The sequence below is a fragment of the Mustela nivalis genome (genome assembly GCF_964662115.1).
Source record: "Mustela nivalis genome assembly, chromosome: 12".
Classification (NCBI taxonomy): domain Eukaryota; kingdom Metazoa; phylum Chordata; class Mammalia; order Carnivora; family Mustelidae; genus Mustela; species Mustela nivalis.
This window is the reverse complement of record NC_139031.1, coordinates 78920778-78992866: the sequence shown is the minus strand read 5'-3', so window position 1 is coordinate 78992866 and position 72089 is coordinate 78920778. Positions and strand designations below refer to the sequence as shown.

Below are 72089 nucleotides of genomic sequence, written 5' to 3'. Positions count from 1 at the left end.
ATGATAAAATGAGTAGTCAGGTCTTGTACACTGAGTGTTACATCTACAGTGTTTTGGATGATAGAAGGGACTTTCCATTTTCCTACAAGCAGGGAAATAATGACACAGTTGACTATTAGAAGCTAGAAGGTGGCACTGGTTTTGCAATTGCTGGCTCTGGAGACACTACTGGAATTCTTAGACTCATATGAGTGAAGGGACAATCTGGTTTAGTACATTTTGTATCATTTTCAATTTGGATGAAAGAACAAACATTTTTTTTCAGTAAATTTACAATGGGGAAGGCTTTGCAAGTGAAACAGGGTGATGGTAAGCACACTCATCCCCATTTTTAAGGCAGGTAAGTATTTGCAACATTTCAAAAAATCTTTCTGGTTTCTGGAACACACTCAGCTCACTCATCTCCCATCTGAAAAGCTACCATTTGGCTCATCAAGCTGCCTGCTCATCAAGTGCAAGTGCTGTGGATGGAGGAGAACTCTGAGTCCCTTGTTTGAGGTTGCATTTTGGTTTACAGGTTTCACTACTTCAAAACACATGTCCTCCTCTTGATCTGACATGTATTCTCGGAGCCTGGGGACACTATCCAGTGTCACTATAAATTTGGGACTTGCATGTTTATCTGGTGGTACAAGATTCCATCTGCCTAAGGTGTCCTGAAAGTACCTGAAGGGTAGCTCCAGTCTTCATCCCCCATTCTTGGTTTGGAGCCACTACTGTTTCCTCAGACAGCTTTGGCTTCTTCAGAATAAATGGTCTTGTGTCTGCATGGACTATGGATTTCATGTCATAGTAATCTTGACTGATCTGCAAAGTTTCTGCCATTACTGGCTCAATTAGCAGTCAGGATAACCACTGCCTCTGTTGAGTTCCTGGGCTTTTTTCTTTATTATATCCCTTTGTTTCCTCTTCTTTAATGGGGAGATTTATTCTGGGAGTCTTCCTTTGCCCCTGGACCATTTCTGTCAGCAATTCTTCTTGAGAAGTTCAAGTTCTGGGAGCAACTGGAAGTCTCTGTTTCTGTGAGACTAGAAGAGTTAGTTGTTTTTGTTATAGATTCTTGAGCTTCAGATACAGCTTTCAAAATTAGATTCTTGTTAGCTTGTTTAGAAGGTGGAAGCAAAGGTCTCCTTTCAGGCTTTGCTGGCACTTGACACACTGCTAGGGATGCTTCCTCTATGATACCCAAAATCATCATCTTCCTTCTCTTCTTCACCAACATGATGGAATTTTTTTTACTTTAACAGTTGAACTTACCATAAGCAACTTCCTCTTCTGAAAATTTTCTTCCTCAATACTTATTTTTCTCTGAGTTGTTTCTGAAGAAGGTTCTATAAGTCTCTTCTAAGCTGTTAAGCACTTATGGTTCACAAAAATGTCCTATTTCATACACCTGGCTGTTCTGTATATAGGTATATAGGTTGCTTGGTGGCACAAATACCATTTTGCTGCTGCTGAAATTGCAGCTTATTTAAATGAGAACCACTGTCTGCATTTTCACTTGCAGGTGGTTGACAATTTTCAATAGAAGTGTGAGAATAATTATATGAAATTGTCACTGTAGGGTTTTTTCTGAGATAAGGGATTCTCCTGCACAAAACTGACGTCTTCATCAATGGGGTCATCTGGTTCTGACTTAGTATCAATCACATCTTCAGAGGGTACTGTCTGCCTCAGAGGCTTCATAGCTGACATTAATCAGGTTGCAGCTCCATCATCATAAGTCTGTCTGACTTAGTAGTTTTCTGCACCTGTAAACTAGGAGAGACCTGGAATCTCTTTTTTCAGGGCTAGTGCTAGCAATGACAAGGGGCAGCACTGCAGCTTCATGCCTTCTCTCATCCTCCTGACAGAAACTGCTCTTTTTTGAAGACACATTATTATCAAAGATGTTGGTTTCAGAAGACTTTAAACTGGATGGGTCAGTTGTAACATAGCCAAGTTTATCTAATACACCATGAAGAGATAACGATGAATCGTGCTGTTCCCTAGGAACAAGGACAGGTCCTCTGTCATTTGGTCCTGACTTTCTTGTTGGCCACTATTACTATAATGTTATCAGGAAGTTCTTCATCAATGTAAGGTCTTGTAATTTCCCTTTACTGGCACTCCAGATCTTCGACTGATCTCCACGCCGATTTCCATGGCTCCAGCATTGGCAGTGGGTTCAGCCCCTCCTGTACCTTACTTCCCCAGAGCCTGGGACAGGTCCTTGCCCGTGGCTCGGTCACAGCAGGCACGAGTCACCAGCACCATTCCAGGGCACTCTATGTGTCCCACCTCCACAGTCTCAGCAAAAATACTTTTAAGGTGGTGGTGGAAAATCTACTATAAACAGTAGGTATGGACTAATACAGCTAGAAATAGAGTAATAGCTGAAAATATGTAGAGTTGAGGAAGGCTGTATATTTTATTTTCTTATGTATTTTGCTTAATGCCTTATGGTGGGAGATGTTTTTACATGTTTAAAAGCTATTGTGGGGGCACCTGAGTGGCTCAGTGGGTTAAAGCCTCTGACTTCGGCTCAGGTCATGATCCCAGGGTCCTGGGATCAAGCCCCGCATCGTGCTCTCTGCTCAGCAGGGAGTCTGCTTCCTCCTCTCTCTCTGCCTGCCTCTCTGTCTACTTGTGATCTCTGAGTGTCAAATAAATAAATAAAATCTTAAAAAAAAAAAAGCTATTGTGAAAGAGCAAATAGGAAAAGATAGGGTGAAGTTATGGGAGAGAGAAAATAAGGAGTAACATCCAGGCAGTAAAGGCAGATACTGTTGCCATGCCCCTACAGTTTACTGGTTCTATCTTCTCCATATGTCTCCATATTTAAAAAAAAAAAACAACATTTTTTTTTTTTTTAATTTGAGAGAGGGAGGGAGAAGGAGGAAGGGGCAGAGAGAGAAGGAGAGAGTCTTAAGCAGACTCCACACTGAGCATGGAGTTCACTCAGGGCTATATCTCACCACCTGAGGTAAACTGAGCTGAAACCAAGAGTCCAACACTCAATGAACTAGGCCACCCAGGTTCCTCAGTATGTCTCCATCTTGATACATTATGACTGTATGTAGAGAAAGCATATTTGTGTGTGTGTGTGTTTAAAGAGAAAAACACACACCAAAAAACCTCTCTGATCTCTCTGAGTGCATAAACAGCTATTTGAAAAAAAAAACAAAAAACAAAACCTAATCCTCTGAAAATTTACAAAATCACACAATTTCAACAGTCCTTTTAGTTTATCTTGTATAAAATTATTCAGCTCTTCCCATGCTTTGATCTTAGATGATATCAGAAAGTATCCCTGAAGGAGTACAGGCACTTGCTCTCTTAGTAGAGTTAGGGAAAGTGATATTCATACAGAGCTGTCTGTTGTGCATTTTTTCATTCCTGTAAGTAGTGTTAGCCTCTTTTTTGCAGAAGTTCATGGTGGATGAACTCATAGTGTATTCATTTTGCTCAGGCAATGGTACTAGGAAGTCCTGGGCATTTCTCTCCTGTTGATGTAGTTTCCACTTAGTTCTTGCCAGCTGTGGACTCGGGCTCAGCTACCCATCTCCAGCCTTTACTGTGAGGTCATCACACTGCCCTTTCAAGGTTCTAAAGGCAGTATTTCAGTCTTCAGAGTTCATGTCAACCAGGAAATTAATGTGGCTTAGCTAAGTTTATTTGCTGCACATTTTAAAATTTTTCCTTCTTTTCAAATTGGCTAAGTTCTCCAAGTTGCTATATGCCAGGTTAGTAAAGAGGTCATTTTTTCCCCCCAGAATCCAGAGGTTGATTGAAGTACTTTTTGCCCTTCAATATGTATTATTCTTGGGATTATTCTCATTATTTAACAAAGCTCCCAGTAAGGAGTTTCAAAGACCCAGAGAAAATTAGCAGATTCATTTTCCTCCCACTATCTTTGTTTCCTATTTCTGTCTCCAGTGCTTACTCTAGTAAACCCTTCTTTCTGACTCTGTGTAAGCCTTAAATGAGAGGAGATATCCTTTATTCCCCCTTTGAATGAATGCTAGGAGATAGGTCCTCCAAGCTTGTGCTTGATATGATAAATAAGGAGAACAAAAAATAGTTAGCAAATTTTTTCTATTGACTTGCCAAGAGATCTAGTACCAACCTTATGGCCTGGATAGACATTGCAAAGAAACCAGGAGCACATGTAAAGTGTAATCGGCAGCTGACAGGTTATGAGCCTATTGGGATGTTCAGGGCAAAACAATGCTGTAGACATAAGTACCAATGATGCATAAACCATATCTCAAACAAAAAACCAGGTGGAAGTCTCAGAACAGAGCACCACTGCCTTGGAAATAACATCTGGTTTATTACCTAAAGCAAATGGATAGTGAAGCAGCCACCTGGGAAGGTTGGTAGGGTCAGTCTCCCAAATACATGAGTGAGCATGTCTTGAGAATTTACAGAGTCTGTGATTCTCAGCCTTGGCTCCACATTAGAATCAACTGAGGGAGCTTTTATTGATCCAGGTGCCCAGGCAATTCTCTGTCATATGAGAATCTCTAGTTATAGGACTTATATTTTTAAAACTCTCTAGGTGATTCCAATATACAGCCAAGTTTGAGAACCATTGCACCAAAGAAAGGAACCTAAAAGGAGACTGGAAATCAGGCTTTTGTGAAATTAAGGGCTAGTGTGCTGTCATAATCTCTTTTCAATGTGGACACAAATTTCTTGTAAACTTTAAAGTGTTATCATGCCTAGTGTTTCTTCAAAGATTATGTGTAGTTAGAGGAATGGGCTTTTGTTAGGGTTCTCCAGTATTGCTCTAGACCCATGATACCTTTTAATATTATTTTTTAGACTGTACCATTGAAAATAGAGAAATGAGAAAATATTACTTAAAAAAAAAGAAAAAAAAAAAGGAAATGAGCCTGAAAAAAATAAATCACAAGGTAGAGGATTAATGAATTTAAAAAAAGTTTTTTTTGACAGAACTCACAACTAAACCTTTCACTCCATCACTTAAATAAAAAAGAATCTCAGTTTCCAGATGCAAACTACCAAAATTCTAAGCTCTGCTTTTAAGGAAATTTAATTATGTGCTACAAATATCTATTAGCCAAGAAGTCATCATTCAGAAGTTCTGGAAGAATTCATTAACATTTGCAAATCAACCCTGTATTTCAGTATAAAGGCAATGTAATATAGTTCACTAATCAATATATTCTCCAAGGGAACTAGAAAAACCTTTATGTTAATAGATTTCCAATGCTGGTCCACACATTGTTTATCATTGTATACTGTCCTTTATATTTATTTTTATTTTTTAAAAGATTTTATTTACTTATGTGAGATAGAGAGTGAGAGAGAACATGAGACAGGAGAAGGTCAGAGGGACAAGCACACTCCCTGTGGAGCTGGGAACCTGATGCCGGACTCGATCCCAGTTCTCTGGGATCATGACCTGAGCTGAAGGCAGTTGCTTAGCCAACTGACCCATCCAGGCACCGTATACTGTCCTTTTTAAAAATGGGATTTCTGTAATGTAAAAATCATGTTAGTTTGTGTTACGTATTCACACAATTCACTGTTGATGTCAGCCTGACAGCATTCATGGTGAGAAGACATTACACATTGCTTAATGTGAATGTTAGCCCTAGAGGAGATAGCTGGAGATAAATTCTACCCTTTTCATTTCATGACAGCCACCACTAGGAAAAGGAACGTGATTAACAAATTGTGGAGAGGTTAGTAAGCTTTGTGTGTTATCAGAATTAAAACAAAAACAAACAAACAAAAAACAAAAAACCATGATCATGTACAGGAACTATATCAAAATAAAAATGCAAAGAAGACCTCTGGAAGAGTGTATTTGCTGGCAAGCATCCAGTTTTTTTTTTTAATCCAGAGATCGTATTCTTCAATAAATCACAGTATATATACACACATATATAAACACACATACATAGGATAGTCTCCCCAGCAAAATCTGCCAAATCCCACTTAGAATTATAGAGTATTTTGGCCTAGGTGGGATTTTAGATATCATGAAATATTCTGTTGGGATAATACACAGCTTTCTTCAATTACGATTTTGCCAGTTAACTCCTCTAAGATCTTAGACAAGTCACTAAACTTTCTGATTGTGCTAAAATTGTGAAAACTAAGCAAGTATTTTATATTAAGTATCTATCCCATAAATGATCCAGAAATGTTAGTTGGGTAATTCACGAATGGAGTAAGATTTGAATGACTGGTCCTTGGCAGCACAGCTAGTCATTGGCAGAGTTGAGACCAAAACCACAGGCTTCTGGCTCCTCTCAAGTATTTTTGCTTTTCTTCCTACCTTTTAAAAGTCAGAAGAGAGGTTATGATTCTCCAGGTTTCTTAGAATTTGTACCAGGACTTCCAAGCTCTTTTAAAAGGAAGAGACCACTTAAGTGGCTTTTATATAAGATATCTGGAGATAAGTATGGAGATAATTCTCAAATTCTTTAAAATTAGAGCTTTGAAGTCTATTAGAAAAGGTACTGTGAAGTATTCACCAGTGTGTTTTTAATTTGATTTTTCTCCCACATGACCCTTCTCCCCATTTCAAGGAGAGTAAGAGTAGTTTAAGTTTACTGCTTCAAGAAAGGAAAGATATAACAAGAAAAAAAAAATTGAGAACTAAGTCAGTTCTTGTGTCCTAAATTTCAAAATACACTTATGAATTTAAGGAAGACACAACAGTCTTGACAAAAAAGGCTTTGGAGTGGCATGATAAGAGGTCTTTTAAGTATTAAAAGCTAAGGTCCTGACCTAAATTACTGACATAGAAAAATAAATCCTCTGTTAGAACAAGTTTTTATCACCTGGTAAATATCTATAAAGAATTTGGGAGGAGCATAAGTGAGATAGTAAGAAAAGAAAGATAGCCATAGACCAGTGCCCTCTTGAAGTAAAAATTATTCTAGCTGCTGCACCCCTGGCGGAATGAGAGAACACACAGCTTCCTGTTTGGGATACTGCTAACACTTAAGAAATTCCTCCGACTGTGGTTTTGAGAAAACAGAGATGATGTTTAAATGAACCTATTTGGCTGGTGAACATAAGGCCCAGAGCCCCTGTGAACAGTAAGTCCTAGAAGTGTGCAGTCACATAATTTTATTTCCCTTGTATTGCCCTGAGTGACACAGCTGTATCCTGGAAAGACAACAGTTCTGGGGTAGGCAGAGATGAGGGCGTTCTTGTGGAATGTGCCACAGAAATTTACATATATAACGTGGATGCCTCATCATGTGCTGAGGTAGAAGATTGATTATGCCCATGGAGTAGAGGAAGTGAGAGGCTAGTAGAACACAGGAATTTGAACCTCAAGTTGTAGAGTACTACAGTTGTGTTCATATCCAACTTTGTCTTTTAATTGCTGCATAAACTTGACACAATTTTTAACTGCTCTGGGCACTAGTGTTCCTGTTTGTAAAACATGGATAGTAATAATAGTACTTGGATAGTAATAATAGTACTCACTCCATAGGGCTGTTATGAAGATGGATAAACAAAGATATAACTATAGATAGATACAGATATAGATAAAGATATATAGATATAAATTACCTAGTATAGAGCTAAGTAAATGTGAACTATTTTTTAATGATCCTTTTCAGCAGATGCCAGCTATGGATAGATGCACTATAAGGATGAGGTTCTTACTCATCCTTATTTCACAACAAATTTCATAAATTTAGGTTTTACACCAAGTTGGGGGTTGAAGTAGGGACAGAAAAAACAAAAACAAAAATTTACTGAGCAAGTTTCAAAGGGACTATTTGATAAAGTTTTAGGCTTCTGCACTCAGGTAGAATTATAAATTAAGCCATAAATTAAATTATCCATATTCATATATGCACATGTATATATAGTCATATATATGTTTATTTCTTTGACATGTAAGTATGTGGCCTATGGGATTCACACTACTAAAAATTAAGTGGTGAAAACTTAAAAGGCTTTTAAATGGAAAATTTCATTTTAGTTTGACAGTAAGATATTTGTTGCTGATATATAACTATGTTATTTTTTATATGCTGATTTATATTTTTATATTTATATTTTTATATTCAATATAATTAATTAAGAATTATAATATGTATTATATATTATATAATTAATTATATATAATTAATATAAATAAATAATTTTTATATTTATATTTAATATTTATATATTCTTTATATGCTGATATATATCTATTTATCTATTTTATTTTTTTAATTAAAGATTTCATTTCATTATTTGAGAGAACGAGAGCAAGAGACACCATGAGTGGGAGGTATGGGGCAGAGGGAGAAGGAGAACCAGACTCCCTGCTGAGAAGAGAGCCTGACATGGACATGAGGCTCCATCCCAGGACCCTGGGATCATGATCTGAGCCAAAAGCAGACACTTAACTTACTGAGCCACCCAGGTGCCCCTATATCTATAGCTATCTCTCTAATCTAGCAATCTATCTCTTTCTCATATTTGAAAGTCGATTATAGCTGAATAATTAAAGATCCTGCTAAGTGATTATATATTATAGTAGCATAGATTTAGAGTCAGGATTCTCTCAGTAATAATGTTTTTAAATAATCTGTGTCATAACTGTCTTAATTGACTAGCAAATAGTAATAAATGAATATTGTCTATACATTGGCAACTCAACAGAGAATAAGTTCATATGCAATTTATCCTGTGAATTTTGAAAAAAAAAACAAAGGAAAAATTATATATATATTTTTTGAACAGATATTATTTATTTATTTATTTATTCATTTTGAAAGAGAGAGAGAGAGAGTGCTCAAGATGGGGGAGTGGCAGAGGGAGAAGGAGAGAGAGAATCTGTAGCAAATTCCCTGCTGAGCACAGAGCCCAATGCAGTACTTGATCTCAGTACTCTGAGATCAGGACCTGAATCAAAAATAGGAGTCAGACACTTACTGGACTGAGCTATCCAGGTGCCCCAAAATATTTTTTAGCAGAAGAAAAATGATAAGAAATTGGTATGTGTTAAATAATTAAGAAACACTAAAAACAGAAATGCCATGTTTTACTGAGCATGTTTACCATTTTAAGGATCTAAAATTTGGAACTGGAAAATTACTGAGACTTCCAGCCTAAATAAAGGAGTATAAAGAATATCAAGTTGCCTTTAATCTTTATGAGTGGAAAGTGTTAGTACCTCTATTCATTCATGTGTTTAACTGTGCAACTTTGTGAGCACCTTAACTTACAAAGACAGATGTCAGTACTTAAAATCTTGGCTTTCAGACTATAGGGATTACTGCTTTCTGAGGCATTCAAAGTGGAAAAAAATATATTCACTGGAACTCAGAAAATGAAAGAGTTTTAAAGAAGGGAGTGTAAGGCAACAAAATTCATTACATATTTTATCTAAACTTGTAGTAACTTTTGTCCATCAGAGAACCTTCTCTCTTCACATTCTTCTTCATCTCCTTCCTCTGTTTCCCTCCCTTTATGAATAATCTGTTTTTTTGTTTGTTTGTTTTTTAAGATTTTATTTATTTATTTGACAGAGAGAGAGATCACAAGTAGGCAGAGAGAGGAGGAAGCAGGCTCCCAGCTGAGCAGAGAGTCTGATGCGGGACTCGATCCCAGGACCCTGAGATCATGATCTGAGCCAAAGGCAGTGGCTTAACCCACTGAGCCACCCAGGCACCCCGAGTAATCTGGTTTTATAGTCCATCTGGGTTAACTACACTAAAATGGGAAACTTTAATGGGCAAATAACTTCTAGGTTGCATACCAAGATTGCATAGCTCCAGTTCACTCTGCAACTAGGCTTGAGAAAGGAAATGCAACTAGACTTGAGAAGGAAAACATTAGATCAATTTTAAATCAGAGAAAATTATAGTTGGTATCTAAGAGGTAGTAGTTCAACACCTGGAAATGACTGTAGGCATTCATTCACTCATTCATTTATTCTATAGATAAATATTGATCTCTGAGTGCCAGACACAGATTTATTATATGATGATATGATGATGTTAAATCTTTTCAGCTGAATTCTTCCCATCTCCATCTTAGTACACATACATAAATGTCAGGATTATTTATCAGTTTCTGGAACATTACAGAAACTCAGTAATTCATATGTATTTCTATGTATTTGCCATGCATAGTGTGGAAAAATGTAGAGGAGAGTGGCTGATAGCTCTCTTTAACATAAAGAAATAAAATATCAGGGACGCCTGGGTGGCTCAGTGGGTTAAAGCCTCTGCCTTCGGCTCAGGTCATGATCCCAGGGTCCTGGGATCGAGCCCCACGTTGGGGTCTCTGCTCAGCAGGGAGCCTGCTTCCCCCTCTCTCTCTCTCTGCCTGCCTTTCTGCCTACTTGTGATCTCTGTCTATCAAATAAATAAAATCTTAAAAAAAAAAAAAGAAATAAAATATCAGATGCTGGTTGTAATCAGAAGAATAGGGAAAGAAAGGTCACAGGAGAGTACCAGGGCATGAAAAGAACAGGCCGTCCTGGATTTCATGGAGTTGGATGGAGAAAGAACACTTTCGAGGAGCAAAGGTCAGGTTTTACTAGTTGCATCACTGTTCTACTCAAAACTTCCTAATGACTAAGACACAAGAGTATAATAAGCTCTGTGATAGGTCTTATTCTTCTTCCATAAACAACTTGAAAACTGGAGAAATTATATGAAACAAATAGTTTTAGATGTTAGACAGCAGGAAGTACAGGACTGTTATCCCTGGATTTAGGAAAACAAATCACAGTAGCCTTATGCTTGAAGAAAATTTCTGGAATGCAAAATAGCAAGGGGAACCCAAACAGAGACCAGTGGTTTTGCTTTGTTGACAACATGAGGGCTGGACTTTTAAGATGCTGAGATGACTAGAATTTACAAGGTAGAAAACATGAGATGAGAGAGATACACAGAGAAATAGTTCCAGTAATTTACACAGAGGTCTTAGTTTTTAGAATTCCATTCTGCACATATTACAAGTAAAACCTCAAAGGGCAAGTAAAAAAAAAATCTTGTAAGAAAAGAACAATTATCAGGGAGTTGTAAGCAAAAGGGTTTCCAAAAATCACACAAAAGTAGGAATTATTCAAGTCTTAATTCATTGTGGAGTCTCATTAATATGTGAGACACTGTAGAGACTCCAGACATATCATGATTTAGGAGGAGGACTAAGTGAGCTCTAGCAGAAATACTACTCCAGAGTAATTGGTGCTCCAAAATAAATAAATAATTTTAAAAAATAATAAAAATAAATTAGAAAATAATAATAGTGCTTTAAAATTTTTTAAAAAGATCAAACTAACCAACAAATAACTCTACCATAATGGTGTCATCACTCTTTAAAGGAAGACAATGAATGTCAGCACTTAACAACATCAAATTCGGAAGCATCTAATAAAAAAAGTACATAGATATGAAGAATTAAAAAAATGAGGCTTATAGCCAGCAGCAATGTCTATCCATGTAAACATTCTAAAAAATGACAGGACTGGGAGAATTTTTCAATAAAGACTATAAAAATCAATTATAAATATGCTCAGATATTTAAAGAAAAATGTGAACATAATGAGAGAATAAATTAAAAATATATATAATAGCTATTTTTTGACAAAGAAAAATATAAATATCAAGTAAAACACCACTACCTAAGATTTTTATCAGATTAGACTCCATCAGAAAAGAAGTAATATTAAACCCAAAAGTATAGAACCAAGAACTATCCAAAATGAAGTAAAGAGGTATTAAAAACTGAAAAAAAAAAATAAGTGACTCTTAATCTCACAAAAGAAACTGAGGGTTGCTGTGGGGAGGGAGGTTGGGAGAAGGGGGGTAGGGTTATGGACATTGGGGAGGGTTTGTGCTTTGGTGAGTGCTGTGAAGTGTGTAAACCTGGCGATTCAAAGACCTGTACCCCTGGGGATAAAAATATATGTTTATAAAAAATAAAAAAAATTAAAAAAAAATACAAAAAAAAAACAGAGAAAAAGAGACTTACAGGATATAATTAAACAGTTAATACATGATAAATTGGAGTTCGTTAAAGAGAGTTGTGTAAGAAGAAACAAATTAAAGTAATTATTGCCAAAATTTTTCCAGGTTTGATCAATATAAACCCATAAACCCTTGATAACAAATACCAAGACAAAAATGAAGGAAACTACATCAATGCAATTCATAATTAAATTATTAAAATAAGTAATAATAAAGAGAAAACCTAAGAAGAAATAAGAGAAAAAAAAATCAAACATGTAAAACAGAGGTAAATAAATTGTGGTCCCTGTGCCAAATTCAGCCTATACCCTGTATTTGTATGACTTCAAAGTTAAGAATTTAACTTTTGCTATGGATTTTTATTAAAGAAGAATATTTAACAATGACTGTAGCCCTCAAAACCTAAAGTACTTACCCCTGGTATGAAGGAATAAAGGTAAATATTACTGTAACCTTTTCTTCAGAAATTATGCAAGCCAGAAGACAATGGAAAAAACGTCATTAAAGAGCTGAAAGAAACAAACTGTCAACTTAAAATTCTTTGCCCAGTGAAAGTATCTTTCATAAATGAAGGCCACATAAAAACTTCTTCAGGCCAGCAAAGCTGGAAGAATTTGTTTGTAGAACTAGACTGTAAGACATGTTAAAGAATTTTCTTCAAGTGGAAGAAAAGCTGTTTTAGATGGAAATATGGATCTATGCAAAAGAATGAGATCGATAAACATGTGTGGGACTTTTTATAATTTTTAATTATAATTTTTATAATGTATTTAAATATATATTTTATATTTATATTTATACATTTTTAATATATTTAAAAATAATAGGAATAAGAGACAACTCTTACTTATAGAAGAATTCTGATTAATAAATATAAAAGTAATGAGGGAAATATAACATCATTAGAGCTACAGTAATTGCTGCAGGCAAGATCTACCAAAGCATAGCAAGAGGGCAAAAGTTTATGGTGAAATGGGGTATTTTATACCTTCAAAGTATATCACCTCAAATATATATCTATATCTATAGATATAGTTATCTATATAGACATAGATACACATTTGAGAGAGAGAGAGAGAGAACAGAGCGAGGGGGAGAGGGAGAGAGAGTATCCCGAAGCAGACTCCCTGCTGAGCAGGGAGCCAGACATGGGGCTTGATCCCAGGAATCTGAACTCATGACCTGAGCCAAAATCAGGAGTTGGCTGCTTAATAGACTGAGCCAGCGAGGTGCCCCACCTCAAATACTTATTAAATACAAAGGGAAAAAATACTAAGGTTACAGTAAAGAAATTTGATAAATATCACGTTAACCAAGTGGTAAATATTAACATAGTCAGTAGTAAGTCAAATATAGACATGTACTACTGATTTGATGCCTGAGAAGGGACATCAGCTCTGTGTACTTTTCCTCAAATCCATAACCTCAATCTAATCATGAGAAAACATCAGACATATACAAATTGAAAGGCATCCTGCAACATACTTGGCCATTATTCTATAAAAATGTTAAGGTCATTAAGAAGAAGAACAGACTGAAAACTCACTGTTTGGAGAAGATTAAGATAGGGAAACTAAATGCATTGTGGAATCCTGAATCAGCTTTCAGAATAGAAAAAATTTATTAGTGGTAAAACTGGTGATGTGAAAAAAAAAGTTCATGGTTTAATTAACAATATTACACTAAAGTTAATTTCTTGGCCTTAGTAGTTGTGTAGTAGTTATGTAAGCTGTTAACATGTAAGCTGTTAACATTAGGGAAAGTTAGGTAGAAGATACAAGAGAACTCTCCATACTATCTTTGCTAAACTTCAGTAAATCTAAAATTGTTTCAGAATATCAAGTTAGAAATGTTAAATGACAGCTTAAAGAAAGATAACGGCAGAATACCCTCAACTCAGACTGTTTCAGTTTGTAATCTGGCTATTCAATTAATTGACATAAAACCTGACAAAAGTTACTTAACAAAGCCTCAGTTTCCCCCTGGATGTAATTCTCTCCATTGGGAGGATTAAATTTATTACTAGATGTAAATGTCTTAATATATGACTTCCTAGTAGTTAGTATATGTACTGCCTCAAAACACTAAATACTTCTATTAGGGTAAATATATGAGAAAAATAACAGGAATATATAATTAAAAGAAGAAAATCTATAGCCTGATATTACTTAATTCTTCAAAATAAATTAACCAAATAGCATTCTGTTACTGTTACTGTTTGTTGGTCAAATTGTTACCTGAAGCAGGCAAAAAAAGTAAGCAAATAAATAAAATTTAAAAAAATCTACTAAGTTGGGAAAAAATTTGTGAACTTTAATTCTGAAATTACATGTATGAAGGGTCTTTAAATATCTAAATATCAAAATATAGGGTACCAAGACAAATAAAGAGAAATGAAAATTTAATTTATAGTAAATTGTAACTCTCCTCATTTTAAAATAGTCACTAGGTTAGCAAGACTAGGGTTTCTTTTAGACTATCTTAATTTTGTTGAGTTGGATTTTTGAAATGTCCAGATTATAACAGTGAGATAGACTTGAAAATATCCTTGATACTAACAGTTTTCTTTCCATTTTTGTTATTTATTTTAAAATTTCCTGTAGGATTTCACATCCATGGACTTTCTTTTAATAAAATAAATAATAGTACTGTAAGGAAATTGCATGTAGGGGTGTCTGGGTGACTCAGATGGTTAAGTGTCTTCCTTCTGCTCAGGTCATGATCCCAGGGTTCTGGGGTCCAGACCCAGACCCGCAATGGGCTCTCTGCTCAGGAGGGAATCTGCTTTCCCCTCTGTCTCTGTCTCTGTCTCTCTCCCCTGCTCATGCTCTCTCTCTCAAATGAATAAATGAAATCTTTAAAAAAAAAAAAAAGAAAATTGTATGTAAGTAGGCAAAGGTGTTTGTATTTTTTTAAATAATTTTTAATTTTTTTTATAAATATGTAATGTATTATTAACCCCAGGGGTACAGGTCTGTGAATCGCCAGGTTTACACACTTCACAGCACTCCCCCTAGCACATACCCTCCCTAATGCCCATAACCCTGCTACCCTCTCCCTAACCCCCTCCCTCCGGCCACCCTCAGTTTGTTTTGTGACATTAAGAGTCTCTTATGGTTTGTCTCCCTCCCGATCCCATCTTGTTTCATTGATTCATTTCCTATCCCCAAAACCTTCCACGTTGCATCTCCACTTCCTCATAGGTTTTGTTTTAATTGTCAAAGATAATAGAGCATTTTTCAATATGGTAACTAAAGTTTAATTAATATATATTACTCTTAGTTATTTGACCAAAGTTTACATATTATGATATTATAGAAGAATGATAAATCTTGACCTTTGTCTTCCAAATTCAATACACTTGTTAGAAATTCAAACATTTTATAGGAATATACTCAAATATTTTCAAGTACTTATCAAAGTAAAGGAAGAGTTGATGGAATAGGAAGCTGTTTTTTTCTTTACCTGCACACATGGTTGAGAAAAGTCAGAGGGAAGAAAAATAAACTCAACGGAATGAAATGTATTCATAAAAGTGTTCTATTAATGAATTAATAAGTATATGCTTAAAAGAAATTTGACAAGATCTGTTTTATAGTACTTATTTGTAAAAATGATAGATTTCAAAAATCATTATCCAAAGTAAAGAAAACTAATTCCAAGAAAAATCAGGGTTATGTGCAATTGTTAAATTCCACACTCTCCAAGTTTCCACTTAAAGGAATTCTTTGTGAAATTTTCTCCACCATAAATCTGTTGCTTTTGGTTTTAAGCCTGTACATTTTGATGTTCATTATTCTGATTGCCTTTTCTGTTTATTTCTCCAATTCACTGACTTACTTCTTCATTCTATTTTGGCCCCTTATTTTCTTTCTTGTGTACATACATTTGCAAGAGTATTAGTTATCATCATGTTCAAAGTGGGATAATCTATAAAGTCATTAAAAGTCTTAGCAGAACAGAATGCGGAAGTTATAAATGGACATTTCCAACATTATGAAGTTTTCTAGACTTGAGGGAAGAATTACAAATTATTATAGGAAGAAATATATGAATGCTAAGTAAACATTTGTTTTCATAATTCTCTCAAGAGTATCTACTACAAAGTATGGGTTTTAAAAATATATATGTACATGCATGTATATGTATATAAGGGCATATATATGTGTGTGTGCTTTGTGTGTTTTCATTTATACAGATGCATGTAAGCATGCATGCACATGAATATGTTTTCATGCACATGCACACATATATATATAAAAGGTATCAATACATCTGTTTGTATGTATGTACTTTCTTGTTTACATACATGTACACAAAAGGTATATGCATATACTTTCATACACATGTCTATATTTTCAAATGATGCACACAAATGAAGTTGAGCAAGAGAAAGTATGAATTGTATAACAGTAATCAACATGAGTAAACCCTTGCAATCATTGAAAATACTTTAGACTATAAAAACATCAAGAATAATGTTTGCCACATTGTATGGGTCATAAGATAGACTTCCTTCATTGGTAAAATGTTGTCTTGAATCTTCAAAATGATATTTGCATAGTTTCTTACTGAAATAAAGAGCAATTTGTTTGATAGGGCTTTTGTTATACTTTGAAATGATTGCAAAAATAAAAGTTATAATTATAAACATATATCTGGTGGAAAAATATGTAAAGGCTGCAGTAAAGACTTCTAAACCAAGGTTCCTCAAACTTGTGTATACTTTAAAATAATCTGGCACAGATCGAAATAACTGATTCTTGGACTGTAACCCTAGAGATCAGTGAATAATGAGTGGATTCAAGAACTCTAAAATTTTATAATGTACCCTGGGTGATTTTAATGCAGTTGGCCCATAGATCACACTTAGAGAAAAAAGAGAACAGTGCTGCAATTTGAATTTCATAATTTTTCTCCAGGATAAGGAATTAAATAGAGCAGAAAAATATGAATTTCTATATAAAGTCTTCCAAGTGGACAGAGATACTACAGAGTTACTTCTTGTATTACAAATGTTTGTGCACATGTCTGTAACTATACAATTTTGGCTAATGAGAGGATTTTTAAATATTATATGTGTCAATACTAAGCAAGAAGGTAGACTATATCAGACTTAAGTAGTACATTAAATATAGACCTGTGGAGATTCAGGACTATTGATGCATGTTAATTAAATAGCTATAAGCTTGTAGGTGCCAGGGCCAAAGGTAAGAGACAGATTTATTTAAAGTGCATTTTTAAAGCCATTTGGGATTACAGTCATTAATCATTCATCTCTTGATGAATGTGTGGTAGCAGTCAAGTAGAACACATCTGCTGTGTTGCACCCAGAAAAGTCCATTCTGAGGTTGCACTGACTGCAGTGGAATGTTGATGGCAACATCAGCTAAGCAGATGTGGCAGGAAAGTGGCACTGGCTGTGGCAGTCAAAGGAATGCAGAGCCACAAACTTCAAATGCATGTTAAATGACATATTAGACCAAATCAGATGCGTTAGAACATTCATAGTCCTTGAAATGCTACATTATTACTTATCATTCCTCAAGGACAGTGTGTGCTAGGCAGCATGAGGATGTTCTTTGCTGTCAATTCTTTGTGTCATTTGCTGTGAACAAGAATTCAAACAAGCTATTATTCAACTAAATCATGTTTCAACAAGACCTAGAAGACTCATTGCTCTGTTTACTTGTCTTTTGTAGAGTAAAGGGCAAAATTTGTGCTAATGAAATACACCAGGCTCTGTTGGCCTCACCATGATCTTCTGTGGATATAGCAATTTAAAGGCAGAAGACGAACTCTGTATGTTCATTATGAGGAAAAAAAAAGCCAATTAGCCTCTATTCTGCTAACAACCCTAGCAGATATATTATAATCATGTCAAATTATATTAAAAAAAGCCAAATTTATGAATGGTTAATGCTACTAGAAGCTCATTTGACCTTCAGATAAGTGGAAAATCATTTTACACTATCTGCATAAATTATTTCTTTTGTTTTTATGTAAAACCATAAATGTCTTTTAATTAGAGGAAATTGTGTATCAGTAAGACAGATTTCCAAAAATAAGGACAGCAATACCGTGAATCAGCCTCAGGTAGTGATTCTCACTAAAAGTGTATTTTAACATGATGTTAAACCACAATGAAGAAAATTATTTCTTGTATCTCAGTGTGATCTATGGATAATAGAAAGTAGACTTAAAAAACAGTCTAATGGAAATAAAATGATAAATGATAAATAGTAGAAACTAGCACATGGCCTGTGACAGTTTCATGAAATAAATAAATAGCACAAATTGTATTTAAAAATGAATATTGAGTTGGGGGAAATTGTAAGGGGAGGTGAATCATGAGAGACTATGGACTCTGAAAGACAATCTGAGGGGTTTGAAGTGTGTGTGTGTGGGGGAAGTGGGAGGTTGGTGTACCAGGTGGTGGGTATTATAGAGGGCATGGATTGCATGGAGCACTGGGTTTGGTGAAAAAATAATGAATACTGTTATGCTGAAAATAAATTTAATTTAAAAAATAAATAAAAAATAAAAAAATTAATATTGTTTGAAGTATTGAAGAATGTATCTATATACAAGCTAAAACTACACTATAATTACTCATTTGAAGTTTTACCAACTTGTTACTTATTTTACTTAGCCTTTTTTATTTTTATTGAATCCATTTATTCAAGAAGGGCAAGAATATTCTAGACATTTGGAATATAGCAGTGAACAAAGAGACAAAATCCACTACCCTCATGGTGATTACATTTTAAGAGGTAGAAGGATATATAAGATAAACAAGATAAAGAAGCAAAATGTAATAAATTAGAAATTATAATTATTAAGGAGGAAAAGAAATCAGGGACACTGCATATATTTGCATGGGATTTTGGTGGGGACAAGTTGAGATTCTAAATAGTAGGCCAGAAAATACCTTAGTGAGAAGCTGCAATATGAGGAGAGATCTTAAGTTGTTGAGAGAGAAAGTTATTTGGACATCTTTGGGGACAGTATTCCAGTAAGAGAGAGCAACAACAGATAAGGCCACTATAAAAGCAATGCCTGGCATATTTTAGAAAGGCAAGGAAGAATTAACAAAGAAAAAGAATTCTAGAAAAATGATTTGAAACAATAAAAAGGTAAGCAATGGGAAGTTCAGAGCATGTGGAGTCTGTAGGATACTGCAATGTAAAGACTTTGGTTCTCCCCCGCCCCCCACTAAAAAGTTAAGACTTCTATGGACTTTCAGATAAAAGGCTGAATTATTTGGGGAGGTTATCAGTTTCCTAGAAAAAATAGTAGCTTTGTTAAGTGTTCAAAATACCTGTAACTGAGCTAGAAACCAGAACTATGAGAGTGATGGAATAAGGCACAGTACCCTCCCTCATGGAGCTGACAATCTAGTTGGAAGACAACCGCTTTGAACGAACAGTTATTTAAGAAGTTCTATGAAAGGAAGCATTACAGAGGACTTGGTTAGCACATAGGAGAAGCCTCTAAGGAATCAAGGAATGGTTTCCCAAGGGAAGTCACATGTAAGTTGAGACATGAAGGATCAGTAGAAGTTAACCAGCACGGTGAGAGGGAGGAAGGCCCATGAGAGTGAGTGTGTAAGATCTCTGGTTATAAAGGGAGAAGTTAGTGCTATGTAGAGAATAATTCATTGGAAAGTTTATATTTGATAGTGTACATATACAAGAAAGCAAAGTAGGGTGAGAATTTGGAAGAGACTAAAGAGTACTAAGTTGGAACTGCAAGAAAAACCTTTATTTCCCTGATGAAGGACTGTATCCTGAGGTTACCAGAAAACTCAAAGGATTTTAAATTGAAAAGAAGTTGTTTCCATTTTTATTTCAACAGATCAACTTGGTTAGAGTTAGTTAAGGAGTTATCAGACTGTTGGAGTGATTCAAGCAAAATGTGATGGAGGCTTGGGTTTGGCAATAAACAAAAGTCAAGGAAAAGGAGGGAGATATATTTCAGACATTTGAGGATATAAAATTTGCAACACTTGGTGATTTATTAGTAGGCAGGACAGCAAAGAGGAAAGAAAATTACCTGATGTCTGGTTTGGGCAGCTGGCGTATAATGCCATTACTGAGATAAGAAGTGCTATAGGAAAAGAAGTTTTGTGAAGAGAAGATAAGTTCAGTCAAAAGTCCTTGTAAATATTCATGTTCTGATATTCAGAATACTACTGGATTTCCTATAGAGAATGTCTAGGACAAGATACACATTTGGCAAGGCTATGTTCAGTTAAGGCATGGGAGAGGATGAGATTGCTCAGAGTGTATAAAATTTGAACACAAGAGAACTTCAAGTGGCACTCTTAGAGCCCAGAATTAAGGAATAAAAGAAGAAAAGGTGCCTTTATGAAGATACCATAGGGAAGGGAAGAAAATTAGAAAATTTGAGACCATGACATCTCAAAAAAAAAAAAAATTAAATAGTGGGCATCCTCATCTGTTTGTGCTGTTATAGCAAAATTCCACAAATTGAGTGGCTTAAAAGCAACAAACATGGGGTGCCTGGGTGGCTCAGTGGGTTAAAACCTCTACCTTCGGCTTGGGTCATGGTCCCAGGGTCCTGGGATTGAGCCCCACATCGGGCTTTCCACTCAGCGGGGAGCCTGCTTCCTCCTCTCTCTCTCTCCCTGCCTCTCTGCCTACTTGTGATCTCTGTCTGTCAAATAAATAAATAAATATTTAAAAACAAAACAAAACAAAACAACAGCAAACATTTGTTCTCATAGTTCTGGAGACTGGGAGTATGAGATCAAGGTGCCAGTATGGATGAGCGAAGATCCTCTTCTGGTTGCAGACTTCTCATTATATTTTATGTGGCAGAAGAAGCTAGGGAGGTCTTTGGGGTCTTTTTATAGGAACATTAATCCCATTTATGAGGGTTCCACCCTCATGATTTAATACCCCCAAAGTCCCTAACCTCCTAATACCATCATATTGGATATTGGGATTTAAACATATGAATTTGAGAAGAACATACACATTCTAATCATAGCAGAGAGAATGATGAATGTTGGTAAATACTACTGAGAAGTCAAGTAATGTAAGAGCTGGAAACCATCCACTATATTTTCTAAGAACTCATTATTAGTGTCTTGTGGAAAACAGTCTCATTAAAATGGTGTGGACTGCAAAGTTGAAAGGGTGGATGTGGTGAAAAGAAGCAGAGAGATGTGGGGCGCCTGGGTGGCTCAGTGGGTTAAGCCGCTGCCTTCGGCTCAGGTCATGATCTCAGGGTCCTGGGATCGAGTCCCGCATCGGGCTCTCTGCTCAGCAGGGAGCCTGCTTCCCTCTCTCTCTCTCTCTGCCTGCCTATCCGACTACTTGTGATTTCTCTCTGTCAAATAAATAAATAAATAAATCTTTAAAAAAAAAAAAAAGAAGCAGAGAGATGTGGACATTGTGATAAACTGGTAAACTGGTGTGGTCATATCATATTAAAGGTTTTCAAAGGAGCTCTGTTTTAAAGACAAAAAGCATACAAATTCTGAATTAAGCTCACCAATAAAAGAAACAAAAACAAGCAAGAAAAATGGCATAAAGTTGTTCTTTACACCCTCTGGATGGCAGGCATTAGATCATATCCTGTTGAGTTTGGCTTAGAAACAAGGACAGTGTCAACTGGGGAGGAATACACCCAACTCCAGAAGGATGCTGGACTGCTGCATGGTTTGCCAAAAGCTTACCTTACTGAGGGCAAACTCTTCAGATAATTACAAACACAAAGTCTACAACTGAAGCCAGGGTCATATTTCAGAAAAGCCATCTACAGAAAGCAGGAAACTCAAGTTTGCCAAATGCAGGGGCCAAGAGTGTAGTTGATATTGCTCCAATTGTTATTGCCAAGGAAGGCAAACTGTAGGGGAACTCAGAGAATTTGAGGATTTAAACTGTCAGGGCAACACATTACATCCAAATGGGTGAATAAGAGAGGAAGACTGGGTAATATCAAACATGATGCTAAGTCATAGGACAGCAGGAAACTAGGAGACAAATTATGTCTGACAAGAGAGGAGCAGAAGCCCCATCTGGGTCCGAGCCATGGGCCAAAGCCTCGTCTCTGTTTTTCTGCAATGTGAAAGGCTATATGTCAGAAAATAAGCTCAGAAAAATGAAAGGCCAAGACTTAGGACTAGCTTTCCTGAGTCCTTATACCCCAATATACCCTCTTGAGGGCCCTTAATATTTAGATACTCAAGGTAGTAGATTTATTGTAAAAGCATAGGGTAAGGAAAGGGCTTTATTCCATGTTCTATAAATGACAGCTAATTTGTTAAAAAAATCATCTCTGACATGTAGTAAAATCAGATAGAAAAGTTTAAACAGTAATACATTTAACAATTTCACAAATAGAAGAAAATATAAAAAGCAACTTTTTATGTCTGCAAAGGCAAAATGTGCTTTCTAAAGGAAATAAAATACGCTAAGGATTGTCACAATTCTGTCATATTGGTTGATTCTGTTGTCATTGTGTTACCAATGAGATGACACTGAGCAAAATTTTGATTCTCAAAGTTTTCCTTGGAAGCTTCAGTTACAGTCAACTTAACAGTTGTCCATACTTGATTGTAAATAAATTTTAAAATCTCACAGTAGAAGCTAGCAAAAGTAATAGCTCTGTTTCTCTAATGGGGAGGGAGTCATATTTTAAATTTAATTATATCAGTCTCGGTAAATATGAGATGTTCAATTTGAAACTTCTGTATTACTTATTACAAAATATTAAAATGTTCTAGAATGAAACATTTTGACATATGTATGTCAAAATAAGGCAAAAAAAAGGCAAAAAAAAGTTATTTACTGGAAATGAGAACATCAGTTCATAGCAGATGCATCGTGTATTTTCCCCAAAATGTAATAAGAGAACATGCATAATAAAATACAACTGACAGTTATTTTTAGTAACAAATGACCTAAATTGGGTAAGTAATTTCTAAACCTTGAGGAAAAAAAATCAAAAGCATTATTTGGGATATTTCTTTAAGATAAACTGATAAAAATGAAATTAACAATGGATGGAGTATTGATGAATGGCATGACAGGTAATGAGGTGAATATTGCATCATTTTGCTTGGCACAACATTGCCATGTTTCTATTTGACAGAGACAATAATCAAAGATTATTGATTGTTCTGAATATTTTAGGTAACGTATATATGGGCTTATCTATACATAAAAGCTTGACAAGCTATAAAAAAAAATCAGAATAGAAATACTCTCTTCTTTTAGATCAATTAAAAACTAAAAATTTGTTTGCTCTGTTAACAGGAAGAAAGTGTGCCTCTACGGAGGCTTCCATTTACTCTAAAGGATTCTGCAGCTTTTCCCAATTAAAGGTTGTCAGACCAATCTGTTACAAAACTTGATTCTCACTGCTATGCCTATTAACTGTTAAAACCAGGCATTGAAATGTACTGTGGACTCTTTTCCATTTAAGAGCACATGCTCTTGCTGTTCCAAATCTCTGACTGGGGTGCAGAGGTGCTCCAATCTGCCCACAAAGGCTATAACTGTTTTATACCGTGCTCTGAACTTTGTTTTTAAAGACCAACTTTTGACCTCAAAGCCAGAAGGAGTCCTCCATAATATTCCATCTCTTAACTCTCAAAACATTCTCATCAGAATGAATTTTATAATGTTAACTTACTTTCTTAATCTCCCAACCTTTCTATTTATGCCACCTACCAATACTCATTATTTCACTCATTAATAAGCTTTTGTCTTAAAATGCTCTCCTGGCCTAACCAGCATCATTCTTGACTATATCATCACCCACATAGCTAGCCCATTCAGCATCTGGTCTTTTCATTTTCTTCATTTCCCCATTTTAATGGCACTTTTTTTTCCTGCTCTATCTCAACCACTCCTCCTCATCCTTGTTACTTTGTAGAACTTTTGATTATCGAAAACTATATCATAGCTCAGTTTTCCAAAATGTGGCATCACAGTTTTTGATAAGTTCTTAAAATTTGTTCTAATTTCATGTCCATTAAATTCAAACTCATCATAAAAAGTCTTATTTGATCAAAGATAAACTTCTCTGCTAAGATTCAACCCACCCCTTGTCCACTGAAACCCATTCAGTCTTGCCTACTTGAGGACTCTCTTCCACTTAGCCACTCTGTCTTTGTATTGTATTCCCCTTTCTGTGAGTATATCCATTAACAAGTTGTCATGTTTCCATCTTAAAAAACAAAACCAGCCAACATCAACAATGAAATCTCTTGTTCCTACATTCCCTTTGTTCTTCTTGAAAGCAAAACTCTTCAAAACATGCGTATAATCATTGACTCTGTTTCTTCTCTTTCCATTTCTTTTGATGCCTCTCTAATCAGGCTTTTGCTTGCATCACTCTACTGAAGTTTCTCTGGGCAAATTCCCCAATATGGAAAAAGATTTGTATAAGTTCTGTGATACTAAGTTATCCTTGACTAGAAATCATAAGTGAAGCTTCATAAACAGACCTCAGTTGACATTTTGTTGAGGAATCTGGAGTAGAATTTGAAAGATCTTGACACAGATGCTCAAAGAAGGCAAAGCTCTTACTTTAGCCTGTATGTTAGGTTTGAGTAGATAAGGAAACACTTAGCAAAAATTTCCCCCATAAATTTGAAGTTAGATGTATTTTTCTGTATCTTCATAGAGTTGTGTTTCTGTCTCAGTGTATTTGCTAAGAGAGGCATAAGGTTTTCAAGTAATGCTAATGTTTTTAAAGACTGTGAATGTAAACTTTGAAACTATTAAAGTTTGTTACAAGAAATAACTTTTGTTGAAATGAGTCCTTTAAAAATATTTTGCTCATTTAGATTGTAAATATGTTTGTTCTAAGAAATTATAATAGCTAACTCACAATCTCTATCACTGGCTTTTTTTTTCTAATGTAATTCATAGTTAACTAGATTGACTTCACTTAGGAATCAGCAAACATTTGAATACTTGGTTTTTACTTTCTTGTTAAGAGTTTCTGAGTAATGAAACTTATAGCTAAAAAACAATAAAAATTAAATTTTCCTCTACCAACAATGACTTCTACTTTGTCAAATCTAGTATATAGTTTTCAATTCTTCCATATATGACTTCTTAACTAATCACTTTTACCTTTCCCAAAGGCTTTCTTCATTTGTTTCCTATCCTCTTGGTATTTCACTGTTCATATTGGCTCTTCTTTCTCTGGCTTATTTGTGGATCCTCCTCTTCTTCCCCAACTTCCCCCAGGGCTTTTCCTCTCATCTAATCCTATGAATTCAGTGGTGTTATACATTTCAAATTTTATCACTGAGACTGCCTTCTGAACTCTTGAATCATTCCCCAATTGCTATCCAGTATCTCCTTTTGGCATCCTAAACAGGAGTCCTATTTTCCTTCTCTACATATCTCCTAAATTTGAAGTTTCCAAGTTTTTCCAATGGAAATGACACTTTTGTCCTTTTTTTCAGTTATTCAAGTCAAACGTCACAGGGTATCATGCACTCTATTACATTTAATATCAATATTTCAAAAAAAATAGCCCCATGCATCTGAAAAATGTAGCCAATTTGACATTCTTTCTAACCTCTGCACTACCATCATGGTCTCAACTGCCATCATCTATTGACTAGACTATGTCCTCCTTTTCAGTCCATCCTCAAGCATGCCACCCAAGTGATCCTTCTAAAAAATAAATCAGATCATTTCACCATTCTGCTTAAAACTATTCAGGAACATTCAGATATATTGAAAATAAAATCCAAGTCATTGCCATGGCCTTTCAGGCCATACCTGATTTGGTCCTAGCTATCTCTTAGATTTTAACGACCATTAGTCTTGTTACTCCTTAATGAGTCTGTGCTTACCTTATTTCCTTAGCACTCTGCTATGAAATTTCTTTTCATAGATGTTTTCTTAGATGTTTTGGGGATTTATGCTTCTATTTAAATGTAACATCCTCAGAGTGGCCTTCCCCAAACAACATTTCTTAAGCCAAACCACATTAATTTTTGTCTTTAGAATGTGCTTTATTTCCTTAAATGCACTTAGTATTCCTTGAAGTTATAATTCACTATTTTGTTCACTTACTTTATATCCATCTTCATCAGAATAACCTTGGAAACTTTTGGCCCACTGCTATATGCTTATACTTAGAACAATTCCTGGCACTAAGCTGAATAAATACTCACTGAATACACGCCCTGGCCACCATCAAACTCCAGGTATAATCATCTTTCCCACTAAGTTCCAGTCATACTTGTCTCATTGTAATTCTTCTACCTTGTTTATCTCATGATCTCAGAGCCTCTGCTCATACATTCTTTTCTACCTGGAACAACCCATCTTTTCCCCAATTTTTTTTTTCCTTTCATGATTGATTTCATATAGTTTCAATTCTTGGTTTCAATATTACTTCTTTTGAAAGGCCAAGCAAGATTGCTAATATAGCATTCATTCTTCATAGCCCTACTTAACTTAAATCTTTTGTTTTTCTCCATGCATTTGCTACCGTTTGCTTTTTTTAGTTGTTCAGTATTTATATCAGACATACTAGAATAAACTCTCCTTAACCAGTAGTTTTATCTGCATTATTCATTAATGTAAATAGCACAGTGCCAGGACAGAAGTTACACACTCAGTAAATGTTTGTTGAATAAATGAACATGCACTGGAATGGAGGAGTCAAAGGTGATTCTAATATCATTTTCCTATTATGTCAATATCAGTTTACCCCATAAACTCTTGCCATTTTTTTTTTCTTTTCTTTTTGAACTTAGTTTTCTAGTCTCTAGTCTCCAGTCTTACTTTCTTCAACTGATTAATTTTTGTCTGTTATTCTCCTTTGTTACTGGTCTTGAAAGCAACCTCAAATTTAGGACACAGAATTTACAGTTCTGTGATGCCCCACACAGAAGAATGACATTGTGTAATAGACCTACATCCTTTCCTAGAACTCTGCATATAAACAGAGAGACAGGGATGAAAATGTTCTATTACTAGTGAATTCCAGGATAATGACTGACTTTTCCTATTTCCTAAAGGATGTCCAAAATCCTTTAATAGATTTTATTTAACATTAAAAATGTTAACATCCTTTAAGTTAATTTTATGATCTACTAATAAGTTCCCAGATCCCCTCCTTTTACATTTGAAAAACATTGCTTTTGAAGATGCAGAAGATCTGTTTCTAAGCTGTAAAGTAATCCCAGGTCTCCCCTTCTATAGAAAGCAGCAGGCTGACTAATTTGAACACACACACACAGCTACATAAACATAATCATAAATATTTCTTTTAATACTAGTCCTTGAAGATCATCTTTTAAAAGGTAAGGTGATGGTGATTACAACATAGAACCTTGTTATAGTGTCCTTAATATTATTTAAATTGGACCATTTTGTGCCAAAGAAAAATTTCACATTAGCTTAAGAACTTTGGGAATAAGCCATGTGGTCTGCCAAGCAATCCCTAGATTGCTGTTCATTAAGTTTTTTAGAGTTGCTTTACCAAAAATTGTTATAAAATACACATATAAAATTCAGGTAAATTACTTAGCATTGATGACCTGATTCCTAGGCAAAACAATATTGCTTTTGTTTTCTTCTGGAATTCTTGCAATAACTCAAAATACATTTTCCTTAAAATGTAAGCACCTTGCCATAGAAATCAAGGGAAAAATAGAATACATTTATAAAATTTATTTTAAAAATGATGCAAAATAAAAGACATACTAGCAGTAACATCATTAAACTAAGGAAAAGTTTTAATTTAATTTAAATTTAATTTTATATTCAAGATTTCACGAGTAAAACATTTTCACTGAAATATATATATTTAACATTTTTGCTCATGGTCTTTCCCAAATCTGAAAAGTTGCATTATTTTAGGATCTGCCATTTTTAGTATATGGCTGTGATCTGATATATTTAATTATAATGAGGTGGAATTTCAGTAAACAAAATTTCAAAACCTGTTAAAGAGTTCTTCCCTTGATCATAATTCTTTCTATGTTATAATCTCCATGTGGATGTTAACTTTTAGCCACCAGACTCTTGGTTGAGGCTGTCTTTTGTCTGAAGAGCCAATGGCCTGAGCTGGCATGGTTTCCTGTGTTGGGAAGAGGATGCTAAACTTTAGTGTCTACCATTTATGGCAAAATTCCAGAGGATTTCTGATCTTCCACACCAGCAAATGGTGTGAGTGGAATGACCTCTGTCCTTTTTGAGAGTAATCTTTTATAAACAAGAGCTGTTAGATCAAGGTAAGAGTTACTCATAAGCAGTGTCATAACAAAATTCTATTTGGTTTCCGAATATGTCAAGTGTTATTAGATCATTTGATTTTTCTTTGCAAATTTTGGAAAATAACACAGCTTTCACAGTTTATAGATGGGAGACATACATATCAAAAGAACAAGTTGGAAGGATTTTTAAATTAAAGGTCTTTGAGCAGAAAATTTGTTTATGTTGCTCTTTGTACTCAGGGAGAAGTAAATAGAAATTTTAAGCAAGTAGGTCTTAGGAACAAGGGATTCAAGTTATCAACACTCTATTTTTTAAGAAGAAAAATCATAAAGAAATCAGGAAATTCAATTTATAATTGGAAATTTCTCTCTGGAATCTCACTTAACCAATATTCTCAAAATGTATTTTCTGTAAAACTGATATTTTGGTATGTTAGTTGAGGTATTAATAAAAGAGTTATTTAACTCAATACAATGATTTTCACAGTATGCTCCATGAACCTCTAGTGTCCATGGATGCAGTTAGGAGATCCATTAATTTAAAACTTTTTTGATAACATTGCTAACATGTTATTTGTCTTTTCCCCTCTATGTTGGTATTTACATTAGTGATATTCAAGCTAGGGCAAGTAAAACTACAGTAACACCAAACTGAACTTGTCATTGTATTCATGAGTACCATTCATTCATATTACTAATAAAACAAACAAATGCGTGTTTACCATGTATTCACATTACAAACAAAACAAATACAAACTCAAAATCTTTGATGTAGCAATGAAAAATATTAAATGACCAAATCTCCATGTTGGATTACAAGTCTTAAATATTCTGTGTAAGAAAATAAGAAGGACACATAGAGGTTTTTTTGCTGAATAGTGAATTGCAAAGCTTGTATTGAGGTAAAGCATTTTTATAATTGAGTCACCATCTAAATTAACAAATTTTTCATTGAAAACAATTTTTACTTGAAAAAAAATAAAGACTTACAGGCATACTTGAGCATTTGGCAGTCATTTCTACAAAATTCAAAAATGATCTTTATACACCCATCCTTCCAGGGAAAAATCTGACCTTGCCACTGGTGGTAACATTTACACTTTCAAGTGAAAATTGGAACTTTGGGAAATATTTACCTGTCACTTTGTGCTCTAGACCTTCTCAACATTTAAAGTCTCTTCTGATGTGATCAATGGCAATTTAATAGTATGATTTTTTAATATTGTATAATGAAATGTTTTGACATTAAAAAAATGAGTATAACTCAGTGAATTGATATATTTCAACTGTTTAATATACATTGCAAAAACATGTGTTTTGAATGTTTGTGTCCCCCATCCCCTGCCCCCTAAATTTATATGTTAAAATCCTAATGCCTGATATGATGATACTAAGAAGTGGGGCCTTTGGAAGTTGCTTAGGTCATGAAGATAGAATCCTTATGAATGAGATTTATGCTCTTTATAAAAGAGAGCTCACAGATCTAGCTAGCCCCTTTCATCATGTAGACCTAATTAGAAATAAACAGAAATTATTTGTTTTATAGAATGATCAATTCTTACATCTTTGATTTTATGGAACTAAATAATAGTAACTTATGCAAAATTAAAATATCTAAGAAAATCACCTTCCCCCAATGTCCAGTTTAGAAAACGGTATTGGGAAAATGATACCCTCAAATACTTGTGTGAGTGGAATTTAGTACAGATTTGCTGGATGGCAAGGCATACACAAAAAAAGCTTTCACATGTATGTAAGAATTAACCTAAGTAAGTAATCTACTTAACCTAACAACTACTCTAGAATGTTTGTGGTTGTGAAATGGTTGTGAAAGCAAGCTTTGAGGAAAAAACCTACATGTTCAAGAATTAGATGTTGCAAAATAAATTACAGATAATATATTTTACAGTCATAAAATGATGTTCTAGTTCAGAGCACAACAAACTACCTATATGCTGTGGGCCAAATCTGGCCTACTTTCTACTTTTATAAATAAAGTTTTATTGGAAAAGCAGTCATGTGAATACTTACAGTGTGATGTCAATGGCTGCTTTCATGCTGTGATAGCAGAGTTGAGGCAGCTGCCATAGAGACAAGATGATACTTTTAAAGCCTCAGATATTTATTTTCTGGATTTTTGTAGAAAAGATTGCCAACCCTTTGTCTTGATGAATGTAGAAATAAAATATATTTGTGGTTTAATGAATATTCTATATCAGATAATCTTACTTTCTCTGTGACCTATGCATACATACAAAAACATTCACATTCGTGAACATAATTGCTTAACTCTATGGAGTAGGATGTGTTAGGTAGTGGCTTAGGAAGTTTATGTGTATGATTCATTTAATTTTGCAGTATTCCTATGCATTATTATGTCATTTTGCAAATATATAAACTGAAAGTCTGGGAAATGATGTAATTTGCATAACATGAAACAACTAGTGAGTGACAGAGGAGGTTTAAAAACTTACACATTCTTATTCTTCCCTGTGACTGGCCAGCTATACCTCAAAATGTTAAAAGTGTTCTCTGGATTCTTAGATTATGAGTTTTATTCTTACTCTTTTCATTTATATATTCTTCTTTTCTTATGATGAACCTTTATTATTTTATTATTTATTCATTTTTTATTAAATTTGTATTAAAAAATTCTAATATAGCCATCCCAACTTAATAGTGGTTCAACTTACTTTTCTTTTTTTTACTTTATAATAAGATGAAAGATATACACATTCAGTAGAAACAGTACTTCAAATTTTGAATTTTGATCTTTTCTTGGGCTAACAACATGTGAGATGATCCTGTTTCATGATGTTAGGCAGAGAGAATGAAACTCAGCTTACCTGTCAGCCTCATGATGATGAGGGTTAACAAAATTAATGCACTTGTAACCATTCTGTACACATAGAGTCACTGTTTTTTACTTTTAATACAGTATTCCATAAGTTAATTGAGATATTCAACACTTTATTATAAAATAGGCTTTGTGTTAGATGATTTTGCTCACATGTAAGCAAATGTAAGTGTTCTGAGCAAGCTTAAAGTAGGCTGGACTAAGGTATGATATTTAATATGTTAGGTATACTAAATGCATTTTGGCTTAGAGTATTTTAAATTTGCATTGGGTTTTTTGGGACATAACCCCACCATAAGTCAAAGAAGATCTGTATTCAGCAGTTGTGAATTTAAAAATTGGTCAGATTTAACTCATCATTTGTTGGCTATATCTTCCTTTTATCCTACAGTAAACCACAATTACATTATTTTATAGAGTCATTGGTGCTGGATAAATGATATTATAATTATTAAACTAAAGCACAAATTGTGTATGTGTGTGTGTGTGTGTGTGTGTGTGTGTGTGTGTGTGTTATTGTTGTTGTTATCAGCAAAACTCTGGTAAGTCTGAGAGTTATAATTTAATGTTATTTTTTTGAAAGGATGCTGGTACTTCATAGTGACAAAGACCATTAGCAAAATATTAAGAAATGAAGAAATACAAAGTTTAGATTTTTTTTTTCCTTCTCAAAACTTCTTGCAAGAGTGATTTATTTTCTCTATTGATGGTTTCTCATTCTTTCACCCTTTGAATTAAAAATTCCACAATCCATTATTCTCTCAGAGGCTGACATTGTAAGCCAGTAGCCTTTTGTCGGATGTCTTTAGCCTTAATTTTTTCTGTAGCATTTGACATTATCATATTACTTTTCTTCAGATAATCCTCTCCTCTGACATCTTTTATTGTGCAGTGTAGCAGTACTCCTACTCACCTAGAGTGTTGCCCATCTCTGCCAGGCCAGTTCCTTAGCCTCATCTGCAGGGGTTCCTTGACAGCTTCCCTTCACCACTCTATGTTCCCTTTCACTACATGTCTCAGCCACACTGAGAAACTTTTTGTTTGCTAAACCAGCATGCTGTTATCATCTTTAGGTCCCTCCTCAATGTTCACATCCTTCTAGCACAAATTTTCTCCCTTCTTCGTTTGGCTGGTTTCTACTCATTTTCTTTAGCTTCTACTGAATTGTCAACAGCCTCCAGAAAGGCTTCCTTAATTTACTAAAGAGAGATTATTTCTTCCTTCATTGGACATTCATTTAGATTTTAGATTGGACATTCATTTTATTTATATTTTTAGAGTAGAATTCTACTGATTTTCTGCCAGCTATCAACAGTGGGCAAGGTGAGTACTTAGGATGATTGCTTCTTACTCATTTTTCAAAAGTTTCTGTAGTACACACTACATTGAACATGATATGTATGTGACAACAATTTTTGATATTAATATTTATTTAAGCAAAAACTAGGAGAATGGCATAGCATGTGTCTTCTGTCATGTTACTGTGGTTAGATGTGTGTACTATAAATCTGATGGTAAACATATCTGAAGAACACTTTGATTTCCATGTTTAAGTAGTAGGAAAGAATAGAGGCATATAAGAAAATGTGCAAAGGTTAGCAATTTATCTTGTTACAAATGGCTCACAATTTCAGGCATTTTCTTATCATGATGAAACCTGTGTGTGATTATAACATGTGTAGATGTGCTTTAAAATCTGTATGCTATTAAATGTATAAAGTGCAAGTGTTTTGAATTAGGTATCAATCCTGTATTCCATTAATTGGAGATATTCGTTGTAATATATGTCAGAGATTAAGTACACTTTGGCATTTAGAAGGGTGGGAATACTAGATTGTTGCTGCTGGCTTTAATACTTTAATGTTAACAAAAAATTAAAAGCAAAGAAGAATTTGAATGAATAATTTTCAGAGATATTTAATGTACTATAAAGTATTGTATTCACTTTTGTCTTGAAAAGAAAAAAATCTGTTCATTTTATTTTTCGTAATTAATCAAGTCTAAGATACTGTTTTAGTTTGAGTTATGCTGAGAAAAAGCTTGGGATCTTTAGGTTGGACATTGTCAATGAGAATAGAAACCACTACTATAGCTTCAGCTGAAATCAGAGGTAGGTCAAGGGTTTATAGGAATGGCCACCCAAAGTGCCTGCTATACCAAAGTCATACCTATATTTTATTTCTTACTGAGGACGAAAAAAGATTATTGTCAATTATGTTACAGTATGATATTTCCTTATCACTTAGACATTTTGTTTTATACTTACTTATTTTTGTATTTATTTTAAAAAATGTTTTACATTTTTTACACAGGCTCCATCTTTCTTTACACATGTATGTATGTATGCAAAATAAATTAGATAATGTATTTGTAAAACTCATATGCAAAGTCTGACCATTCTTAATGATGCTTTGATCCTAAATTGTCTATGTTTTTGTTTTTTCATAAATTGTGCTATGTGACATTGTGTGTTAGTGATACAGCATTTCTTAAAAGTATGTTCTTCTGTTTCTCTGGGACTTTCAAGTCCCTGTACTCTTTCTGCTTGTTTGGATTCTCATGGGCAGGAAATGATAACTATGTCACAACTGCTTCCTGGCTGGAGTGATTGTATTTAATTCATTTATTTATTTAGAGAATCATCCTTAGACCTTTATTTATTTATTTATTTATTTATTTATTTGCTGGAGTGATTTTAAGATACATCTTGATTTCAGAGATGTTAAAATGTTAAGAAAAAAAAATCTGCATCTCAGATTAGATGAAGCATGGTATTTAGGCCATATTAAATGAAGAGTGAAAACACTCATCAATTACCTAACATTTGCTGCTCTCTACATTTTTGTAATATAATTTTTCATATTTTAGTGTATATATTTTATTGTTAAGATAAATACTAGGAAAGATAATTAGATTGAAGATTAATTTATTAAATATTGGTCTTATATACTATATTTTTTAAAAAATGGTGTGATGTGTCACAAGAATGCCAGAGGTAGCTTTCTAGGCTATTTTGCTTAAAAAAAAAAAAAGTTGTATAAATTTATAGTTGGAAAATTAAAATTTTATTGAGGTTTTTTTTAAACCCAGAGTTATGTTCAGTCTGTTAATAGCAAAGTAGTTTGTTGTATATTGGTCCAAAGTGGTGATTAAGCACTTAAAATTCTAATAAATATTAGAAGTATACCATCTTGTGCTTTTGGTCTTCAGTTCTTGGTGTGTTCATACTTCTTAAGCTTAGAAGTCTTTTTCACACTGAAGGGGGAGAAAAGGGAAAACAGCTGCCATTTATTAAAACTTTATGATCAATATTGAATCCTTAGTAAGAAAAAGAAAGGTTAGTTACGTGGAATGGAGACAGAGCTTATAGATAGTCAAGTTGAAGAGTTGATAATTTAGGCTGGAAGAACCTTATTGCTTTTGCATTCTTGCCTTGATGTCTTCTGTTCATATTTTTATATGCAACCAGATTTATGAACATGAATTGCCAAGATAAATTTAATATATTTATTTTAAAAACACATACCATCCTGGTATGTCATAGATTTCTTTATAGTTTTGATAAAGAATACATCTAAAAATTATAGAAGACAAACATTTAAAATATCATTAAATATTTTTAGAAAAATATTATGAGCCTTTGAGAGTTCTCTTTTTAAATGTTTGCACATATTTTGATTTTTCATTTTGAGAAGTTCTATAAAATTTCTCCTGAGATTGTTTAAGCTGCTCTCTGCAAATAGTCTTGAATATTTTCATTACAACAGTTCCTTTTGGGTGGGATTTAACCCACATTTTAGAATACTGAAGAGTTCATTAGAAGCTATTTTCCTCAGTTTTCTTTACTTATATTACCTGAAATGGATGAATAAAGGATGAAACAAGATAAAAAATTTTTGTTGCTTTTTTACTTGCTACACACACTAATCAAATGAGTTAAATGGATTAGACATGGATTAAAGCAAGAAATTTAAAGACCATATCGAAATATTCTGGCATACTCTGTCACTAAATAACCCCATGTTATGCCCTACTAATTATATATATATATATGTGTGTGTGTGTGTGTATGTGTATAATATATATGAAAGCTTGAATAGATTCATAACTGAATCTCATTTGGCAAGATGAGCGGTTTTAAAAATTACCTCAATTTGCGATTTCAAATATTAAATTGATAATTCGGTTGCTGAAAATAAGATAATTATATAATGATATTATGACATAGGCTTAGTTAAAAATCACCTTTTTAATGGATAAACAGTACAGCAATGTTTGATGGATCCAATAGCTTAATAATATAGCAAGTGTAGCTTAAGTGAAAGCATAGTTCTTTATTAATCTTCTGGGATGTAATGGAAATCTTAGTCCTTACTTAGGCATGTTGAAGAGGTGATTTACTGCTCTCACTATAGCTACAAGAAAAAGGTACAAAAATCCAACCTTATTTTAGCAGAAGAATCAATTACGTAGAGGCATGTTCTTTATCACTCATGTAACTTTGGAAATGACACATTTAACAGATCTCTGACTCCTCAATTTTGAAATGAGAACAATGGACCCGTGATCTCTATTATTATTTAAACATAAAATGTTCTGATTCATAATCCAATGCAAGTCTTTCATTATTACTTAAAATCAAAGCCATATCCTAGAAAAATGAATGTTTCAGAACTTTAATTTTTGGAGTAATTATATTTGCACTTTATTTTCAAACATAATCTACTCAATTTTCTGGAGAGTTATATGCATTTTATGACATTGACATTGGGAAAAAGTGACACTATTATAAAAAATTCTAAATATAGTTAAATTTAGTTCCAAAATTTGGAAAAAATCAGACAGATGACTTTTAATGAAAAGATAAAACAACCATTCAAAAATAATATTCTGATAATATAATCAAATGATGCCAATATAAATAAAGAGGACATCGAAATGTCCACACAACCATATTTTGAAAGAACACTTAGAAAAGATGAAGCAAAATCTAAGGATGAGTAAAGGCTTGAAAAATTATTAGTAACCAAATGATGTGAAGATTTTTAAAACGTTTGAACATCTTTGAAACACTTTGATGGGTCCAGTGTAGTGAATGCAGAAGTCCCCTGGCATACTAGATTAAGACGACAAAGAGGAAATGCTTTAACATCCTTCAGTGCTTTTTTTTTTTTTAAGAAAAAATGGAGATAAAACAAGAACTTTACATTTCCACTGTTATCACTGCTGCTAACCTTCAAGTGCTTAATTCAAATTTATTTTCTTCATGAATCTTTAATTTACTTTGTTCTCTTTGCACAGAATGTTTCCCCCTCTTTTCTCTGGCTAATCCTACTCTTCCTTTAACACTCTATGAAATTTCCCTGCTACAGTCTTTACTTACACAATTTAGTCTAGAACATAATTTATTTGCATTTTTAATTTGAACAGTATTTGGTTCACTGACTGGACAGAAACAGTATCTGTTGGAGAATATATACCTTATTTTGCAATCCTGTTTTCTAGCTATCTGGCACTCTATCAGGAACGTAAAAGAAAATAATAAATATTTGACAAATATAAGCAAATGAATAAATGATGTATGGCTTATTGTCTCCCAATATCCACTTCCTCCCATCCTTTAGTATAGAATACTTTTAATTTTGCTATGCACATGGCTGCCAAGGTAAAAACATTCCCAGACTTTGTTATAACAAAGTTTGTCTGCATAACTAAGTTCTGGCCAATGACACATGAGCAGTAGAGCTGTATCTTCTGACTTGAGCCCTTAAAATCTGCCAGGATCTGTATGTGAAGGTAGGAGCTAGTACAGTCCTCCTGGCATAGAAAATGAAGCTACTTTTTGAGAATGGTACTTTTTAAAAAGAAGTGCTACTTTTTGAGCAGGAAACATAGAAGAACTGGGCTTCTTAATATTGTGGAGTTAATTGTTAGGCATGATCTACTTACTCAGATCTTGACATGAGAGAAATATAAATTTTTCTTAAGGTATTATAATATTTGCATTTTTGTTATTGTACCTAAAACCTATATCCTAATATAACTTAAGATAATGTCATCTTGAATGTATTCTAGGGACTTTGCAGTTACTTAATCAAGCACTAGTACTTGAAAGCAAAACAGGCTTTTATTCCCCATTCGCTGAAGAATAGTTGGAGATTTTGTTAGCTGGAAAAAAAACTTTAAGCAAAAATTGGGCTGAAATTAAACCCATGTTTCTTTTCAGTTCTTTTTTCCTTTATGTTGGACAACATTTCAATTATGGTTTTACATCTTTGTTATAAAGAATGATTTTAAGCAAAGAAATGGGAGATGGGCGATTGAATTGTTAAGGGCAAACATGGCAGTAGAAAAAGAACTTTCTAAAACATAAAGCAGAATACATTTCAAAGGAAATGTGTCAGACGTTTAGAAATATTGAGACTAGTTCAAAGGTTCCTGGGTTTTTGGCTCTTTTCTTTTGTTTCTAATCTGCATAAGTGATCTAGACATGGAGACCAGCTGCAAATATGTTTAATTTGATGATACACAAAGAGGAAACCTGGAGTAAATGCAAGACAAAGTGAATGGGAGGTCAGAACTTTGTGGTAGAGAAGTTACATCATATCATACATGTGGTAAAGAGAGACTAAATTATACATGTGGTAAAAAGAGAAAATTGATTTAGAATACAATGAAAATATATTTTAAAAATATCAAAGTATCACCTTTAAGTCATAACTATATTGAAATTATATTAGCTAATTTGCAACAAAATAAAACTGCCCTAGTAGAATTAATAACTTAAATTATTATTCCTTCATGTGCTTACCACCTTGAGAATATAGTCATTTGACTGACAGATGTTACACCAATATCTCAGATAATTTCACTAATGGATATAATGATTATACCCATGACTGTATAGAAAGGGAAAGTTTTGCAAAGAAGTTGCTATAAGACATGGAGCAAAACTGGAAAATTCCAAATGAATTTTGCATCAGAGAGCATTCTTTTTCAGTGTTAGTCTTGAACTGTGAGAGGAGGATTTGGGTTCCTATGATTGATTTTTACAGTGATTTTGCTGAAGTACTTTTAATGTAGTTTACTTCAAAACAAGGTTCAATATTATTTCTCCATAAGTAAAATGGAATGCCTTATAGTTATTTTAGCATTAGAAAATAGTATTAAACTTTTCATGATCTCTGCATTTTTATCTTTACCCAGAATCTCTCAAAACTTTAGTCCTTAAAATGGTTTAGTTGTGACATTAATAAATAGTTTGTATTACTTTGCTTCTGGAGATCATATGTTGAGATTCTTTAATTCCACTTGAAACAAACATTACTGAGGGACCTAAACATAATGTAATAACTAGATCTCACTCTAATTACTGCAACAAATTCAAAGAGGCATTTAACTTCTGGATTTCTTAGAAACCCTTCTGACAAGAGCAAACATTTAACCTGCCAGCCATCAGTAAGTCTGCCAAGGTTAACAAATAAAAATAAAGGAAACCCAGCGAGATTTGAATTACAGATAAACACTGAAACATTTTAAAATATAAGTATGTCCCAGCATCTGGGTGGCTCAGTTGGTTAAGCATCTGGCTTTGGCTCATATCATGTGTTCCCTGGTCTGTAGGGAGTCTGCTTTTCTCTCTCCCTCTGCATCCTCTCCCCACCAATCAGGCTCTCTCTGTCTCTCCTTCAAATATAAAATATTTAAAAAATATATAAGTACATTCCATGCAATATTTGGGTCATACTTATATTTTTAAAATATTCATTGTTTAACTGAAATTCAAATTAACCACCTAGTCATTGACAACCCTAGTCATTGCTTTTCCACAGTGCTGGGACTGGTCAGGAGGAGGTTTGTCTGCAGGAGGTTTTGCATGAAAGAGGGTAAATGACCAATTCCAAATGATGATCAGTAGGGTGTCAGTTGGAAATAAGAGTTTAAATAGTCATTTAGGGAACAATTCTGATTAGATAACTGGCTCCAGACTAAGTAACTGCATTAACCCTTCTCTCTTTAAAACATTTTTTTGAAGACATCAAAAACAAATCAGAGAGCAAGGAGCTACTGAACTAAGGTCAGGTGGAATTCAATGCCAAAATAGGACAGGACTCAACCCTATATCTTCTATGCTGTCCAGTTACTCCTAAAAGTTCTGTTCCCTTCTCTACCAACCAATAGCTGCTTTTATTTTAGGACCTTTAACAGTATAGGGGTGGAACTACTCTTTCTACAAACTAATGGGCTGGAGGGGAATAAATTAAAGTCAGCTGCTACCAACGATAGGCCTTCTGGTGAAATAATCTCTTACAGTCTGAAAGTGTGACCTGTTAAAGCCTGGTACTAGGACCAAAGTCCATCTTGGTCCTGGACTGCTAGCACCCTCTGGTGCCTGATAAAAGAAAACAAAAAGGCTCTCTGGGGAGAAAAACACAACAAAACAAAACAAAGCAACAGCAAAAAGTCTTAGTCCTTAAATTACATTTCAAGTATCTAAGAAATATATCAAATATAATGATATTAACAATTATAATATCAAATGTGATATTAACAAGCAAACAAATAAATAAAAACAAAACCAAGACCTAAGTCAGGCTCAGCAGAAACAAAAGTTAACAGAAATATACTTCCAGTAATTTCAGGTATTTGAATTATAGATGGTCCTCAACTTAGAATGGTTTGACTTACAGTTTTTTTTTTTTTTTTTAACTTTATGATGGTGTGGAAGCTATATGCATTCAAAAGAAACTCTACATCAAATTTTTAATTTTTATTTTTGTCTGAATTAGCAATATGTAGAATAATACTATCCTGTGATGCTGGGGGGCAGCAGCAAATCAAAGGTCCAGGTCAGCCATGTGATCATGACGGTAAACAACCAATACACTTAAAACCTTTCTGTACTGATACAATCATCCTGTTTTTCTCTTTCAGTACAGTGCAGTAAATTACATGAGATATTCAGCACTATTAGAAAATGGGCTGTGTTGTATTCTTTTTTCCAACTATAGGCTAATGTAAATGTTCTGAACATGTTTAAGGTAGATTAGGCTATACTATGATCTTCAACAGGTTAGTCTATTAAAAGCATTTTCAACTTACAGCATTTTCAATTTATCATGAGTCTGTTGGCACATAAAAACCCATTGTAGGTCAAGGAAGTTCTGTATTATATAAATATAATTAAAAAATACTCTTTATGTATATAAAGATGAAAACCAAATAAATTTTTAGATGGAAATTATAAAAGGAAACATTGCATTTTGAATAACTAGCAGGTAAATTATATTGAAAACTGCAATGAAAAGATGGTTTAAAAGCATATTATCCCAGCTGAAAGGAGAATTAGTGAATTGGAAAACGTGTTAAAAGCTCTGCAGATTGATGTACAATATACAAAAGAAAATAAGAGAATTGATGATACACTGAGAATACATATATGTGTATATATGTACATATAAAATATCTAAATGTGTACATATATAATATCTAAATTAAATATTAAATATCTAATCTAAATATATATATTAAATGGGTTATAGAAAGAAGAAATGGGAACAGATTCAGTATTTACAGATCTAATATCTTAGAACATTATCAAACTGATGAAAAACATCATGCCCAGAACTATTCAAGAAGGCAAAAAAGTCCCTCAACATAATATAGAAGAAGAAATCCAAGTCTACAGATATCATAATAATATTGCGGAAGAGTAACACAAAGAAAATACTTTAAAAGGGCCAAAGGTAAAGGAGAGATTACTTCAGAAGAGGAAAGGCTGACAAACAGTTTTTAAAGCAATAATGGAAGACAAAAAGAGTTGAAAAATAGCTTCAGGTTACAGAAAGAAATAGCCAACTTGTAATTTAAAATCACAAAAATATTATTTAAAACTGTAGACAAAGTGCTCTTTCTGCCGCCATCTTGGTTCTGCGTCCCCCGCACAAAATGCCTGGTGAAGCCATAGAAACTGTCCCTGCTACAGAGCAGGAGTTGTCACAGCCCCAGGCTGAGACAGGGTCTGGAACAGAATCTGACAGTGATGAATCAGTACCAGAGCTTGAGGAACAGGATTCCACATGGGTAACCACACAACAAGCCAGCTGGCAGCAGCCACTGAAATTGATGAAGAACCAGTCAGTAAAGCAAAACAGAGCCGGAGTGAAAAGAAGGCATGGAAGGCTATGCCCAAACTTGGTCTTCGACAGATTACAGGGGTTACAAGAGTCACTATCCCGAAATCTAAGAATATCCTCTTTGTCATCACAAAACCAGATGTCGACAAGAGCCCAGCTTCAGATACCTACATAGTTTTTGGGGAAGCCAAGATCGAGCATTTATCTCAGCAAGCACAACTGACAGCTGCTCAGAAATTCAAAGTTCAAGGTGAAGTTGTCTCAAACGTTCAAGAAAACACACGGACTCCAACTGTACAAGAGGAGAGTGAAGAGGAAGAGGTTGATGAAACCAGTGTAGAGGTTAAGGACATAGAATTGGTCATGTCACAAGCAAATGTGTCAAGAGCAAAGGCAGTCCTAGCCCTGAAGAACAACAGTAATGATATTGTAAATGCTATTATGGAATTAACAATGTAACCATCTGAAAACGAGGACTTTTTTTTGGTGTTTCAAAAGAATAACTGCAGCTTGGTTTGAAATTTGTACTGTTTCTATCATTAATAAGGTTATGGCTTCTTGTTGGATGAAAAAAAAAACTGTTGACAAAGTAAAATAATTTAAAATAAACTATAGAAGAGAGATTTTATCACTAGTAGGCAATTAATACAGAAATTCTAAAGGATGTTCTTAGACATAAGCAAACTATACATAATGGGAGTACAGAGTTGTATGAAGGACAAAAGCAGCAAAGAAAATGACAAAAATGTTCAAATATACACAAACATTGATTGTGTAAAGCAATAATAATGTGGGGTTTAAAGTATGTCAAATAAAATTCCTGCAGCCATGCTATTATATAAGTAAAGAGATAAATGGAATTAAAATGCTTTAAGAACCTTACTTTTTATTAAAAAACTTAAAAAATTTAATATTAACAGCCCATATAAGTCAATAATACATCTGTATGTGTTATGATGATTAAGATTATTGCTAAAAGTGCTTATAACTTCCATACAAAATGAGGAAATAAAATGGAATGATTAAAAAATACTTTGTTATTAAGAAAAACCTTATAGAGTAAGAAAATACAATGCACATATAATGATGTTATATTTAAGTTAAATACACAGTAAGTATAATAATATAGAATAAGTATTCCAATAAAACATAATTTCAGGCTTCAGTTAAAATATGTGCTATTTATATTAAAAATGTGTGCTATTTGACAAAGTACAACATCTTTTCTTGATCAAAACTCTTCAAAGTGTAGGGACAGAGGGTACAAAGCTCATAATCATAAAAGGCATCTATGAAAAACCCACAGCAAATATTATTGTCAATGGGGAAAACTGAGAACTTTTCCCCTAAGGTCACGAACATAGCAGATGTCCACTATCACCACTGCTATTCAACATAGTACTAAAAGTCCTAGCATCAGCAGTCAGACAACAAAAAGAAATAAAAGCCATCCAAATCAGCAAAGAAGAAGTCAAACTCTTCCTTTTTGCTGATTATACGATACTTTACGTGGCAAACCCTAAAGATTCCACTCCAAAACTGCTAGAACTCATACAGGAATTCAGTGAAGTGTCAGGATATAAAATAAATGCTCAGAAATCAGTTGCATTTCTATACACCAACAGCAAGACAGAAGAAAGAGAAATCAAGGAGTCAATCCCATTTACAACTGCATTCCAAACCATAAGATACCTAGGGAAAAACCTAACCAAAGAGGCAAAGAATCTGTACACAGAAAACTATAAAGTACTCATGAAAAAAATTGAGGAAGACACAAAGAAATGGAAAACGTTCCATGCTCATGGAATGGAAGAACAAATATTGTGAAAATGTCTATGCTACCTAAAGTGATCTATACTTTTAAAGCAATCCCTATCAATATGCCATCCATCTTTTTCAAAGAAATGGAACAAATAATCCTAAAATTTATATGGAACCAGAAAAGGTCCTGAATAGCCAGAGGAATGTTGAAAAAGAAAGCCAAAGTTGGTGACATCACAATTCCAGACTTCAAGCTCTATTACAAAGCTGTCATCATCAAGACATTATAGTATTGGCACAAAAACAAACACATAGATCAATGAACAGAAGAAAGCCCAGAAATAGACCTTCAACTCTATGGTCAACTGATCTTTGACAAAGCAGGAAAGAATGTCCAAGGGAAAAAAGACAGTCTCTTCAACAAATGATGTTGGGAAAATTGGACAGCCACATGTAGAAGAAATAAACTGAACCATTTCCTTACACCACACCCTAAAATAGACTCAAAATGGATGAAAGACCTCAATGGGAGACAGGAATCCATCAAAATCCTTGAGGAAAACACAAGCAGCAACCTCTTTGACCTCAGCTGCATCAACTTCTTCCTAGAAACATCACCAATGGCAAGGGAAGCAGGGGCAAGAAAGGAACTATTGGGACTTCATCAAGATAAAAATCTTTTGCACAGCAAAGGAAGCAATCAATAAAACAAAAGACAACTGACAGAATGGGAGAAGATATTCATAAATGACGTATCTGATAAAGGGCTAGTATCCAAAATCTATAAAGAACTTATTAAACTCAACACCCAAAGAACAAATAATCCAATCAAGAAATGGGCAGAAGACATGAACAGATATTTCTGCAAAGGAGACATCCAAATGGTCAACAGACACATGAAAAAGTGCTCAACATTACTCAGTATCAGGGAACTACAAATCAAAACCACAATGAGATATCACCTCACACCATTCAGAACGCCTAAAATTAACAAGTCAAGAAATGACAGATGTTGGCGAGGATGCAGAGAAAGGGAAACCCTTCTACACTGTTGGTGGGAATGCAAGCTGGTGCAGCCACTCTGGAAAACAGCATGGATGTTCTTCAAAAAGTTGAAAATAGAGCTACCATACAACACAGCAATCGTACCCCTGGGTATGTACCCTGAAGATACAAATGTAGTGATCTGAAGGGGCACGTGCACCCGAATGTTTATAACAGCAATGTCCACAGTAGGCAAACTATGGAAAGAATCTAGAGGTCCATCAATAGATGAATGGATAAAGAAGTGAAAAAAAATATATATATATATCAATTATATATATATATATATATATCACATTTACCTCATATATATATATAAAATATATATATTACTGCCGTTACTTTGAAAAGTTATCTTTTAAAGCACTTTAGTATGAAAAGAAAAAAAATATTTTATTTTACCTTAATTCATTCTTTTTCTAACACTTTTCATTTATGTAGATCCAAATTTCTGCCTATATAATTTTTCTTCTCTTTGAAGGATTTTAAAATCATTTCTCGCAAGGGAGATGTCCTATCTTGGCACAACTTCCTAGTTTTTAGTCCTATGAAAAAGCTTTTTTTTTTTTTTCACTTTTAAAGAATGATTTTATTCTATATAGAATTCCAGATAATTTTTTTTCTTTTAACAAATTAAGTATTTTATTCCACTTCTCATTTGCATGCTTTTTGATAAGAAATCTGCTATAATTCTTATTTCTGTTCCTCTATAGGTAATGCATTCTCCTATCCCCTCTTGGCTTCTTTGAACATTATCTCTGTCTTTGGTTTTCTGCAGTGTGAGTAGGAGTCATTTTTTAAGGGTGTTTATACTGCTTCATATTCTCTGAGCTCCTTGGATCAATGGTTTAATGTTTGTCACTAGTTTTAGAAAGTTTTGGCTATTATAAATTTGCATACTTATTTGTTCTCTTTTTTATTTTTCTCATTTTCCAATACATGTTATACTTCTGAAATTATGAGTGAGACTTTCTGTAATTTCATTCTCTTTTATTTTTTCTCTTTCTTCTCCTTTCCTTCTCCTTCCTTCCCTTTTTTCTGCAATTCATTTTGAGCAGTTTCTATTGATATATCTTCAATCATACTGATTTTTTCCTCAACCAGATGAACCCATCAGAAGCATTCTTTGTTACAATATTTTTGTTTCCATCATTTCTTATTGTAATTTCTCAGAGTTGCCATCCCTTTTCTGTATTTCTCATCTATCTTTGAATAGTGTTTATTTTTTAAATTGGAGCCCTGAATATATTAATTACAGTTGATTGTTTTAATAAACTTTATTTTTTAGAGTAGCTCTAAGTTTATAGAAAAATTGAGAAGTACCAAGTTTTCCCATATATTTTCTGCCCCCACATAGAACATTCCCCACTATCAAAATTCCACACCAGAGTGGTACATTTATTACAGTAGATAAACCAACAATGACACATCATTATCACCCAAAGTTTATATTAGGGTTCACTCTTGGTTTTATACATTCTCTTGATTTGGGCAAATGTATAAAGGTATGTATCCACTATTAGAGTATCATAAGATTAGTTTCACTGCCCTAAAACTCTGTTACACTCTGACTATTCATTTCTCTCAACCCCTAAACCCCTGGTAACCATTATTTTTTTTTTACTGTCTCATGTTAGTCCAAACTCAACTTGCAGCAGTTCATCAGAATTAATATTAAGTGTTCATATATAAGTGTACAGCTCCAGTGGCTTCTGCCCCTGATAAGCAGATCTGAATGATGACTTTCTGGATTTGCTTATTTTTCTGGACTGTGCGGTGTGGTTTGCTTTGCAAACTAAATTCTCTGATGGGTCCAAGAAAAGTCATTGACTTTCACTTTGTTTCATTTTTACTTGTAAGATGATTTCTAAGCTCCTTGCATATCTGAGCTGAAACTAGAGGTTCGTAATGAGGTTCATTTCTTTTCAATATAGAAGGTCCTGGAAAACAGTTAAAAATATATATTTAATATATACTAAATATTTAATACATTAATAATAAACATTAACACATAACAGTTAATATATAATAAATAATTAATATATAATAAATTAATATATATTAATTATTAAATGTCTTCTATGTGTCAGATACTATTCTAGGTTTTTGCTGTGCAGTCTTGAACAAAACTAGACTAAAACCAGGTACTGCTTCCTTATAATTTTTACTCCTTGGTCCTGTTTGCCTGACAGGGCTCTAAAAAAGAAAATTCATAACAGCAGACACCCTTGATTGCACATAAGTTAGTAGCCATTTTTAAGCATAACCTCTTTAGAGGTGGAGGTAGGACATAATAGGGATACTATGAAGTGCCTTTATTTGTACCACAAGTATTTGGATTTTAAGCCTACATTTTCTTTAGTTAGCACACTGCTTATCCCCATTTCCATTTCCTCTTTTACTTTTAACTGAAACATCCAAATGGGGAGATGGTTATACTTACATTAGAAAATGAATTATATTAAGAGATAAGAAATAAAAATTATGACATAGTTTCACATATACTAAAGTATGGGACACCAATCATCTAGGAGAGCAGATAATTCTGTTTTTCTATTGAATTGTTTACTCATTTATTCCGCAAGTGCTTCTGAATAGCAGCTTTATTCCTGGCTCTATTTTAATCATAACAATAATTTAAACATATTCATTACTGCTGAAGAAATAAAAATCTACTAATGGAGATGCATATCCTTGTTAATATAATACCTAATCATAAATTCTATGTTATATCTAGCAACAGAGCAAATATTTGTAAGAACAACATATTAAAACATTAATAGCTAAATTTAATATAAACCATATTGTCCATTTATTATAAAAAGTTCACTCATAACTATATTTTCTAAGTATTTCTAAGTATCTAACTATATTTTCTAAAATATTTCTCTTCATTTGATTCTTTCCAGTTATACTTAAATGTTTACTAAAACATAATCTTAGTGAGCATAGGTTAACATTATTTCTGAAAGTCTTGTTGGGCCTTAGGGAATGAATATGATAGGCAACTTTATCTAATTATACTCATGGGTAGTGTCCCACATTGTAATTTACTACACTTTACCTGGTTGATTCTAATGCTAGAGAGAGCCAGTACTCCTGGGGCTTGTAATCAGAGTTATTTTCTCCAGATGGAAGCAATGTGTATATAACTAATGTATATATATGAGCTTGCATATGACTATGTTGGAAGGAATTAAAATTGGTAGATGAAGAGGAGAAAGTGGAAGATATTTCAATAATATTTCAACTTCAGTGCTCTTGATTCTGTTTTCAGACACAAGGTCTTGTCATTGAAAGTACTAATGAAATGATAAAAGAGAAACCTGTAGCTAAGTATAGTTGCACTTTTTTCAAAACCATGTGGTTTAAATCTTATTAGGCCTCTGGAAATTTTAATTATGATTTAATAACTCATAAGATACAGTTATTTTCCTCTGATTTTAAAAACATGAAAGAATATTTAGAAAAAAACTATTATTTTTAATTTAGGTAGCTTACGAAGTTAAAACAATGATGCACATGGATTTTATAATCTCAATAGACCATTTGTAATTTAGTTCAGATTTTTGGTGTCAGGAATATGATCTTACTATTGTATAAAATAATATGAGCAAGGGAATTTTTTTTACAAAAGAATAATGTAAAAAATATTGAAAATATGTATTGGGATGTAAGTAATCAGTATGGCAAGACAATTTAGAAATGTATTTTAATAATTATTCAGGAAATAGATATTGATAATGGAAGTAGAGTGAACATATTACATTTCAAGTCATTTAAGTAATAAAATGAGATTGAAGATCCTAATGGCTACTCATTGTTGAGAAGTGTTAGGCATTGTGCCAGAATATTTTCAGACATCATTTTACTTAATGCTAACAACAAAAATGATACAAATTACTCCATTTTAATAGATATGGATTTTAATTATGAACATTATATGACTTGCTCACAATTGAACAATGGTGTTGTTGGGAGTCAACCCTTGTCTAACTCCAAAGATGTTCAAATAGTTTTTGCTGCTGTTGCTACTTCATTATTTCAAGCCTAAATGACATTTTTTCTTGAGCATTCAAGCAGTTTATATAACAATATCCCAAGCAAGTGGTGAATGAAGTATAGCATGTCTATAGCAGATGATAGAAAATCATCTTTTGAGGATCTTATACAATATCTAGTTGAAATTATTTTCATAAATATTGATTTGTGGGGGGAGGGGTCCAGATAACTTTATTTGAATGAACAGTACAAATGAAAGAAGTCAAGTAGATGTTTAGGTACAACTTATAGAAAGGAGATGGGATAGGTAACTCCAACATGAATGCCCTGCCTTGGTGACCAGGGAAGAAACCCTTCTAGCTTAGGAAGACAGCCTAAGTCTTAGCTCTCATTATCACTGTTTCCCAAGGTGTGCTTCTCAAAGAGGTACTTTGCCATGTCAGATTCAGGAGCCCTATCTTGCTCAGGTTGGTTATGTGTTCACCCAATTATTTGATGGATTTCACCTGCTCATTCACATAATGAGTCTCAATAAAGTCACACAAATGGGGATCATTTTTTATTAACATTTAGAAATCCTATCCTGTTACAAGGACTTTCTGTTATGCAAATTAGTTTTTACCTTATTGCTTAAATCGGCTATATGAACCAAAACAGAATTTGTTTTGGTTCATAAGCAGATTTTCTCAGAACATTAACATTTTCTAACGTAAAAAAAAAAAAAATACATCTGAATACAATGTGCAGTAATTCAGCTTAAATGCATTATTGTAGAAGATACTCATTCATTCCATACTCCTTTGGGCCACATGTTCTTCCCTAGAAGTGCTTCTCTTCCCTTTATTTTGACATGTCTCTGTAATTCAGCAGACTCAGACTTTATTAAATACCATAAAATTACCTTTACCATTTTTAAGGCCAAATCCTGTATTTTCAGGACTATCTCTCCAATTATTAGAGGTTTTACATCTCTTTTAAACTGCTTGCTATTTTTATTGGAATTATTATTGTTTTGTTGGCACTCTGGTACAGGGTAACAAAGTTTTTTAGCTGTACGTTCCAGCTGTAGTTTTCCCTTTAGCCTTGTTATTTTGAGTGCATGATTTTGCAGGGTATGAAATATGTTCAGTCACACATATATTGCATTATTGCAAAAACACCCAAGTGAATTTGACACAAAAGAGAAATGTCAAGATTGATACATAAATTTGGGAGGAATCATCATATAAGAGGAACTTGAAGTAATAGAAATAAATTAAGTCCCTCATGGAGAGAATTAGAAAAGACTGATGATAGAACTCTGGAGACATTTGTAGGAGAAACTGAAGGAAGAAAGGGGTCAGTGAGAGAGAAACAGTTCTTCGTAGCTGCTTTTGTTTGTTGTATTATTTATTTTACTTATTTTAACAAATATTTACTAGGCTATGTTCTCTTAGGAGACAAGATTGTGAAAATGGTTTTGCTTTTTCTTTAATGCAGTTTCAGATCCTATCGTGAGTACTGTGAATTGTCTAAGACTGATGAATCAGACCTGTACCCATAAAACAAGTAGTACATTTTATATTAATAAAAAATACACTTATCACGGTGAGCACTGAAAAAATAAAATAACTCCCCCAAATAAAAATAAAATAAAATAAGCATATATAATACATAAATGCTATGATTAAGTCAGATTGTCCTGAATTTTCAAACAGTCCCTTGTGACATCATTTTCCTACTCAAAAGGGATCAGAAGCTCTGCCTTAGTTTTCCTGTAGGATCTGAAAGAGAAGAATAGCTGGCTCCAAATTGGGTTGAATTCCATGATTTCAAGGGCAGAAATTGGGATACTTTTCTCACCTGATTCATTTTCCAGTCTCTGTTTTTCAGGTATAAACACCTTAAAGTAAATTGTAACTCCTTTGTGAATTAACCAAGAGACACAATAGAGCAACAGAACTAATTAAATCTTGCTCTCTTTTGATTTACTTCTGTGAAGCAAGTCTTTAAAGCAACGGTGTAAGTGCATAGCTTGTACAGGTTTTGAACTTGATAGCATCACACTGTTTGTCAGTCATATATTTATTTGCATTGATTTTTCAGTCAGTTTTTTATAGCTTTCACCAGAGTTTCCAACCATGAGTAATGTGGTACACGAATAGAGAATCTCTGTTTTCCAGTCAGGCTGGTTTCTTCACATTAATTTTTTGGTGGTCACTTTCAAGCTATGGGGTATTTTAAGTTTTAACTAAGAATATAAGTGCATATTTGGTGACAGATCGAAGTTTATAAGGTAAATTGGTAATAAATTTACTCTATTTGAAGTTTCTTAATTTTTATTTTCAAATTACAGTGTCAATTTGTTTACTTCCTTTTTTTAAAGATTTATTTATTTGACAGAGGGAAAGAGAGAGAACACAAGCAGTGGGAAGCGGCAGGCAGAGGGAGAGGGAGAAGCAGGCTCCTTGCTAAGTGGGGAGACCAGTGTGGAGCTCGATCCCAGGACCCTGGGATCATGACCTAAGCCCAAGGCAGATACTTAACTAACTGAGACACCGAAGAGCTCCTGTTTCTTCTTTTTAAAAATATTTTTATTCTCAAAAGTCTCTCTCAATACTTAGCTATTATAAATGAGAATGGAGAGAGGAGACAAGATGGCGGGGAAGTAGGAGGAGGCGCCATTTCAATCTGTACCCTAAAGTGAGCAAATATCCCTATAAATGAGAATGATTCCTTGGAGTCTTTAATAATAGCAAAGTATTTAATTATTAATAACATAAAGAGAATAGGAGAATAGCTAGGCTAACCTAAAAGAACTGTATTTATTTATTTACTTATTTTTAAACAACTTTATATTTTATATAGATACATATACTTATATATATCAGAACATATATGTGTATGTATGTACATACGCATATATACATGTGTATATGTATGCATGTGTATATATATGTATATAGACATGAAGAAAGAGATATGCCTATTTGAAAGATATATTATATATATAAAGATATATTATTGGCTATCACAGCTATAATATTCAGGCTAAACAATTATATACTGATTATTATTGTCCAAAATAATTAGCATTTTCTGTGCTTAGTGTATTGGTGATATTATGTATTTAATTTACTTTAGTCATAATTTTTAACTCTTGCACTAATTATCATTGATAATAAGTTTTTTAAATACCATTACTGTATATATAAGGAACAAATGGAAACTATGACATTTCATTCAGTTTGAAATATGTCTACTTGGTAAATTACTTTTTTTCTATGTGTTTACATATCAATTAATAAGATTCAGGTTTATACTGCAGACTTATTCAAATGGACAATACTACAAGAAATATTTTTATGTTAGGGTCGTGTCAAATGACATCTATAAGAAGTGGGTAATTTTTTAAATGATGAGAGAAAAGTACTGAGGTATTTCATGGACATAATTTTGTTTTACATTATGCCAAATTAGTATACAGAAAACAGCTCACCTTTTTGATATTTTACTTAATAAAAACAACTGAGAGCTACTTCTAATTCAGTAATCATGAAAAAAGTTTAAAGAAATCCCTTTTCATTTTAACTGTATCACAGTTAACTTCTAATAAGATTTATAAAATTCAGGAATAACTTGGTAAAACATTGAAGGTTCTATAATCTACATTTATAAGATTTTTAAAAAGATCTACTGAAGAAGACATATTCTAGACTAAAGACATTTTTATCCAAGAAAAAAAGAAGCTAACACTCATCATTATCTCATATATTGAAGAGACCAAGGGAGCTTTTTATGTGATTAGTTTGTATAACTGAGAAAAACTTCACCAACAGATTATAAGGCAGAATTAAACCTATTCAATTATAAGAAATAAAACCATGTCATTTAGTAATTAATTAATCAAATGGTTTCAAAGTCAAATTGTGTGAAGAAATGAATAAGTATATAATTAATATTATGGCATACTTGCAAATAAATAAAGGTAATGACAGTATTAAGGTCAGTGATACAGAATTGAAGCACTCATACATTGTTTTTTATTCCCATCATTTGTGGTTTTAATTAGTATATTATTAAGCTAATTACTTCTGTTGTGTAGATTAAATATTAAGCAAAATTGTGTCTTCATACAGTTTTGTATGGTATCAAACTAATATGGAGAAATCAAATAGATCACATTTCTTTTATATACATAAGCTGATTTCCATAAATGTCCTGAATGTACTAGTTAAAAGAAAATATTAGATTTATAACATTTACAGAAATACATACTGGCGTGTTTTGATTTGGGTCATGGAACTGTCATCACATTTCCCTATTCACTCTTTCACCTGCTCATGTGGTGTGCACATGTGGACTGAAAGTTAAACCTCTAGGTCCTATTCAAAGAGATATTTGTGTCTGAAGGAATATTAAGCATACTATGTAACTTATTTCTTCTTTATAATGCCACAGTTTGACATACAGTAGCTCTTTCACTGCCTTTCACATAATATATTTTGCAGTTATATTTACTATAATATGTATGTACATAACAAAATGGATTTGTCATAGTGGATTTGAATATTTCATTGTTGAGTTAATTATTTTTTATAATGTCACATAAAATATGTATCACAAAATATAAATAAAAGCTCTGTGGAATATTTTTAAGTATTCAAGTGTATGAACATTGTAAAGTAAAATTTTTATAAAAATTTGAAAATTAGCATAATTTAATCTCATTGTTTCTTATGGATAAACTTTATAATATAAAAATTTTAATGAAACAGACTCAATTTCAAGAAAGAAAACTTAAAATCCATTTTACTTGTCACAACACTTTGACTTTTTTCTGTCTAATATATTTGTGCTTTATATTTACTTATTGTTGATACAGGTTATTTAAAAGTAAATGTAGAGATGTAGACAGTCATTCTACTATAAATTTATTTCTTCTCTGGATGCTGTATACTTGATTATTGTTTATTACTCTTGGGAGAAAAAGTGTAGGAGAACTGTGGACTTTTAAGTTTTCATAAGGATTATTATGACATTAAATCTCTTCATTGTGTGATTCTTTATATGGTATTCTAATCCCAAGAAAGTTTTTGTAATCTTTCCTTTGTCGGAAATATGTAAATGTCCAGCTGCTCATTGCATTTGACTTAGTAAAGCAGTTGTTCTCAGTAGGGTGCATCACCCTCTAGGGAAGCTTTTTAGTACTGGTGACACTTGCACAACAGGAGGGTTAGAGGTGCCAACCCCTATAGTTAAAAATCTATGTATAACTTTTGACTTGCCAAACACTTAACTACTAATAGCCTACTGCTGACCTTATAGTAACATGAACAGTTGATTAACACATATTTTGTATGTTCTGTGTATTATATACTATATGCTCACCATAAGCTAAAAAAGTGAAAATATTGAGAAAATCATAAGGAAAAGAAAACACATTTACAGTACAGTACTGTAAAAAAACCCCATACAAGCAGACCTAGGCAGTTCAAATACAGGTGTTCAAGGATCAAATGTACACAGTGAAAATTTTGGGTGGTTACAAGAATAGGGTCATTGTGACATTTAAAACCCAGATGGCCCAGATTTGTTAATCTTTGTAAAATGCTTGGCCCAGTCCCTTATTACTTTTAAGTTACCATTATAATACTTATGTATCTAAATAATTTACTTATATGAGCTGAGACCTTTTCTCTTTTTTGGTTAAATACAAAATACATTTTGCCCAGTTTTATGTACACTAAAATTTTCAGAAATATAAGTATCATATATAATGAAGAATATCTTTTTTTTAAAAAAATAGAATGAAATCCACTAGATATTGAGTCCAATTCTGAGCTTAAACCTCATATCTGATAATTGGGTTTTGGGATTAATTTTCTGGTGATACAGTCCTTTTCTTTTGTATTTGGGTCTATACTTCCCTCACCAGAGCTCTAAATAACTGGAATCACAAGTACTTCTAGGCGACCCTTTCTTCATAGTACATAATGATTACTTTTCTGTGTCATCACATATGATCTGTTTTTGGACTTTCATTACTACTTCACCTGCAAAGATACCCAAATGTTATGATGTTCTGAGCATGTCTGCTACTTGTCTAGATTACTGCATATCACAGGTCTCATTTTTTCCGTTTGTTTGTTTTGAGCTACCTTCCTTCACCCTTGAGGAAAGAAATATGTTTTTTCTACATTTCTTTTGTTTCCCACACTGCCATATATAATATTAGCATATATTTCATACAAAAAGTTACTTTCATTTGTATAATTTTATATTGTAGAAAAATGTATATAATTTTGTCTGATTATAGAAAAAAATGATAGTTACAATATCAATTTCTCACTCAAATCCTTAATAGGTCAAACTTAATGATCTTTTCTACCTGAAATGCCATTTTGCCAGCAGACCACAAAATAAGCATGATATGAGAGCAAATTTGCTTAGTTTACTAAAAAACAGTCACAAAAAATTCAAATATTTTTTAACTGTAAAATGGGAGGAAGAATTACTACGTCAAGGAGTTATTATGATAATTAAATGAGTACACTTAAAGGGCTTAGAACAGTGCCTGGAAGATTATGAAGTGTTTAATAAAGGTGAACTTAATTATTGTTATTTAAATATTCTTCAAATTTATTTAGACTTTCATACTACTGGATACTTTGTAGCTGCATAATAGAAATTTCTTTGAGTTTTCTTTAAAAATAAAATTAGTTTGTGCTTTATATTGAATATTCTAAATCACTATTTAAAGAGAATGAATTCCTAATAAATGAAACATAATTCTGAGGGGCACCTGGGTGGCTCAGTGGGTTAAGCTGCTGCCTTCGGCTCAGGTCATGATCTCAGGGTCCTGGGATCGAGTCCCGCATCGGGCTCTCTGCTCAGCAGGGAGCCTGCTTCCCTCTCTCTCTCTCTGCCTGCCTCTCTGCCTACTTGTGATCTCTCTCTGTCAAATAAATAAATAAAATCTTTTAAAAAATAAAAGTAAAAAGAAAAATAATTCTGACACATTTTCTTTTATATTACAGTTGTGTATATGCTAAAAGGTATATGAGGAATCATTTAAGTCAAAGAGTTTAGCTAAAAAGGGCTATTAGCATATTTATTATAACTATAATGTCTAGTATTTTCTCTAAATGTAAAAGAGGAATTATTTTCTTGTCATCTAATAAACAGGATTACAGTTTCAACCTATAAAGCATTACTATGAATAAATGCTAATAAATTCAACTATGGTTTATAGTATATAAGCTGAAGTAATAGCAAATCTCTAACATTGTTTTGTGAATTACCATTTTAATGTTCCTTTTACTTTATTTTGAATTTTATAGAATAAGACGTTATTATTATTCACCTAGATGGTTTAAATAAAGTAAAATTTTAAAAATATACATTTTTACCCTATAAAATTATTTCCAGTGGTTAAAAAAAGTAAAAGCATACATCACAACCTTATAAAAATTCAGAAAGAAACCAATGCATTTTATTTCATATATCAATATAAAACTGGAAATAAATGTAAGACAATCTCTTAAATTTTCTCCTTTAGCTTAAGTATTCTAAAATGTAAAATGGATCTATAGCAATAATGATGGCATCTGGAAGACATTTTTAACAATAGATAAAGCCAAAAGTTAAAAGAATGCAACATGTGGATAAAATATTATAACTTTAGCTATGTAGTTAGGTATTTAAATGCCCTTGGGCAGTTGATGCCTTTCCTTTGATATGTAACTTCTGAATGCTAATGCTAATACTACACTGATATTAACAAAATATTAAGGTGTTTTGATGTCTATCATCCAATGTCATTATCTTCCAAGACTAACCAGACTGTTTTATATGTGATGAGAGGAGTTCCTTCATTTATTTTGAATTTTATTATTATCTTTGTGATTTAAATCTCTTGAATATCCTTAAATTATATGGTATTAAAGAATTGTGGGTAAATAATTCAGGAAATAGATTTATTCTGTTATGAAAGTTAAATGCAGGGTATCAGAGTAAATTCAAACCACTAGGTTATGAGGAAGTAAAATGCAGATATGCTGTCCAAATCTGCCTTTTGAATATGTCAAAGATTCTCAGACTGTTGCAGAGAGGGAATGGGAAGGAAAAGAGTCAGATGGCATTTGATATTAGGATTGAAATTTGTTCTATAAGTTTGAAAACCTAAATTTTTAGTCTTGTATCTCTTTTTGAAGTTTTAAAGTCCCTTCGTAATGTATTTATGTCTCCTTTTAATCTTTTTTCTGTTCTCTCTTTCTATAGATATATGTATACATATGTATAATGTATGCATGTATACACACACATACATCTCTCTCTCTCTCTCTCTCTCTCTATATATATATATATATATATATATATATACCTACTTAACTTCCTACTTACCTATCCAGCCTATGCACACAAAACAGATTGAAATGAAATATAAAATGGAATATAAAAATAACCAGAAGCCAAATAATTACGAGGGTAGTTCTATAATTCTGAGGGGAAAATACAATCCTCATTTTAAACTGTGACATCCTGATCAATGTCGTCAAGTCTAAGCAATTCCCTTATTCACTAACTTTCCCTGTCTCAAAAAGGATCCTTTTCTTCTCTTGCATCCGTTCCCTTTCTCTGCTTTCATATCAGCAGATTAGTCTCATGGACAATCTTGCAACTCTTCTTGCTTCCAGGTTAGTGTTATATCCTTAGAGGCTGAGCTATTCCAGATATGGCCTTCTAGGCAGCCTCACCCAACATATAACTAACTCAGTTCTTACTTTGTGGACTGTAAACTTTCTAGTTCTTATTTCTCACTGAAGAGGAAAAGGTATTATTTCAAGACCATGATTATTTTCTGATAGCAGAATTTCTCTCACTTAACCTGTCATGCTCTTGCAATTGTAGAGACTGATGTTTTGACTGGATCTTGTCAAAGATCCAGTCTTTGTCTTTTTTCAGTGTTGTGATGTGGCTTCCAACAATGTTCCTAGTTTTTCATCCCAGGGGTAATGAAAATTGGCTTGGTGTAAGATTGTATACGTGTGTGTGTGTGTGTGTGTGTGTGTGTGTGTGTATGTGTATTTACTATACACAATATGGAGATAGGAAAAATACAAAAAAAAAGTTTCATAAAAGTTAGGTAAGAATAGGGTCCATTGTATTTTTTTTTAAGATTTTACTTATTTATTTGACAGAGAGAGAGATCACAAGTAGGCAGAGCAGCAGGCAGAGAGAGAGGGGGAAGCAGGCTCCTCCCTGAGCAGAGAGCCCAATGTGGGGCTTGATCCGAGAACCCTGAGATCATGACCTGAGCTGAAGACAGAGGTTTAACCCACTGAGCCACGCAGGCACCCCAGGTCAATTGTATTTTAACTATAGCTTTATGTTTTAATTACTTCTTATTAAAGGTGCTAGTTATCCAGTTTTAAAAGTTTTCTGCAAATTGGTAATACTCCAGTGATAAAGTGGACATCCAGAAATGATAAAGTCATTAGCTTATCCATATATATAGAAATATAAATATCATTTTTCCAAAGTTATGTAAAAATAGAGTCCATTATATTTTGACTATTATTTTGTATTTTAATTACTAATTGTTACAATATTAGTCTAATTAATTTATCTGCAAATTAAAGACCACACTTTAGGAAAGAGAAAACACCTACCATCTTACAACTAATAAATGAATCATTTTAGCAATATTCTAGAATTAGCAATCAGTGCTAAGCTATGCTCAATTTGAATGAATGCCTGAAAACAATATATTATCATATTACCTACATTTATTCATTCATGCTAATTGTGTATTTACCAATTTTTTTTCAGCCTTCCAAGTTTGTTGACCTTATCTTGTGTTTTTACAACCTAAAAAATAGAATATAGAAGACAATAAACAAATTATAAGTGAAGAATAATATAGGAGAACTTACTGCATGAAACTTTGAGCCTAATAGGCTATATATATTCTTTGTAAAGATAAACAAAAGCTATACATACTTCACTCTACTCTTTATTCTGCTATCAGGACAGTGATGAGGATCGTCTTTCTGAAATGTTTGTATTGTTTGGAAGACTAAGAGTCCCCTGAAATTTGGAACCATAGGCCACTCTTCACCAAGTATTTCAGTCAGAATCAACAGCACCTACAAAATCCCCTGAATTTTAAGACAAAAACTCAGATGAAATTACTTTCACACTCTGATAATTTGCCCAAACACTAGGCCAAAGAATAAGCAATTCTCTGGATAACCCATCTTTAATCCAGGCCTCAAAATTTCCACAGGTGAAGTTTGGTGTTTAAAAATAAATTTTAAAAGAATTGAAAATGTATCATTAAAGTATAAGAGACCATATAATTTGAAATAAACAAATACAAACTTTTGAAATTAAAAAATGTATAATGTCATAATTGGTATAAAAATCAAAATACAACTTTTATAATTAGCCAGTGATTAGACAAAACTGAAGAGATAATTAGTGAGCTGGAACATAGCTCTGAAGGAGTTACTCAGGAAGAAATACATAAAGAGGAAGAGGGTTATTGGTTTTCTATTTCTGGGTAACAAATTACCACAAATTTCATGGCTTAAAACCACACTCATTTATTAGGTCACATCCTGTATATTAAGTCCAGTTAGGGTTAAACTACATTCTCTGCCTAGGTCTCAGCAGGCTGAAATCATGGTGTCAGCTAGCTGTGTTCCAATTTGGAATTTGAGGTCTTCTTCAAAAGTCATTTAGGTTGTTAGCAGAAACAAGAATTGAAGTATCCATTTTCTTGCTGATTCCCAGTCTAGATTTCTCTCAGGTCCCAAAATTTCCTTACATACCTTATATACCATATCATTCAACATTTTAATGCCAGCAACAAATAATCTCCCTTGTGCCCAATACTTCTTTAAAGGTTTATATTTCTTCTTCAGAAAGAGCCCATTCCCTTATAAGGACTTATGTGATGTCATCAATTTCACCAAATTTAACCTCCCTTTCTGAAGTCCACTTGCCTTGTAATATAGCATAAGCATATAAGTGATTACTCTTTCGAATTATACAGGTAATCCTTGGGGACAGAGATCTTGGTGTTGTCCTAGAATTCTGTCTACCACATAAAGTAGGGAGATATTAAGTTATGTGAAGAATAAAGTGAAAAATTTTAATATCTAAGACTCTCAAAACAGGAAGAGATAAAATGTTGAAGAAGCTATATTTAAAGAGGTATTGGTTGACAAATTTCAAGAACCAATAGAAGATGCCAGTATTGTAATATAACAAGTCAAATAATGCTCAAGCTGATAATCACACACACATACACAACCACAGGAAAAGCATAGTGTTAGTGCCAAATCTTAAAGAAAAAGAGAGTATCTTTTCTATTTTATTCTTAGAAAAGATAATATCTTAAACCACCTAAAAGAAAAACATTAAATAAAAAGAATGACAGTTACTGACTTCTCAACAATGGAAAAATAGAAGGAAATGTCTTCCAAGTGATGAGGTAAAACATGCATTATCTAACATTGAATATGTTATAAAATTTACTTCTGAGAACAATATGTATATATATACTTTTTTTTCAAGGAGAAACTAAAACATAAAAGGGTTGTCACTAAATGACCATAAATAAGAGAAATTCTAAAAGTTATAATTAAAAAGTTTTAGGAGGAGATATGCAATATAAGACTGAGCAGGCAATAAGCATGGAAACCAGTATAGATAAACATATTTTATTTAAAACAATTTTAGGGGCATCTGGGTGGCTCAGTCAGTTGAGTGTACAACTCTTGATTTTGGCTTAGGTCATGATCTTAGGGCTATGAGATTGAGCCCCATGTCAGGCTCTGTGGGCAGCAGGGAGTCGGCTTGAGGTTCTCTATCCCTCTCCCTCTGCCTCTCCCCCCACTCATGTGTGCTCTCTCTCTCTCTTTCAAATGAATCTTTTAAAAGAATAATAAAACAATTTTAAGAGTCTTTTAATATTAAAATGCGGAAGAGAAAAATGTAATTTGGGATGGAATGAACATAGGTTAAAGTTTTCAACATCCTTAAATTGATGTAATAGGTAAAATTATTAAACTTTTAAATATTAATGAGTGAAATATGCATATTAAGTTTTCTAAGATAACCAAGAAAAGGATAGAAAGATTATATAACACTTAAATTAGAAGAGAGAAAAATAAAATGAGAAAAAAAATCAATGACAGAAAAGGAATAATATAAAAATGAAATAGGAAAAGAGCAAATACAAAGTAGGCAACAAGATTTTTAAAATAAATCGAAGTTAATGTGTAATAACATCAAATAAATGACTCAAAAAACAAATATTTTAAACTTGATGTAACTAGAACAAAAAAACAACACAATATGGTACTCACAAGAAACATATCTGTAAAGGTAAACTAAGCTTGAAAGTAAAATAATTCCATACACACATGCACATATACATACCTAAATGCATTTTTATATCAACCAGTTAAGTACTAACCAAAAGAAAGATTGTATAGTTAAAATAATTTTGTAAAAATTTTTTAAAGTGTATATATATATATATATGTTTTTTTTTACGGTTTTTATTTATTTATTTGACAGAGATCACAAGTAGGCAGAAAGGCAGGCAGAGAGAGAGGAGGAAGCAGAGAGCCCAATGTGGGGTTCGATGGGGGGCTCAATCCCATGACTCTGGGATCACAACCTGAGCCGAAGGCAGAGGCTTTAACCCACTGAGCCACCAAGGTGCCCCAATTTTGTACAGACTTTTATCTTCAAGTTAGGAAATAAGAATGGTCACTATGTAATAATAAAAGACTCAATTCACTGATGAAATACAAGTTTTAAAGTTCTATATGTCAATTAATCCAGGCTCAAAATAAATAAAGCAAATAAAGCAAAAGACTGACAGGACTATAAAGACTACTATGTAAATATATATTATTGGTAGATTTTCATCTCTAATAATGAATAGATGAAGAATTTTTAAAAATCAGGAAAAATACAGAATATTAAAACACTGATATGGTTTGAGCTAATGCATATATATCAAGTAGTCTTTTTTTTGTAAATCGATGTCTATATGAATTTGTTCATATAAGATGTGTAAACAGGGTGATAAGATTAGCAATGCAATTTCATGTTACATAACTTATTCTAAGGTGATTGCATTTCATTTTAACAGATGAGATTACTTTTGCCTTGCCATATAACAGTTATAATCTGTGACAAGTCTGAGATTTTTCACCCTACTTCAAAGTTAACAGTTCAGCCAGTTACAGTTTTAAGTAGTAGAAGACATAAGACTCATGGGTCAGAGATAAAGTATAGTTTATTATTCACAGTAATAGCAGAAAGCAGAGTATTAGCATTTGTTTGGACTTGTTCCTCTAGTGTCAGTTCCACAAGGCAGTGCCAATATAACCAGAAGATAGCTCCACATACACGGAGTTATATTATAGAAGAGGAGTCTTAAGTTTATAAAACTCAATTCTTCTATATCCAAAGGGAGTCACTGTCTCTATCTTTTAAGGATTTCTCCATAAAAATATTTTTTTTAAAGATTTTATTTATTTATTTGACAGACAGAAATCACCAATAGGCAGAGAGGCAAGCAAAGAGAGAGGGGGAAGTAGGCTCCCCGCTGAGCAGAGAGCCCAATGTGGGGCTCGATCCCAGGACCCTGGGATCACGACCCGAGCTGAAGGCAGAGGTTTTAACCCACTGAGCCACCCAGGCGCCCCTCCATAAAAATATTTGAACTGATAGTCTAAAACAAAGGGAAACAGTGTCTCACTCATGAAAATTGAAGGAAAGTGAGAGACTTCCTAGAGAAATGCTCCTAACAATTGCTCTCCTTGTTTCTATGCCATCCTCTTACTTTCTGGTTAATTTTCACCAGACAAGACAAGACACCCTGGACATGTCTTGTGAACAGCATCATCCTCTACATTTTACCTCATAGTACAAAAGATGGGCTTGATAGCTCCAGGCATGTTGGTCACCAACTTTCGGATAACAACCTTGGGGACACAGAAACACAGCCTGTGCAAGACTTTCCTGAAAAGGAAGCAGTGGGTGCAGCCCTTAGAGCAGTGTGCCCTGCAAACCCAAGTAAATGTTTCCAGTTATCCTCAGAGAGGAAAGGCGGTTCTGGGGCCCCTTCTTGGCCCTATACCCCAAAGGCTTGGTGGCGTATGCGTTAGTGGCCCTAATGTGTCTTTGTTGCCCTTTGTCTTTAGTACAGATGTGTCTCATCGTGGACTGTCATCTCCCCAGTAACTGTTTCAGGAACTCTCTGCAGTAGAACTCCTATTCCTGCCTGAGTCACTTTTTACTTTTTGAGAAAGCCTGCTGGTTCAGCTTCAGAGTGCTCATAATCTGACTTCTTGTCTTAGCTCTAGTCAATATCTACCTGGAGCTGCTACCCTTTTGCTCTTGGAGGTATTAAGGCACCCACCTATCTCTGCATCTCCCAAAGACTCCTCTTCCCTCACAGAAAGAAAAAAATAATATGTATTTCTTAATTTATTGTATTGGCTATAATAATTAATCTGATTAACAAAGAGACTGGGACAAAATCTGTTTGTCTCATACAGCATTTGGCTGAAGCTTCCACCAACATGACTACAAGCAGTAGGATGAGGTCAACCTGCAATATGGACCTCAATCATGCCCTCAAGGGTCACTGACCCAATCACTGAACGAATGTCATAAAACATTAGGGTCTATCTTAGAAAAGTCATTGTCTTCCTATTCAATTTTCCGTACTCATCTTTCTGCTTGACCAAAGGCCTTAAATCAGATATACCAGGATATGTTAATTATTACAAAATACCACCTTGACCCACAAAGATGTCTAGGTCAATTTGATCATCAAAAACAACCCTGGACTATGAATTGAGGCTGACCTGAATGCCTTCCATCTCTGAGTGATTATCATTGATCATATCACCTAAAATCAGAGACAAATTTTATACCACATATTCTAACTAGGTAATTCTCATGATAGGAATAACTTTTGTGGGATTGTATATATAAAATAGGTATATTATATGTATATAAAACAATTCATCTATCATAACAATAAGCTCCTGATAATAAAGGATAGTTTCAGTCATATAAGGGCTATCAGCAGTATTGCCTTAAAGACTTTTAGTTTCTAATGGTCTTGTACGATCATCCCTATGTTCCATTCACTGTGTTCTCAGGAAGGAGGCAAGATAATGGCTGTTTTTAATAGGCTGTCCAGCTTGTATACTATAGAGTTCTCAGTTCAGGTGAAATAGTCAAATCCAGATAATGGAGTAAGCAGGAAAACAAATAAATAAACAAGGTAATTTTACTTTAAAATATCCTTGATGAAACAGAAAAAATTAATTTTATTAAATCTTTACCACTGATTATATCTTTTTAATATTTTATGTAATGAAATTGAAAACACACAAATCATTTCTGCTGTATTTTGAAAATACCATTATGCATTTATCTGATTAATTTGTGAGCTCAAGTAGATACTTTTTTTAATGACACATCTTATTTTTTTTCTTGAAAAAAATGAGTGACTTAAACATGGTTGTTTAGATGTGATTATTTGGAAGATATTTTCTTGCAAATGAATGATACTGGGCCTGTCATTTCAAGGGAAACAATTGGCAGTGATTGTTGTCCATGATAAAATTTGAGCTTCTAAGCAAAAATTAGAATTTTAGTAAGATTGTTCTGTCATTGTGAGCTTGAGAGCTTCTCAATAAAGACTTACGTGATGAGATTGGTAGAGATATTAAATAATATAATTTTGTGCTATTATGTAAAGAAATGTGTCAACATTCTTCTTTGAAGATCTGTATAACTCAGTGAATTAATATTTTGAACTGATAAATGCATTTTTTAAAGAAAATCTTTAAATTTTCTTCATTTGTTTGACACAGAGAGAGAGATCACAAGTAGGCAGAGAGGCAGGCAGAGAGAGAGGGGGAAGCGGCTCCCTGCTGAGCAGAGAGCCTGATGAAGGGCTCGATCCCAAGACCCTGAGACCATGACCTGAATCATGAGGTCATGAGGCAGAGGCAGAGGCTTAACCCACTGAGCCACCCAGGCACCCCTGATAAAACACATTACATTTTTCTTTTTTTTGTGCCTAATATACTCATTCTCTTCTAAAAGAAAGAAAGGACAAAAGCCTCCTTCAGTCATAGTATCAAGATAAAGTCCAAGATCCTTGGATAATTTACAGCAGTCTCCACCTGAGGGGTAATGCCTAGTAGACCCCAAATCAGGCTCATGTAGAGCTCTTCTTGAATCAGAGAACTTATCTTAAAAGAACTCAAGTTGTGCTGCCCTCAACATACCTGATATATAATGTTGAAACAGGACAGGTAAATTCAACAAATACTCCTACTGGGAATGGGGTAAGATCAGAGAAACACAGGAGAAACTGGTCATTGAAAATTTGGGAGCAGATATTTTAAGGTCTTGTCATCCCACGAGTGAGAATGTTCTTTGTTAAATCTTTGATTGTGCTCCCTGGGAGTAGCTTCCCTATCTCTTTTAGAGATCCATCCTTCCTTCCTTTCTTTCTTAATTTCTTCATTTTTCTTTCTTTCCTTCCCTCCTTCCATTTGTCTCCCTCCCTCCCTCACCTACTTACTTACCTTCCTTCCTTCATTTTAGATTTTATTTATTTATTTGAGAGAGATAAAGAGAGAGGGAGAGCACAGAGGAAGAGTTGAGAGGGAGAAGCAGACTCCCTGCTGAGCAGGGAACCCAATATGATACTCAGTCCTAGGACCCTGAGATCATGACCTGAGCCAAGGGCAGATGCTTAACCGACTGAGCCACCCAGGAAGCTGAATTTTTTCTTTTTCATTGCCTCTTCAGCCATAAGTGAAGTGACTATGCCATGACATAAGCTCCTTGAAGGCTGACCAGCTTTCATAGCCTATTTTCTGCTCTCAGAAGATTGGCCTAGTAGTTATTTTAAAGCCTAATTTCTTAGGGTCTCAGCTGATGGTTCTGTTGGCAGTATAGTTTTCTGAAAATTTAGTAAATTTGTTCAGTTTTCAGCTACATACTCACTACTCTTTTCATAATATAATATAATTCATAATATAATTCTCTAATCTGCTATGTTGCTTTGTCCATTCCTTCAGATTCTCTGTCTTTCTACTGTACCTATCAGGTTTTGGGAAGAACCATACTTTTTGTTTTCACAAGCCAACTCAGCCATTTTATCCACCTAGTTTGGTTGATTAAAATGGCTGATTACCTAGCAATAGGTGCCATCTTAATCCATTTAGGTTTTAACAATGAGTGTGATTTGTTAGACAATTGAGGAAATTGAGAAGTTGAGTAATTTGCCCAAGATCACAGAGTTGATAGGTGACAGAACTGGACATTGAACCAGTGCAGTGGCTGTAGACACTGGACAGTTAAACATCATGCTCCACTGATTTTTTTTTTGGACGGTGATCATTTACTACTCATAAAGCAGGACAGACATGAGCTATGTGGATGTCTTTATACTAGGTAGAGCTAATACCACAATCCATCAAGAAAACTACTCAAAAGCTTTTACTTGAATCATTGTATTTATGAATTATTTTAGATACACTCTTGCTGGAACGTAACTGTCATTTGTCTTTCTTAATTTCTTCAGCTCCCCAGGATAGAAACCCATTTTTAAAACGTTAACCCTTTGCACTCCAGGGTTGTAAAATTTAAGTTCAGTGAGGGAAATGATTTCCTTTCACCAGATTGCCACCGAGATCAGAGGATTTGCTGCCTTATTAAGAAAAAAGCAGAGATTGAATATGTATTTACAAGGTGTTTTGAAGATCTGCTGAAATATTCATTATATTTGAAGACAGTCCAAAAGCTACAAGTGAACTTTTCTATGTAAACATTCAAAACTTCGTTTCTGCTTTCTTACTCATGCCTGTATGAATCCAATATCATGGAAGAACTAATTTGAGGAAAGTTATTGACAAAACTTAAAATCCAATACAATATAATGCAAACAGCTTATTTTTGATATTCAGTACTATCCTCCCCTTGGGATGAATCATCCATACCAGTTTCTAAACCATTCTTGGCACTTCTTATTTAATCCTCTAGCAAAGAAGCTACATATACTCCAAATCTTTCCTCTCCTTAGAAAGATGCACTGGCCCTATTTTCTCTAGATTTGTTCTCTTTTGGATTATAAATAATAAATTTATGATTAATTTATCTGTAAAATGGGTGAAGAAGGGATACTAATGGCTAAGTATGCGTCCCCTCCCAAGTGACCTAATTGCATTTTAACAGAATTCTAATTTTTTAGGGTTTCTAATGTCACAACCCAAGATACTGAGATAATAGCAGTAGTAATTTCAGACAGTCTTCAGGTTAATAGAATAAATGACTTTAGAAAATTAGACTGAGTACTATCAAATCATCTGTGCAGGGAGACTTCCATTACACATTTATAATCATGATTTTGTTTAATTAATAGGTCTCCTAGAAGTATTTGGCTTCAGGGTGTCCAGGTGGCTCAGTGGGTTAAGCCTCTGCCTTCAGCTCAGTCCATGATCCTCAGGGTCCTGGGATCAAGCCCCACATTGGGCTTTCTGCTCAGCAGGGAGCCTGCTTCCCCCTCTCTCTCTACCTTCTTCTCTGCCAACTTGTGATCTCTCTCTCTGTCAAATAAATAAATAAAATCTTTTAAAAAAAGAAGTATTTAGCTTCTGTATGTATATAATAATATATACCACTCTTAACCAGATGAAACCATATGTGTATGAAAGGTTGGAAGAAATTTAAAGGTATTAATTTGTGATTAATTTGAATTTTCCTCAGCTATAGATAAGGATATACAACAAACATCAAACAATTAGCATTTGCTTTCTACCCTTTCAAGACTACATGTGCAATAAGGAGGTATGTGAAATTTAAAATAGGCTTTTGGGGTGCATATGTATATGTGTGTATGAGCTTATGAGAGATAGAGAGACAGAGATAGAGATAGATTGTGTACTAAAGGGGATAATCCTGAATAGGTGACTTGATGTTTTCTACAAGTTTTAGAGTAGAATATGCCATTTCCTGTATAAGACCAACTGTTCAGAGAGCTCATTATTTTCTTTCTTTCTCCCTTAAGTGTCAATGAAATGGAAATTGTTGCAGTGAGACTGACTAGTGATGACAGCTCTGGTCAAAAATGACCTTTACTCACTTGATTCATGAAATCTCAGCAAGGCTTTGCCATCATTAACAGCAGTGTATTCAGACAGATTCAATAGAATTGGGTCCCAAACCTTTATTATACTGAAATTCCTATATCTTGATTTGATGCTGAGAGAGTGAGAAACGGTGGGGAGAGGGAGAAAATTTTATAAAAAGATGAAAAAGTGCATATATAGCTTTTGTTTCTTGAATCTCTTAATTTAGATCAGAAGAATTTATTTTTAAAATATTTATTTTGAAAATTAATCCATATAATGAATATTAAGCCTTTCTTATGTTCTAAGGACAAATATACATCTAAAATGAATTTATAGTCAGAATGTAGTGTGACAAACTGGTTTGCTCAAGACAATCCTTTTAAAAAACTGAAAAATGCACATGCATCCTGGGAAACTCCTTAGTGCAAGGTAAACCCAAACTATGACTATCTGCACAATCATCTCTAATTGTCAAGACACTATTGTAGAAAAACAGTAACTTTAAATAATCTGCCTTCTACCATTATAACTTTTCAGTTATTCAGAACTAGCAGCTCTTTGGCTAATTTGGTTTATGGATGTGTTTGCTTGGTGGTATTATTTTTTGCTACATAACTATTTAAAATGACAAATTTGTTATCTCAGTTTCTGTGGATCAGGAATCTGGACATAACTTGGGGCTTTTGTACTAAAGGCCTCAGTTATTTCCTTGCAGTTTGTTGGAGGCCATGCTCAAATTATGCCAATGGATATTTCCAACATGGAAATTTGCTTTACCAAAGTCAACAAAAGAGTGAGTTTGCTAGCAACCAAAGTCGTAATCTCATGTAACATAAACACACAAATTATTTGCTGTATTTTATTCATTAAAAACAAGTCCGTGAGTTCAATTCACACCCAAGAGGATAGAATTATACAAGGGCATAAATAGCAGGAGGCAGGGACTAAAGACTGTCTGAGATTGTTGACTATCAGAGTATTTAAGATTAATTAGTTATATATAAGTATATAATATTATATAGGGTAACATTCTATATCATTATAAAATGTTAACAATACTACCCCTTTAGTCATCATGTTCCCTCCCAAAGTTTAATAATTTCTATCACCATAGACTATGTTCACCTCTCTGCTCTTCATATGAGTGAAACCATAGAGTAATTTGTCTTGTGTTTCTAACTTCTTTTATTCAGGATTTTGTCTTTGAGATTCCAGTCTTTCCAGGTCCTTATGGTGTGCTAACCTTGACTCAAAGGAAGAGATTCATATAAAATTCTCACAAGGTGCTCCTCATTTTATGTTACCATTTTTATAGGATTTGAATTCTCTAAAGTAAACAAACAAACAAACAAACAAAAACCTTTAGCATTTTCTCTGTGTTAAAAAGAAAAGAAAAGATACCTTCTACATGGAAGAGTAATTTGTGAGGAAGGGACTGTTTTTTAAAACATACCTGACAGAACACATTCACTCTATCTAAAATAATGATAAAGATTCAAGGTTCTTACAATATATTAGTTAGAGCTGAGAAATCATTTATTTCACATAGTTTCAAATAGAGCTATGATTTGTTGTATAGTTAAAGTAAGGTATCTTTCTTTGAGTATATTGAGGTGGTATTGAAGTTAAAAAGCAGAGATGCACTTGTATACTCTGGAAAAGGAGATGTGGTGCTTGAACCATGGACAGTGTAGAAGGGGAAAACAAAGTACAAATTCGAGACAGTTATTTGAAAGTTTTAAAAAAATATTTAAACCTTTTATTAAATTTCTCCAAATGTTATTAGTCTATTAAAAGTGTTATAAGAACTTCACAATTATTTCTACAAGGGGTACTAAACAAGTTTTCTAAGTTCTCCCATTTAGGACTTGTAATTCTGAGGAAGATTTTTTGTGCCAAATTCAGCATTTGCTTTCATGTTTGGGAAGCCAGACCCACTTTAATCTTAAAACTCAGATGTACATGTGTGGTGATTTTCGGAAAAGACAAACTGAATATTTAGTAATGGGTGTGGTAACTTTCATGTTTGCACATTTGGAATTTCCTATGTGTTGAAATCCTTGTTTAACTTTTAGTTTTGGACAATGATCATATCTTCTGAGTAGTCTTAATCAGCATGATGTGTTGAGGAGGAGAGAGGGGCACTCCTCTAAAGTTATGTGCCATGAGGAAATTTCAACACTTTCACAATCTAGCTTACTTCAAATAAACAAAAAATGGAATTGGTTCATGCATAATAAATCCCTGCTGTGCTATGCTATGTTTTCATGACTAATTTTTTTCACTAACCACAGTTTCACAGCTTATGACCTTAAAACAGCAGGCAATCTTTATAAAAACATGGGTTTACTGTTAAGGTTTTGCTTTTTCTTATCCACAATCTCCCCAGTGACTTGCTTGCCGCTTCCAGTCGGCGACGAGAGAAGAATTAGGCACAAACAAGTCAGCTGCAAAAGACTGGGAGCAGGGGACCACAGTCGAAAAGGACTGCTGCCACGAGCAACTCCACAGTCTCACTTTTATTGGATAGAAAACAATAGCCAACAGAAGGATTGATGAAGGTCAAACGTTAATCCCGTCTTGCAGACACGCAAGAAGGAGGATACCAAGTTTGTAATTAACCAAGCACATTCAAAGGACTCATCTAACTAACAACGAGCATTTCTGGGAAGAGAAAGGAGCGATAACGAAAAAGGGAAGCAGGTGGTTTTTGTTCCTCCCTGAGCTGACCGGGCGTTCCCGGGTGCTAGGCTTCCCTGAAGCCGGCGGCGTTCTACCCTGGGCGGGGCAGGGCGTTCCCAGCTGCCCGGCTTCGGTGAAGGGGCGGCCTTCCGCCCTGAGCAAGCCGGGCATCCCCAGCTGCCCAGCTTCACGGTCGTACAAGACCTGTTGTCAGTATCAGTATTTTTTAAGGCCATGTCTAAATGTGCTTGGCAACTAGTAAAATCCTCCAGGGGTTACAGTTTAAGTAACAAATTGTTCCGAGGGGCAGCAGCACTTGTTAACTGTCCAAATATAGACATCTTTAAATGACTTATGGAAAATACAATTATAAGGTTTTTGGGGAACCATTAAAGGAAACTTTCTATTATAAATTGAAAAATGAAAATAATAGTAAGATTAAGTTGTTACCTTGAGAATTGTTTTGATACATTTCATTTTCCTTCACAGAAATAATAGTTTGGTGGGAACACTGAAGTATTATCTAATCATTTTCTCATGATTGAGCAAAATAGAAAACTATCTCAGCTGAGGTTGTGTCTTACCTGAGGCTAACAGGCATTAGAAATGAGTACTTGAACTTGGTACTTGCTCTTTCCTCTATCTATTTTATGACTACCTAATAAATGCACTCCCAGATCTTTATGTCAGAAAGAGTTGCTTAAAATTTTCGACTTGTTCCATTATATGGTGGACAACAATATGGTGGACATATTGTTTATATCTCTCAAATCTGTTTGATCTTAGAGGAAAAATTATCTATTTGTTTCTATAAGTAAAATCTACTTATAGAGATAACAATGAGTTTCCCAAAAAAACCAGGAATCTTGCTCATTGAGCTTCTCTCAGTGAGTAATTAGTTCAGTAACAGAACCAAGGTTCTTCTCGTGTTTCAAATAAGTCTTTTGAACTTTGTATTTTATTTTCCTTCCCCAACATTCCATCTGACTCAAACATATCTTTCTGTTCTCATGGGCTGAGATTTTTCTTAGGATTCTGCAGATTATGTAAGTGGGCAGCAGAACCATACTGTTTGAATAAGTAATGAATAGAGGCAGAAGGGTCCAAGATGACAGTGTAGGAAGATTCTGAATTTTTCTCCACCATAGACACACCAAATCTATTGCTACATATAGATGATTTCCTTCTGAAAAGGATCTGAGTTATATGAACCACTCTCTACAACAAAAGATAAAAGAAATGAGTTAGAAAAGCAGAGACACAGTCTCATAAAAACAAACAAACAAAAATCCCCCCTTGTACTGCAACACATGCAACAGATAATAGGGGAGGAATCTCACCAGGTTGGTGTTTCTCCCAGAGATTCATGGGATTGGTGCCCCCAATTAGACACCTTGTCACCTGAGATCTGCACTAGAGAGATAAACCTCCAGAATATCTGCTTGGAAAATCAACAGGGCTGATATTCAAGGGCCCCAAAGTACTGTAGGAAACTGAGCCTCCCTTTTCGGAGGGCTTACATGTGGTCTTGCTGTCCCTGTCACCAGCAAAGAAACAGCAGTCGTAGAATCACCTAGACTATTTATGAGAGGGATTCATTTGCTGATCTAGGGGCACTGGCTGGAAGGGAGAGGGAAAGTTGAAACATTTCCAGAAGACAGAGACATATGCCTTTGTTGCACTCTCCACATAGCTTGCTGGCATAGGCACATGAGCTTGGATTAACACCTTCCTGCTACCTTGCTGGGAAGAGTGGCGGTGAGTGTTCATGTTCGTACCCAGAGAGTATGGGTAAGTATGGGTAATTGCAGTGCTCCCGGGCTCCCTGGTTGGGGTTGATGAGCACAAATAATTATGGAATTCTCCTGTTCCCTCGCTAAATTCTATAAGAACCTTGTTGTGATAGTCCTCCACACTCTGGCTGCAAAGAGCAAGCAAAGCATTCATGGCTTTCTCATGCTCCTAGTCTAAAACTGTCATGCAGGCACAGAAAATGCACTTTACAAAAAGCAAAAATGCTCCTAGTCTAAAACTGTCATGCATGCACAGAAAATGCACTTTACAAAAAGTGCAAAAAATGCACTACTACACTGTTGAAGTCCTTGAGCAGACTCAGTCAAGACATTTTTTTCCCTTACTGAAGCAGATGAGCACACTCTGTCCCCTACACTGCCTTGTTAAAGCCAACAGGTACACGCAGTCCACACAGAGAATACTCATTTGATCACCGGGCCTTGTTGGCCAAGA

General features: G+C 33.9%; 2 pseudogenes across 2 annotated transcripts in view; one reads left to right on the top strand and one right to left on the bottom strand.

Annotated features, from left to right (window-relative positions):
• LOC309845072 (zinc finger CCCH domain-containing protein 14 pseudogene) overlaps positions 1 to 2145 on the bottom strand; it is a 2208-nt pseudogene extending 63 nt beyond the window's left edge. Inside the window, exon 1 of the transcript in view lies at positions 1 to 2145. This exon is cut by the window's left edge and continues 63 nt beyond it. The product of the transcript in view is annotated as a zinc finger CCCH domain-containing protein 14 pseudogene (transcript).
• Positions 2146 to 40953: 38808 nt separating this feature from the next.
• Positions 40954 to 41748, top strand: LOC309844954 (nascent polypeptide-associated complex subunit alpha pseudogene; annotated as a pseudogene). Its single transcript has one exon. The product of its transcript is annotated as a nascent polypeptide-associated complex subunit alpha pseudogene (transcript).
• The last annotated feature ends 30341 nt before the right edge of the window (positions 41749 to 72089 follow it).